The 72,089-nt window shown below is 43.1% G+C and overlaps 2 protein-coding genes and 1 pseudogene across 2 annotated transcripts; all 3 read left to right on the top strand.

Moving 5' to 3' along the window:
* The first annotated feature begins 12,228 nt into the window (after nucleotides 1-12,228).
* GABRQ (gamma-aminobutyric acid type A receptor subunit theta) lies at nucleotides 12,229-31,215 on the top strand. Its single transcript, XM_086388836.1, has 9 exons — nucleotides 12,229-12,673; nucleotides 14,596-14,684; nucleotides 19,624-19,691; nucleotides 21,023-21,243; nucleotides 22,424-22,506; nucleotides 22,973-23,110; nucleotides 23,648-23,800; nucleotides 25,370-25,617; nucleotides 26,183-31,215. The coding sequence occupies exons 1-9, from the start codon at nucleotides 12,525-12,527 to the stop codon at nucleotides 27,074-27,076; spliced, it is 2,043 nt and encodes a 680-aa protein (XP_086244962.1). The 5' UTR covers nucleotides 12,229-12,524; the 3' UTR covers nucleotides 27,077-31,215.
* Nucleotides 31,216-45,920: 14,705 nt separating this feature from the next.
* Nucleotides 45,921-49,188, top strand: LOC147341141 (melanoma-associated antigen 4-like). The gene is made up of 3 exons (XM_086388829.1): nucleotides 45,921-46,016; nucleotides 46,776-46,868; nucleotides 47,207-49,188. The coding sequence occupies exon 3, from the start codon at nucleotides 47,211-47,213 to the stop codon at nucleotides 48,225-48,227; it is 1,017 nt and encodes a 338-aa protein (XP_086244955.1). The 5' UTR covers nucleotides 45,921-46,016; nucleotides 46,776-46,868; nucleotides 47,207-47,210; the 3' UTR covers nucleotides 48,228-49,188.
* A 3,564-nt stretch (nucleotides 49,189-52,752) lies between these two features.
* On the top strand, nucleotides 52,753-53,491 carry LOC147341140 (nudC domain-containing protein 2 pseudogene; annotated as a pseudogene).
* Nucleotides 53,492-72,089: the final 18,598 nt, after the last annotated feature.

Raw genomic sequence — 72,089 nt, 5'->3', positions numbered from 1 at the left:
TCTTTCCCTGTACCAGCTCCTGAAATCTCCCAAAACAAGAGTCAATTACGATAAAACTGCAAAGGAGTAAATGAGAGATTAGTATGGAAAGCCCCAGTTGACTGAGTCAAGGAATAAAATGAACATGCAGTCGCTTCAGGGGCTTATTTGATTATTGGGCAAGATGCCAGATGTGCAGCAGCAGGCATCACAGCTGGCAATGTACTCTCAAGTTTGAGACAGTACCAGTTCCCCTGAACACTGCTGTACACACACACAAGTCCTTGAATAGCATGTACTCACATACTTAGGCTAATTGCTCCAAAAAGACCCTATCTGGACATAAGCACTCTACATCAGCAGAATGGTCTCAGTATATACCTTTATGTCTACACTTCTAATCCTTGGGAATTTTTGAATTATAAAACTAATAAATGGAAAAGACTTCAATTTTTTCATCTGGTCCAACCATTACTATTCTCTCCATAATATTTTTAAGAGGCAGTCATGTAGTCTGTCATTGAACATCTTCCAGCAATGGGGAGCTCATCCCATCTTTTGCTTGTCCTGAATGAATGTGGTTGTGCTTGGTACTCAGTCACCAAGTCATGTCCAACTTTTTTGCGACCCCATGGACTGTAGCCTGCCAGGCTCCTCTGTCCATGGGATTTCCCAGGCAAGAATACTGGAGTGGGTTACCATTTCCTCCTCCAGGGGGTCTTCCTGACCCAGGGATGGAACCCAGGTCTCCTGCATTGGCAGGCAAATTCTCTACCACTGAGCCACCAGAGAACCCCTGGGTAGTGTACCTCTTTCATCCACTCTAACAACTGTGTCAATAATTTCTCTAGGTGCTTTACCATGTTGATCTCACTTAATCCCCATTTAATCCTCAAATTTTACAGATGAAAAGCCTGAGGATCAGATAGAGACTGTGACTTGTCCAAAGTCATACAGATGGTGATTGGCAGAAGTGGGATTCAAGTCCCTGTCTGACTCTGATGCTCCCTCCATCAGAGATAAGTTAAAGCCAAAATCCATCTGCCTCTAAATCCCACCCACTGACAGAATTACAGCATCCCTTCTTGGAAAGAGAATGCATTCTTTGAGGTATGGGTAGAGAAACACATCTTCTGGATTCCTTTCATCAAAATGAAACCCCAAAAAACCATAGAGCAAAGCCTGCTCCCCAACATGTGGCGCTTAGACTTCTCTCTCAGCTATCACCTTTGAGCCTTCTAACCAATACATATGATAGCCACTTCCAAGTCCTCATGTTCTGGGAACTCCAACTGTGGAAAAATTTTTTCCTGTGTTCATTTCCGGGATGCTTCCTTCAACAGACATCTCTTGAGTTCTCACTCTAAAGCAGACTCTGAACTGGTTACAGAGAGCCACAAGATGAATCAGAAACAGTTGCCAGACTACAGGAACTCCCAGTCCATCCCGGAAGAGAGATGAAAGGCAAAGATACCAATAGAAGAGGGAAGTGTTGGTCTAGAGGACTGTCTTTTAAATTCTTGTTTATTTTTAAATGGAGGATAATTGCTTTACAATATTTTGTTGGTTTGTGCCATATATCAACATGAATCAGCCATTGGTATACATATGTCCCCTCCCTGTTGAAGGCACCCCTTGAAATGTGAAGGAGTCATTATCTCCACCTGGCCAGTTGGAAAAAGCTTCATAACAGCTTAACTGAGTCTTAAAAGATGAGTAAGAATTCTGTGCCCTGCACAACTCCAGGAGCTGCCTATTAACCTTTTGTACAGGGTCACCATTTCTCAACCCCTGGGAACAGGAGCAAAGGTGCCCAAGGCCAGACATCAGCAGCCCTGCTAAGGTACAAGGTAGCTGGTGGCCGCTAGGACCCCGGTGTTGAAATTTATCCATTTGTGTACTAAAACCTCCTATATCAGAAGGGTCTTTGCTCCCTGTGTTTATCACCCCTCTGTTTCGCTTGTGGAGTTGAAGGGTTTTTTTCATGTCAGCCTGGCGTCCCAGTGTTTGGGAAACAATTAGATAAACAGATTAACTTGACAATTAGACCAAAAGAGCTGAGGACCTCTGGTGGTAGTGGTAATGACAGCAGTCTTTCCAGAATGAGATTATGAGAAATCTGATAGGGCTAAAGAATTAGGTGAGGTGAAAACCCAGAGTTAGGAAGTTAGCAAGATCAGAGGCTCCCCTCTGACTATATTGTTCCATTATATGCATTATTATCACACCCATATTTCAGATGAGAGAACTAAGATCCAGAGGCAGTGACACATGCCTAGGTAGCTGATGATGGAGCTCCAATCTAAATCTTCAGATTTTTAGTCAAATCCTTTTTAGCACATATGCTACAACCAGTTCCTGGTCGGGGGGAAGCCCTTTGAGTTAGTTAGTGGCTCATTCTTCCTATACCTCCTCTTCCATGCTAAGGGAGTAAGATACTGCTGGAACATGCTATATATCAAAAATCAAGTTTCTGCAGACTGTGGAGGGAAAGCAGTGACCTACGCAAATTGTAAATTCCCAGCAAAAGTGAAGAGAAAGCCTGCAAACTCAGAATCAAAATTCTAGCAACTTCTCTTTTAATGACATTTGATCAAAATTAGTGTTGACATATTTGCATACCACAAATGAAGTAGATCTTCATTGTTGGACAACTTTCTGATTGGCTTGGGGTGAGGCAACAGAGAAAGCTTTCTAGCTCTCACAAGATTTTCTCTTGGAGAAATTGTTTTCTGGGGAGGAGGCTCAAGAGGGTATATAAGAATGTTTGTCCCTCAAATAGGAGAAATACATAAAGGAGTCTATGTAAAAACACTTGAAATTCCTCTCAGAAGACCTTACCAAGAAATGTTTTTCAGCTTAGGTTTTTGGAAGAGAATTTTAGAGGTGCAGGAGACCACAGAAACTCTGACGCCCCTATATGGCCATCCCTGACAGGTGGCCAGTCAACCAACCATTATATGAAGAGCTCTAGTAACAGGTCAGGAAACCCCTATAGGAATTCAACAGCAGTCCAGCTAGACAGTGAGTGAAGCACATGGTCAAGACTGAAGGTTGTAATAAGGCATCCTGGGAAGCACAGAATTAATTATTTTATATATTTCTCTTTAGAAACCGAGTGAAAGTTTGGGGGAGGGTAAGCAAAAGGAAGCCTTTCTGTGATCACTTTTATTCTGCTTACTCTTAGAAGACCTTATATAAGCACATTTCTCGAGCCTTTGAAATCAGCTACAACCAGCATTTTAGACCCATGGAGAACTCTTGCTTCTTTCATGGCCCATGAGATAAGAAATACATACTTATAGGAAGATGGCCTTTCAAGCATGACAACTGTGAAGCTCCTACATGTCAGGTTGCTCTAAATAATCAAATTTTTAACAAATATACTTTGTTAATTGAGAATAAAATGGGCAATATCTTTATTAAATTGTTTTTCATGGAAAATTTGAGTCAAATGCATTTTGAAGGCCAGGGTCTAACATCCCATAGTCTTGTTTCAATCTCTCGTACTTGTGCCCTTGATTAGGACCTCACCTCCATCTTGAATTATTATCATAGTTTTCTTTGTCTCTGATTTTATGTACTTTCACTATGATGCCTCTAATGGATACGAATTTTCAGCCATCATCTTCTTTCACATTTCTCTTGCCTCTCTTCCAGGACATCAATTAAATGTATGTTAGATCTCACTCTATTCCTTATGTCTCTGATCTGCCTTTTTCTTTTTAACACATAATTTGTTTCTCCAGGCATAATTGTGGACAGTATCTTGTGACCTATCTCCAGCTCAATAACTCTCTCTTCAGTTGCATTTTGCCTTCTATTAAACCTATCTAGCCATTAAATTCTCAATTTTTATTATTATATTTTTTAGTTATATTTGATCCTTTCCTAAATTGTCTATATGACATCTTCTGTTCCCCGAAGATATTTTCAAGCTTACCTTTAATTTTTTGAAATATGATCAATTAGTTACTATAGTGTGCCTTGTAATTCTAATGTCTAAAATCTTTGTGAATTTGTTTTTGTCATCTATTCTTTTCTGCTGTTTGTAACTCACAGTACATATTTTTCTTTGTATGCCTCGTTACTTCTGACTATGTGCTGACATATTATTGAAAAATTATTTGTAACAATGATTTCAGGCCTAGGATGACAGTACCTCCCTATAGAAAGTATTTTCATTTGCTTCTGACAAATGCCTGGGGATGATACCTGTCCAACACTACTCTAATCCAAATTCAGAGCTTCACGGAACATCCCAATGATGGGTATATAGACTACAAGTCTATGCAAGGGCTGGTTACTGCTAGTTCACCATTATCCTGAAAGGGTAGCTACTCAGAGTCTCAGTTTAAAGTGGTAGGAAGGCTTATCACATTTCCCATTTGTTGGGGTCTTGGACTTCAACTTTTATCCCTTTTTCTCATGAGGGCACCACAACCAGAGCTCAGTCTCACAACTCCCTTATGACTCATCAAGTGCCCTCAGGGCAAAATGACTTTTCTTGCCAGACTTCCCCCTCTGGGTTCTTTTCTTCTAGATTTTAACCTCACTATTTTGGGTGTTGTTTTGTTTTGTTTTAGCTTTTTTTGAGATATTATTGACATATGTACGTTTAATATGTACAACATGGGGATTTGATGAATGTATATATTGTGAAATGATTACCACAATAAGGTTAGTTAATATCTCCATGGTGGTTCAGATTGTAGAGAATCTGCCTGCAATGCAGGAGACCTGAGTTCAATCCCTGGGTTGGGAACATCCCCTGGAGAAGGAAATGGCAACCTACTCCAGTATTCTTGCCTGAAAAATTCCACGAACAGGGGAGCCTAGTAGGTACAGTCCATTGAGTCACAAAGAGTTGGACACAACTGAAAGACCAACACTTTCAGTTTCACTTTCATCCCCTCATAAAATGACTTTTTTAATTTTTATTTTGGTGGTGGTGATAACTTTTAAGGTCTACTCTCCAAGTTTGCTTTATTGACTATGCCAAAACCTTTGGCTGTGTGGATCACAATAAACTGTGGAAAATTCTGGAAGAGATGGGAATACCAGACCACCTGATCTGCCTCTTGAGAAGCCTATATGCAGGTCTGGAAGCAACAGTTAGAACTGGACATGGAACAACAGACTGGTTCCAAATAGGAAAAGGAGTACGTCAAGGCTGTATATTGTCACCCTGCTTATTTAACTTTTATGCAGAGTACATTATGAGAAACGCTGGGCTGCATGAAGCACAAGCTGGAATCAAGTTTGCCAGGAGAAATATCAATAACTTCAGATATGCAGATGACACCACCCTTATGGCAGAAAGTGAAGAGGAACTAAAAAGCCTCTTGATGAAAGTGAAGGAAGAGAGTGAAAAAGTTGGCTTAAAGCTCAACATTCAGGAAACTAAGATCATGGCATCTGGTCCCATCACTTCATGGCAAATAGATGGGGAAATAGTGGAAACAGTGTCAGACTTTATTTTTGGGGGCTCCAAAATCACTGAAGATGGTGACTGCAGCCATTAAATTAAAAGATGTTTACTACTTGGAAGGAAAGTTATGACCAATCTAGATAGCATACTCAAAAGCAGAGACATTACTTTGCCAACAAGGGTCTGTCTAGTCAAGGCTATGGTTTTTCCAGTGGTCATGTATGGATGTGAGGGTTGGACTGTGAAGAAAGCTGAGTGCCAAAGAATTGATGCATTTGAACTGTGGTGTTGGAGAAGACTCTTGGGAGTCACTTGGACTGCAAGGAGATCCATCCTAAAGGAGATCAGTCCCGGGTGTTCATTGGAAGGACTGATGCTAAAGCTGAAACTCCAATACTTTGGCCACCTCATGCAAAGAGTTGACTCATTGGAAAAGACTGATGCTGGGAGGGATTGGGGGCAGGAGGAGAAGGGGACAACAGAGGATGAGATGGCTGGATGGCATCACCGACTCGATGTACATGAGTTTGGGTGAACTCTGGGAGTTGGTGATGGACAGGGAGGCCTGGCGTGCTGTAATTCATGGGGTCACAAAGAGTCGGACACCACTGAAGGACTGAACTGCACTGAACTCCAAGTTTATAATGCATTATTGTTAGTCATAGTCACTATGCTGAACATTAGATTCCTCATACCTTATTCATTGTGTGTGTTAGTTGCTTCAGTTGTGTCTGACTCTTTGCAACCCCATGGATGCTTGACAGTTTCCTCTGTCCATGGAGTTCTCCAGGCAAGAATACTGGAGTGGGTTGCCATTCCCTTTGCCAAGGAGATCTTCCCAATCCAGGGATCAAACCAGGATCTCCTGCATTGCAGGTAGATTTTTTACCATCTGAGCCATCAAATTTCTTTATTCATTTTACAGTTGGAAATTTGTACTGTTTAACCTATATGTCCCCATTTCTCTCCACCCTCAGTCCATGGCAACCACCATTCTACTCTGTTTCTTTGAACTTGGATTTTTTAGATTCCACATATAAGTGAGAACATACAACTATTTGTCTTTCTCTGTCTGAGTTATTTCACTTAAGGTTATGCTCTCAAACTCCATCCATGTTGTCCCAAATGACAGGCTTGCCTTCATTTTGATGGTTGAACCATATTCTCTTATATATATGTACCACATATTCTTTATCCATCCATCAGTGAATACGTAGGTGGTTTCCATATCTTGGCTATTTCTAACACCGTACACAAAAATAAACTCAAAATGGATTAAAGATCTAAACGTAAGACCAGAAACTATAAAACTCCTAGAGGAGAACATAGGCAAAACACTCTCTGACATACATCACAGCAGGATCCTCTATGACCCACCTCCCAGAATATTGGAAATAAAAGCAAAAATAAATAAATGGGACCTAATTAACCTTAAAAGCTTCTGCACATCAAAGGAAACTATCAGCAAGGTGAAAAGACAGCGTTCAGAATGGGAGAAAATAATAGCAAATGAGGCAACTGACAAACAACTAATCTCAAAAATATACAAGCAACTCCTACAGCTCAACTCCAGAAAAATAAATGACCCAATCAAAAAATGGGCCAAAGAACTAAATAGACATTTCTCCAAAGAAGACATACAGATGGCTAACAAACGCATGAAAAGATGCTCAACATCACTCATTATCAGAGAAATGCAAATCAAAACCACTATGAGGTACCATTTCACACCAGTCAGAATGGCTGCGATCCAAAAGTCTACAAATAATAAATGCTGGAGAGGGTGTGGAGAAAAGGGAACCCTCTTACACTGCTGGTGGGAATGCAAACTAGTACAGCCACTATGGAGAACAGTATGGAGATTCCTTAAAAAAACTGGAAATAGAACTGCCTTATGATCCAGCAATCCCACTGCTGGGCATACACACTGAGGAAACCAGAAGGGAAAGAGACACGTGTACCCCAATGTTCATCACAGCACTGTTTATAATAGCCAGGACATGGAAGCAACCTAGATGCCCATCAGCAGATGAATGGATAAGAAAGCAGTGGTACATATACACAATGGAGTATTACTCAGCCATTAAAAAGAATACATTTGAATCAGTTCTAATGAGGTGGATGAAACTGGAGCCTATTATACAGAGTGAAGTAAGCCAGAAGGAAAAACACCAATACAGCATATATATGGAATTTAGAAAGATGGTAACGATAACCCTGTGTACGAGACAGCAAAAGAGACACTGATGTATAGAACAGTCTTATGGACTCTGTGGGAGAGGGAGAGGGTGGGAAGATTTGGGAGAATGGCACTGAAACATGTAAAATATCATGTATGAAACGAGTTGCCAGTCCAGGTTCAATGCACGATACTGGATGCTTGGGGCTAGTGCACTGGGACGACCCAGAGGGATGGTATGGGGAGGGAGGAGGGAGGAGGGTTCAGGATGGGGAACACATGTATACCTGTGGTGGATTCATTTTGATATTTGGCAAAACTAATACAATTATGTAAAGTTTAAAAATAAAATTAAATTAAAAAAAAAACAATGCTTAAATGAATGTGGGAGTACAGATAGCTCTTTGATATCCTGATTTAATTTTCTTCACATATATAACCAGAAGTGAGTTTGCTGGATCATATTGTAGTTCTGTTTTTAAATTTTGAGGAATCTCCATGCTATTTTCCACAGTGACTGTACCAATGTATACTTCCACCAATAGTGCAGAAGGATTTCCTTTTCTCATCAATATTTGTTGTCCCTTGTCTTTTTGACAAAGCCATTCTAACAGGTATAAGGTGATATTTCATGGTAGTTTTGGTTTGCATTTCCCTGATGGTTAGTGATGTTGAGCATTTTTTCATGTGCCTGTTGGCCATTTGTATATCTTCTTTGGGAAAATAGTCCATTCCTCTACCCATTTTTGGTCAGATTTTTTTTTGCCTTTTTACTATTGTATTGTATGAGTTCCTTCTATATTTTGTATTAACTCCTTATCAGTTGTGTGGTTTGTAAATATTTTCTGCCATTCCATAGGCTTTCTTTTCATTGTGCAAAAGATTTCTAGTTTGATATAGCCTTACTTGATTTTTGCTTTTTGTTGCCTATAATTTTGATGTCATATTAAAAAAAAAAAAAGTTGCCAAGACCAATGTCAAGAGTTTTTCCTCTATTCTTCCTTCTAGTAGTCTTATAGTTTAAGGTCTTTAAGCTCATTAGAAAAGACCTTGATGCTGGGAAAGATTGAAGGCGGGAAGAAAAGGGTGTGACAGAGGATGAGATGGTTGGATTGGCAAAACTCAATGGACATGAGTCTGAGCAAGCTCCAGGAGTTGGTGATGGACAGGGAACCCTGGCATGCTGCAGTCCATGGGGTCGCAAAAAGACATGACTGAGTGACTGAACAACAAATTTAAGTCTTAAACCATTTCAAAGTAATTTTTATGAGTAGTGCAAGATGGGATCTGATTTAATTTTTCTGCATGTGTTTAATCCAATGTCTCCAACACCATGTGTTGAAGAGACTCATTTCCCCCATTGAGTCTTTTTGGCTCCTTTGTCCAACATGAGTTGACCATATAGGTGTGGGCTTTCTTCTGGGATCCCAATTTATTTCATTGTTCTCTGTCTCTATTTTTATGCCAGTACCATGCTATTTGATTACAACAGTTTTGCAATAGTTTAAAATCCAGAATTGTGATGTCTCCAGCCTTGTTCTTTTTTCGTATTGTTTTGGGTTTTCAGGATATTTTACGGTTCTGTATGAATTGTAGGGTTTTTTGTATTTCTATGAAAAATGCCATTGGAATTCTGAGGTTTCATTGAATCTTATTTACTGTCATCGTCTTCAGTTTTTCTTCCTTCCAGTTTCTCCTTTACAAGGAATTCTTCCAAGGCATGATTCTGATTGAGCCGTTCCCTTGCACAATCTTTTCAAAAGCACAAGCTGACTCTAAAATAAAAATCAAATTCCTTTTTTTTTTTTTTTTTTTGGACAGTTAGGTCCAGAACTCCCTCTCTCTTGCTTCAATTATTTATTGTGCACTCAGTGTGTGGTGCTCACCAGGCCAGGTTCACCTAATTTCTTGCCTCTAACCTCCCTTACACCTTATCTTACTCCAAATACACCCTACACTCCAGCCAAACTGAAACGTTCATTGCATGTGGCAGACCTGGACCGGAACCCAGATGGGCTGACTTCCAGGTTAGTGTTCTTTCTCCTTCATCGTGGTCCCATATTCAGGTTTCAGTTCAGTTCAGTTCAGTTGCTCAAACTCATGTCCATCTAGTCCATGATGCCATCCAACCATCTCATCCTCTGTCATCACCTTCTCCTCCTGCCTTCAATCTTTCCCAGCATCAGGGTCTTTTCCAATGAGTCAGTTCTTTGCATCAGGTTGCCAAAGTGGGCTTCAGGTGTAAGTCCATTCAATATTCAGGTTTAAGTCCTTTCAATCTGCATAGTTACAGATATTCTAATAAATTAACTGGAGAAAAGCTCAACGAGTACAGATTACACTGTCATTTTTGTATTTCTTGTCTTTTGGGGGGTTATGTATATTGTGAGTTAGAAATTTCAGCCAAGCAATACCTCTAAGGAGAGCAGAAGTAGGGGAGCACCCTCTGGGATGTACAGTCTAAAAGTGAATGCATCATCGTCAATTTTATGACCATCTCCATAGTCACAAATGCGCCTAGGAATAGAACTTCAAGCTTCAGTCTTGTTTTCCCCTGACAAATGAGGGACCAACCAGCTGCCTGTGGAATTTGATTCCGGGGTACTGGGAACATTTGCATCTAAATAAATCTACTCCCATCTGCTGGCGGTTGCCTGAATTTCCAGTCATCGCTGAATCACACTAAATAAATAAATAAACATCCTGGAAGTAGTTTGGGCATCTACTGTTATGTGACCTCGGGGCCATCCCCTTTCCTTCTCTGGGCCTCAGTTTCCCCATATTAAACTCCAGAGGGTGGCACAAAATGACCTGGAACCACCCTCCCACTTTTATCAAGCAAGGATTTTCTCGTTAATATTCCTGGATGATCGGAGACAACAAGGGCAGGCAGACTAGCAGCAGGGATGGGTTTTATTGATCCACTCCTGTATGTAATACTGCTGCGCTGCTGCTAAGTCACTTCAGTCGTGTCGGACTCTGTGCAACCCCAGAGATGGCAGCCCACCAGGCTCCCCCCTCCCTGGGATTCTCCAGGCAAGAACACTGGAGTGGGTTGCCATTTACTTCTCCAATGCATGAAAGTGAAAAGTGAAAGTGAAGTTGCTCAGTCGTGTCCGACCCTCAGTGACCCCATGCACTGAGGCCTTCCAGGCTCCCCCGTCCCTGGGATTTTCCAGGCAAGAGTACTGGAGTTGGGTGCCATTGCCTTCTCCCCTGTATGTAATAGTCAGTGACATATAGGTCCCATCATCTTTGTTTCTGCACTCATGTGGGAAGGAGACCATTTGCTCCAGTGGTGGGGTGAAGGGGAAGGAAGGCATAAGGGTGATCTGCTCGTTTAAAAAAAAAAAAAAAAGGCAGGAAACTATGAAACACATTTTCTAAAAGTTTGATTCTAAGATGGTTAAGAAAGTGGGGATAAAGAGTTACATTTAACTGTTCCGATGAGCAGCAAGAGCGCAGCAGCTGGAAGCCTCCCTGGATGCTCAACACTGTGCACTTCTGGGTTTCTGAGGTCAGCAGGCTGCCCGGGAAGGGACAGAATGTGGGCAGTGCGGGGCGAGGAGGAGCCCAACAAACCAGGCAACTGAAGGTTTTCGGGGCACAAATAGCCCCAACTCACTTCACCAAATCCTGAGAGAAAAGAGAAGAAACCTCCATCTCTGTATGAATGTTCTAGCTAACCATGCTGCTGCTGCTGTTAAGTCGCTGCAGTCGTGTCCGACTCTGTGCGACCCCATAGACGGCAGCCCACCGGGGTCCTCTGTCCCTGGGATCCTCCAGGTAAGAATACTGGAGTGGGTTGCCATTTCCTTCTCCGAGCTAACCATGAGTGAACCATGAGTGAATCCATCCATGTTCATTGCAACCCTTCTCAATGGCATGCCTTAGGAATTACCCGCCTGGTACACGGCTCTGAAGGACGTCTTTCTGAACTTGTTTTTTCAAGGATCTGAGATAGGAAGAACAGAAGGGATTGGGATGGAAGAATTTTCCTATCCTCTGAGAGCCTTTTGTTTCGTAGGACAGTGAGGTAGTGGAAAGAGTAAGAGCCCTCTAGTCAAAATTCCTGGCTTTTCCACCTGATGGGCCCAAAATGCAGGAGCATTGGAGTCGCCGGCTCTCCAAGGATTCAATCCCTTGAAACACTGACCCTTGCCTCCTTCCCCTTCCACGGTGCCGGCCCTGGCTCGGTGAACACTTCCAGTTCCCAGATTTCTGTCCTGGGGACCCAGAAGTGTGCAGCCCTGTCAGAAAGTACATTCAGAAAGAGCCAATTCCTTCACTACCTTGACCGCGAAAAACAAAACTCTTGGGCACACAGTCTTCCAAACGACACGCACATTTTGAATTTTTTTTTTTTTTTTTTTTTTTCCGAGAGAAAACACGACCCATCGGGTGCCTGGCTGAGGACGAGCATTCAGCCCTCCGGCAGCGACGCTCCTCCCCTCCCCCGGGCCGGCCCCGCCCTTGTCTGTGACTGGCGGGGCGAGACTGCGGAGGCCTGAAGGGGAGGGGGGCCGGGCGGTGAGCCGACTGCGGGCGGAGGCCGGAGCGCGCGCCTTTTTTGTGCGGCTTCTGGCACCTGCCGGATTGGTTCGACTAGCGCGCCCGTCGGAGTGGGCGGAGCCAGCGGACGCCGGACTGGGTGCCCAGTCGCAGCCTGGAGCGGCCGCAGACGGAGCGCACCTTGCAGCCGCCGGGCTCGTCCTAAGGCTCCTGGTCGGGCACTAACCCGGCTTCTGGACTCCAGTCCGACTCCTGCGCCCCCTCCTCCCTAAACTCTCGCTGCAGTCTCCTTAGAGGCGACTCATCGCGACCCCCAGCTCCCTCTCGCCCCGCACTGTCCTCGCTCGCTCGGTCCCATTCCCCGGCGGCGGCGGCGGCTAACCGCAGCCTCTCGCGCCCTCCAAAGCCCTGGAGTGCGCAGCCATGAGCATCCGAGGGATGCTGCGAGCCGCTGTGTTTCTGCTGCTCATCAGAACCTGGCTCGCGGAGGGCAGTGACCTCAGTTCCACCCCGAAATTCCACGTAGAGCTCTCTTCCACCGTGCCCGAAGTCGTCCTGAACCTCTTCGACTGGTAAGCGGGAGCCGCCAGGTGGGGCATGGCGGCGACAGGAGAGGACCGGCGGCAGCCTCGGACCTCTTGGACGGAGCGGGCTGGGGAAGACTTGGACCTGGGCTCGCCGATCCCTGGCGTGCCGGCCCAGCCTCCAGATCCCTGGAGGGTGGTGTGCTGAGAGTAGGGGCGACCGTTCTAGATAGAGACCTGGTGCTTCAGCACACCTGTTAACTGCAGCCCCGGGGTTTGGGGGGAAGGATGCCCTCCCCCCAAGGTCTGCCATCCATCTCCAGGGACCAAAGCCCCTGTCAGCTTTTCCCAGTCACACCCTTTGGCACTTGTAGGATTGAGGGTGGGAGTACAGGGTGATGGGAAATTCACAAAACTGTGGAGACACCTGTTTGAGTCCGGATTTTTTTCTCTATTCCCTGAGGCGCGTGCGTGTATTCGTGAATGTGTGTGTTGAGCAGTGAGGGACCTTTTCCGATGCCGCAGACAGTGCGATCGGTGGCTGTATAACATATAACCATGTGCCTGAGATGGGTGCAATTTTGTAGTGACTCCAATTAAACATTTGAAGATTTGATGTTTGATTTCAAGTTTGTTTGGGTCTGCAAATATCTGAAGAGATGTTAAACAGTCAGCCTTTACGTGGAGATCACACAGAAATGTGTTTGTGATGGCCACAGATCCTGAACACTGGCATATGGGTAGTGCGTGTGGTCCTTAAAACACAGAAATGCATTGCTTTAATTTGGAAATCATTCATGTGAACACTTTGAAATTTTCTCATTAAAGATAATTGAGATTTTTTAAAAAGATAATTGAGAATAATTTTTCAAATGGCAAACCAGAAAATAACATGTATGAGGAAAAAGGGGAGGGGGATAGTTGGGCAAGGTTCCAGCAGAAAGCTCTGCAATGTCCTCAACCCAAGATACCAGATTGCGCTAGTGAACACACACACACACACACACACACACACACGAGATCTGCAGGGGCTGACATTCCATAGTCACTGCGTTATAGTCACTAAGAGTTATAGTGATTCCAGGGCCTATTCTCATTCACAAGCCCCTTTGGGGGAAAAGAGGCCCCAGTGAAGGACTATGTGAATTGAAAGGGTGCATCAGAGACTTCTGGAAAGGCCAGCTCTCTGGGTCCATTTACATGTGCTCACCCAAAACACGTCTAGGCTGGAAACACACGCTTAGCCAAAGAGATGCCTGCTCCAAAAATGCATGTGTTTTTGAGGATGGCTCTGAAACCCAAGGATCAGAAATGGTTTGACTGACGAGGCTCATAAATCTCTGCTACATGAGCAAGGCTCTCTCTGTGTCATATGTCACATGCCAAGTCTTGGAAACAGAGGTGCACAAGAACATGATTCACATAGACGTGATAGCAAAATGCCAGCCCCAGCCTAGGTAGGGGAAATGTGAGTGAGGTGGAGGATACAGGCTGGTGGGCTCAACTCATGGAGGTACTGAGGAGGTAACGTGCATCCAGGCCCATGGTAAGGTGGGGCTCCTTAGGGGGCTTGAGGTAATATGTTTCTGTGAGCGCTCACGCCTGCCCACACCCTCTCCTCTCCACTTCCCCTACAGTTTCCCCCCATCCCCCCAATTCTGCCTGGTAACAAGAAGCCAGCCTTTATGCCCCACCCTTTGGATAAAGGCTGTGGAGGGGGAGGGGGAAAGAGGAGTCTGCGTCACTGCTGTGCTTCTGGCTGACTCACTGGAGGAAGGGAAGGGAGCGGGGAGACATGTGTACATGTATGATGCACATGTCTGCATCAATAACTGCACGTGTCTGCATGTGTGCGGGTGGAGAGAAGGCCCGGCGAGTTGATGCCAGGGGTGCTGTTTGCTGTTTGTTTTCTGAGAAGTGATGCAGCATTCACTGATGACCAATACCTATCAATGTCTTCTCTGTTCCAGCAAAAATTGTGCAAATGAAGCTACAGTTCACAAGATTTTGGACAGGGTGCTGTCGAACTATGATAGCCGTCTGAGGCCCAATTTTGGAGGTAAGACACGTCCAGGTACTAGAGCTGAGACACAGCAAGCCAGCCCCACCCAGTGAGCTGACCAGGGGCACTCCTCTGGACTGGCCCCTTCTGCCTCTGCAGACCCCCCTTCCTGACCCTCCAGAGACCCCAGCAGAGCATTCCCAGGCCCCAAGTCCCAGGCCTGTGGCTCTTCTGCCGGCATTTCTCCCACTTCTCTGCCCCCTCCACACTCCTGTACATAGGCCTGATAATGAAGCACATTGCCTGGGCCGCAGAAGCACTCGTCACCCCGGGTGTGCTTCTCCGGCTGGAGTTCTCTGCTCCATCTGTGGGGAGGACACACGTTCCACTTGTGCACACATTCTTTGAACCCTGGGCACTTACCCCCATTCAGCCAGTTGAAAACTAAGGGCATGGTCTTCTCTGCCTAGTTTACTTCGTACACCCGGGTCCCAGGTTCTGCTGCCTCTGCTCACCCTACCCAAGCCTTCAGCTCCCACCAAGTTCAGTTTATTGCACACACTGCAGTCAGCATGGGACTTCATATGAATCCCACCTGATTACCTTAGGAACTTCTGATAGCCTTATCTGCTAAGTAAAATCTATAGGCCTCAGATCTCAAGCACAGAGATGAGAAATGACAAAGAAACTGAAGTAACAAACTCCAATACATCAATTTCTCCTGTTGTTGTTGCTGAGTCCCTCACCCCCCACCCCACCCCGCCCCGCTTTGGAAAGGGAGATGGGCCATCTCACAGCACAAAGTGACAGGCACCTACCTGGAGCGCACGGAATAGGAATAGCATTCTCTGGCTGAGGGGATGCCCAGGAAACCTAGACCAAGTACAGACAAGAGGAGGGGTGCCTGAAATAGACATTAGTCACATTTTGGCTCAAAGGAAAATAGGAAAGAGCCAAAAAGCAAGGTGGATAAGTCAGAGAAAGCACTTCCCTTCCTGCAGGTGGTAGAACTAGACACCCACTCTAAAGGGTTAATGGATGCTAATGTTCACAGTAGCACATTTGTATGAATAGAGGTCTTCTGAATACACAATACCTCCACCCTCGAGGGCACACAGCTGTTAGCAATTGCCTTTGTGGTGGACCACTAGGGGCTCTGCGATCTGCCTAGGAGCTACCTCGAAGACTGAGTTGGTTGCTCGGCACCCTAAGGTTTGGGGGCGAGGCACTTAACTGGTATCCTCTTTGCTGCTTTGCTTCCTTCAAGTGTGAGGGCAGAAGGCGGTGCAGCCCTCGGATCCAAGGTGAGTGTACACTAGGGACTGGGAAGTTGGAGTGGACTGGACAGAAGGCAAGTGCTAGGGCACAGCCAGCACCCCACTGGACCAGTTGCACCAAGCAATGAATGTCAGGTGTCAAGAATGTAGCTGTTGCATTTTTTTTTCCTCCATTCATCGTTCTCATGTTTTCAGCAAAGGCTGACCAGCAGCCATTCAAGTACATCAAGCACATTCTCCCCACTGCTTCAGGTTGCCATCTCTGCAGGCATACAGGGCCAGGGGGAGGGAACAGAGCAAGGACCAACCTCTGGGGGTTGTCAGGTGCTCCTGACCCACAGATCTTCAAGGCACCTCACCGCCATATTTTGAGCTAACCTGGATTTGTTTACACCTGATGTCTAACCTCCTGGATTACACTAAGCTTCATGGACATGCAGACCTGGGGAGTCTGATAGCATCTCGGCCCCCAGTTTGGCCAAAGAGTAGATGAAGGTGGGAGGACAAGGACAAGGCAGAACCTTCTAGCATTTAGACAGAGGGAGGCACTACAGGCTCCAAGTCTGGGGCTCTTTTATGGGAGGGAGGGGGCAATCATGGGAGAGCAAGGCCAGGAAGTTTAGGGATGGGGGTAACCCAGCACTCCTGCTGTACACAAAGTCAGATTCTGAAGTTAAGTAGAGTTTCAGGGCTTCGCACACCGGCACACATGCACAGATATGACCCAACTGTGGTTAGCTTCAAATGGGAGATGTTACTTCCTTGAGAAGAGAAGGAAGATGAAGAGGAGGCATAGGAAGGGCCAGAGAAAGTTAACAAAGCTGCTTCTTTCTGAGCAAGAGAAGTGGGTCTCCATAGTGCTGCAGAAGCAGGTCCCTAACAGCTTCGCTTAGCCTGTCACTTGGCATGACATAGGTGTGGAGCAAAGGATAAATGGACCACCTTCAGCACTCCTTCAGTTACCTCCTCTTCCTCTGGTACTCTGATGGATACTAGAGAGGAAGTAGAGTTGGGGTTACAAAGTTTCCAAGAGGGACGGGAGTGCTCACCCCCCCTCCCACTTTTTCTGCCTTCTTGAGTCCATCAGGAGGGACAGCAATGGGATATGAGGCTGAGACCATCACCCCAAAGATAGCATTTAGACACCTTATCTGGAAGCTTCTTGGTCCCCTCTGTTATGCTTGTAGGGGTGTGGTATCTTAGTTAAGCTCTCATTATGACCACTGCTTGCCCATAAGGTATTCCCTCTATGTGGATAAATTTAAAAAAATATCTCAGGTCCCCTTCCTTCAGGTCACACTCCTGGGCCAGGACTCATGGCTTGCTGAGGGGAATGTGGACTGCACGTTCCCACTTGCCCCTTTAACTGGGAGCCTTTGGACAAAGCAGAGCCCTGGCACTTTAGGGTTCAGATCCCCTGGATTCTGCTGTAAAGGATGGGATTGCCTGAGTGATACAGAATGGTCCAGGATTACAGGTTTGACACTAGAGTGAGCTAGCCAAGGGGATGGCTGCCCCGCCCTTCTGGGGCTTGTTGCCTTCCTAACACAGCTTTCATCCTCCTCTAAAGGCATGCAGAGAACCTGAAAGGCTATAATAAAGAAAAACTGCCTTTCTAGAAACCCCTATCACTACAAGCACTTTGCCAGGGATCATTCACAATAGCCCTGAATGCTGGAGTTGGTTATGCCCTCACACAGAGTCCCATTTACTTCTCAGATGCCATTCATACATGGATTCCCAGTAGCACTTTCTAGATTAGTTTCTAGGCAGTCAGCCTGCAGTGAAGCCAGCAGGCTGAATTGGAAGCCTCACTCTTGTTTCCATAACAGCAGTGTGATATAATACACGTAGAATAATGGTTCAGCTGTGGAGCCAGGTGGAGGGGGTCCTGAGTCAATGAGGAAACAATAAAAATGTTTTTTTCTACAGTACTTTATAGTTATGACATATTTGCACATTCATTATCACATTGGAATGGGCAGTGCTAACACCTAGTCCTGAAAAAGAAAGCCAGGAGGCAGAAACATAGACACACACATACACGGATTCAATCACAGTTACATATTAATACATACAAACACCCTCACATATGTACTCATTCACATGAACACACTCAAAATCACTCATTCACTCACACATAGACACATATTCACACATGGTTTGACATTCATATACATGAAGACACTCACATTCACACATGTTCACACACAAACATGTCCAAATTTTTACCAACTCACAAACACATTCACATAGGAACATGCTCACACATTCACTCATAGGTGTATAGTGACACACTAACACAGATGAATATGCTCATGGGTTCACTTGCACATCAACATAGTTGCACATTCACTCACACACAAACACAGTCACAAACACTCACACATTCAACTATACTCACTTGGACATGTTCAAATGTTTTCTCAAGCACATCAACATGCATACATAAACTCACACTTATACACTCATAAGTGTGATGAGTGTGAGTGTAGAAGCATAATCACTTATCACACTTTTCACTTGCATATGAACAAAGTCACATGCAGAAATGTATTCACATATACACACAATGAGCATGCTCACTCACACATACAGTCACATACCCATAAATTCACTTACATTCCCAAACACAACTTTTCACACGCAAACATAATCATGCATTCACTCACACATGGACATGCTCACAAATATATTAACAAGTGAACAGGCTCACACAAACAACCTACATAGTCACTCCCACATGATGTATGCAAATACACGCATGTACTCACACATTCTTTCACCCAGAAATGTGCTCACACATTCACTCACACACAATCATGCTCACAAACAACATTCATGAATTCACTCACACATGAATATTTTCATGCATTAACATGCACACATATACAAACACACCTACAAATTAACTCACACACAAACAAGCTCACAAACACACCCATGTTCACACATTGCCTTGTACACTAACAAGCTCACGTACATTCACAGTCACACATTCTCTCATACATGAACATACAAACATTCATTTGTACAGGAACATACTTATAATTCACTCCCATACAACATTCCTACATACACGCACATGTTCACATATTTATTCCCACACAACACATTCAAGTACACAAATACACTCATGCATTTTTCTCACACACAGGCATGCTCACATACATTTATGTGCACACTGGCACATTCACCTGCACATGAATACATGCACAGATTTACTCATGTCTGTGAACATGATCACATCCACTCATGCACACAGCTCACACATTTATTCTTCATTCACACGAAGACACACATTCACTCACACATAGACACATTCACATGAACTCACACAAATATGCTCATGCACAGCATATATCTCGTTTTGGGTTTCATTGTTCTTGAGTTTTTATCCAGAAAACATTTAGAAAAAGAATGCTAAAAAAAAAAAAAAGAAAGAAAAAGAATGCTTCATCCCCTTATTTTTTCTTTATTTTGGCCTGACCCTTTCTTTTCAGCATACTGTGAGCCAAGCCCTTCTCTAAGTGCTTGGCTTGCATTAACTATGAGCTAAGTACTATCATTATCCCCATTCTGAGGAAACTGAGGCTCAGAGAGGTTAGGTAACTTTTTCAAGGTCACACAGCTAGTAAGTGCCAAAATGAGGTTCAAACTCAGGCAGTTTTTTACCCTTTTTCCTACCCTGAATGTAATAGTGTCTTCCTGTATTGTAGGCACCCCTGTGCCAGTGGGAGTGTCTATCTATGTCTCCAGTATTGAACAGATCTCAGAAGTGACTATGGTAAGTGTGTCAGCTCCAGCCTTGGGGAGCGGGACCAGGTACATGAGACAAGGAGCAGGGTCATAAGTGAACTCCTGTTGTTGTGACCTGCAGCAGAGCCCACATGGAGGAACATAATAGGTTTCAGAAACTACAACCACCTGAAATGAAAAATAAATCCAGATGTATTATAGATCTAAAAGTGGAAGACCTATGAAGCTTTTAAAATATAAGATATTGTTTTAGTGTCTTTGAGATAGGTAAGGAGTTTTTTTAAAAAGACACAGAAAACACATATTATAAAAATAAATACTGGTAACTTCAACTATAATAATATTCTCTTTAGCCAAAACTTTTGGCACTTCAGCTTTGTAAAAGAAACAAAACCAGTATGAAAAGTTTGAAAGGAAAACTCAGATTGGACTATGATATTTGCAATACAAATGACTGGTATTGAAAATACACATAATTCCTGCGAATTAATAAGAATATTTTAAAACAATAGAAAAATGATCAGAAAATACAAACAGGAATTTCACTTTTGTGAAGAAATCCAAGTAGCAGATAAACTTATGAAATGATATTTGACTTTATTATTATTCAGTGAAATGCAAAATAAGACCACAGTGAGAACCCATTACATACCTGCTGCACCAGCAAAAAGTCAAAAGTCAGACAAAACCAATATTGGCAAGGTAGGAGCACTGGGAACTCTCATCTGCAGTTAGTGGGGATATAAACTGGAACTTTGGCTTCATAGTTCTTATTTCATTGTGATTTTGGTGTGTATGGTGTCATCACATAGTAATATACATAGTATATTCATATAAGGCAATATTATCCAGCAATACAAGTGAACGAATTTTAATTATCAACATCAAGCTGAACAAACACACAAGCACGATGTTGAGTGAAAGAAGCAAGCTATGAACACAGAAAGTGTGATTTCTTTCAGAAAAAAAATTTTAAATAAGTCCAAGTAAGCAATACATTTCTTAGAAATGCATAGGCAATAAAACTTAGGAAAACATGGAGAAAAAATGTAAAAAGCAAAATTATTACCAGTAAAAGTTAAGATAATGCATTGCTGCTGGGAGATGTGGGAAATATGATCTGCACTGAAGCTTGAAAGTTATTGGGAACATTGTATTTCTTAACCTGAATTTTAATTATATGGAGCTCATTTTATTATCCCTAACATTGAACATTCTTACATGTTTCATTACTTGTCTATATTTAGGATAAATTTCATATACCTGCATGCACACACACACACACACACACACACAAACTCAGAGGACCAAAAGCTGAACAACCCCACTTACAACTGGGATTTATCTTTCTCTCCTCAGGACTATACCATTACGATGTTTTTTCATCAGACCTGGAAAGATCCACGTTTAGCGTATCATGAGACCAACCTGAACTTGACCCTGGACTATCGACTGTTTGAGAAGTTGTGGGTCCCTGACTGCTACTTTCTAAATAGCAAGGAGGCATTTGTTCATGATGCAACTGTGGAAAACCGCGTGTTTCAGCTTCACCCAGATGGAACCGTGCGGTATGGCATACGGTGAGTTCCCCAGGGACCTGAGGATCGCCCTGGCAGGACTGATCTCTGCCTTTGGTCATATATTATGCAGCATCCAGGGAGCCCAGGGGTGCTCAGTTGTGCATCTACTGCCTATAGCTTTGTACAAACAGAATGTATGCACACTGGAACGCCCTGCTGGTATATTTGTAACATAATAGATGGTCACCAAAGCCCTTCTCACAGCCTCATCTCTTACAAACCATCTTGCAGGACAAGTGTAAGAGATAAATTTATCTCAGAAAATTTCTACAACAGGTAGCTACTAGGGTATAGCTCTTTCACACACACACACACACACACACACACACACACCACCTACTGTACAAAATGGAAATCACTTTAAGAGTTGAAAGAGACAAGCGTGGCACCTGGGAAGAGCAGGACAAAGAGAGGTCCAGAGGCTCCCAGCTGGGGTTGCAGAAAGCTTTTGTAAATCCTCTTCCCCACTGGTCCCTTCTCCCATGGCCCCAGGTCTTCCAAGATCCCTCCTCACATTCTTCTATAGGACTTCCCACATGGCAATTGAAGCCTCATTCCATAGCTAACCTCAGAGATATTAATCCCTCCTGCCCATTTACACTCACTGGCATTTGCTAAGCCCTAGGACACTCATAAGCAGATGCACAGAGATGGATGTGCTGCAGGGGCAGTTCTCATAGCCAAAGGTGTGTCTGGGTCGCTGCTCACATCAGTGTGTGCACACCACATAATCAGATCTAGCACTTCAGCTGCTTCAGTGTCGTGGTTTCCTAACAGGCTTGCTGCTTCTTCAGCAAGAAAGTCCCCTTTCCGACGCTGCATTCAGTTTCCTCCAGGGTCCTTCCCATTCTGACACCCCAAGGTTTTCTGACATGCCATACATCTGTCCTCATCTCTATTAGTCCTACACCACTTTTTGGTTTCTTTGTCACATATAGATTTCCTCTCTCCTCCTTACACAACTCATCTTTACTGTAACTCATCTTTCCTCTGGAGGGAAGGAATAGAGGGGAAGAGAGAGAAGGAAACAAGAAAGGAAAAGGAGAACCCAACTTTAATGTAGGTAGTGTGGGCCAGTCCTTGGGGTACCTGTCCCCACTCCAGCCCTGCAGTTTTCTAAGGAACAGTTACTTGCCTGGGCTGGACTTATTTTCCTCTTTCTTTTGCTTTTCCTTTGCAGGCTCACCACCACAGCAGCTTGTTCCATGAATCTGGAAAAATTCCCTCTGGACAAGCAGACCTGCAAGCTGGAGGTGGAGAGCTGTACGTTTGTCTCCCACGGCCCCTTCTTCCCTTCCTGGGTGTGGGGCCATGAGGAAACCAAGGGTGCACTTGACAGTGAGAGGGACTGCATATGTCCCCTACTCCCTCCCCACCTTTTCTAGGTAGATAGATAGATAAACAGACAGATGGACAGACAGACAGGGGTGTATATATATATATGGCATCTGGGAGAAGGTGGCCTTTGGATGAAATAGTCCCATATGGGAATGTGCCATGCTCTGGGGAATTTGTGCACAAGCTCATGGCACATCTGTCTACTCTGCTTTCCTTCCTGGATAAGAAACTCCAGACTGAAAGTTCTCTTTTCATGTGCCCCGCTGCCCCAGGATCAGACCCACAAAACTGCAAACTGCAGGTTCCAGCTATCCTTTGGTTTTCACAAACTCCTCTGGTATGAAAATACCTGTGCCTGCTTCCTTTGACTCTGCTCGCTTCGCCCCTGTAGATGGCTACACAGTTGACGACATCCTGCTCTACTGGGAAGGCAGTGGGAATGCCGTCCAGGGGACAGAGAAGCTTCACATCCCTCAGTTCAGCTTCCTGGGAAAGACGATCAGTACCAAAGAGGTGTTTTTCTACACAGGTGGGTCTGACCCCTTCCTTCTCTCCTGTCTATTGTCTCTTTTGTATGCTAGGGAACTCCTGGTGACCTCTGCCTTTGACCTCTAGAATCTCTTCTGCTTTCTTTCCTATTCTCTTCTTGTTCTAGACACCTTGCAAAGCCCCCTTCAGGAAGTCCCAGAGGCTTACATTCTGCCAGTGAGGAAATGAGTGCAGCAGCACTTGGCTGTGTTTGACACTCCACAGGCCTCCTTTCAGGGCCAGCTGCTCCATCTGTGGCACCTTTGAAATATCTGCTCTCTCTCCCATTTCAACTTCAGTGGACATGGAGCAACTGAGGAAGGAAGGAAGAGATAGCAGACTTGCTGTGCCACATGGGCCTACTAATATGTGCCATCGTCACTGGCCTTAAGGCAGCAAAAAGGGTCAGGTCTGCAGACTGCCCAGGCTGGGATAGTAGAGGCTGAAGTGGCCATTGGTTTCCCCTCAACCATCCTGTACTTCACCCTGAATATCCCCTCAGCCCTGCCACCCTAATATCAGTCTGTCTCCTGGCCAGGTTCCTATGTGCGCCTGATCCTGAGGTTCCTGGTCAAAAGGGAAGTCACCAGTTACCTTGTGCAGATCTATTGGCCCAGCGTCCTTACCACTGTTGTTTCTTGGATATCATTTTGGATGAACTATGAATCTTCTGCAGCCAGGGTGACAGTCGGTAAGTCCTGTCCCCATCTCAGGAAAGAACTTGGCTCATCTTGCTCAGAAAAAATCTGAGAGTAAGGAGCAGTGTGTGACTGCACAGGCAAGGGAACAAGATGGGGCCTGACTAACAGGCATCTGTACAGGTGCCCAGCCAACCCCCAGCAGAGAGACCAACATTGGATACAGATGCAAAAAAACATCAGGGTTGGGATCTTGATATGTTCAGTCCAAACTATCAGAATTTCTATTTGCTAGATACATAAATGAATGGATAAGTCACAAATTTACATTAGAAATGGAACACAATAAACACTGATTAAGAAGCATATCAAAATGCCTGTGAAGCAGCAGAGGGCTTCTAGATGAACTGCCGTTGACAAATGTCTAATAAAAGGCTGAGATACACACAGTCAGAGTCCAGAAGAAGAAATGACCTGGGTCTTCTTGGCTATAACTGCAGTAGAAAAGTACTGCTCAACCTGGGTTTTGAAGACTTCCAGGAGGCAGAGATATAAGTCGCAGAATTCCCTGAAAGAGGAAGTAGCTTGATTACAGGTAAAGGGTAAGTTGAAGGGTACTTAGGGCTTCCCTGGTAGCTCAGTTGGTAAAGAATCTGCCTGCAATGCAGAAGACCCCAGTTTGATTCCTAGGTCAGGAAGATCCTCTGGAGAAGGGATAGACTACCCACTCCAGTATTCTTGGGCTTCCCTTGTGGCTTAGCTGGTGAAGAATCTGCCCGCGATGCGAAAGACCTGGGTTTGATCCCTGGGTTGGGAAGATCCCCTGGAGAAGGGAAAGGCTACCCACTCCAGTATTCTAGTCTGGAAAATACCACAGACTGTATAATCCATGGGGGCACAAAGAGTTGGACATAACTGAGGAACTTTCACACTTTCACCTGGGGCACAAACTGGAGAAGTGGGGAGAGTATCAGGAAGAAAGCCTGGGCTGACTTGGGAATAACTTCAAATTCCACTTTAAGCAGTTGGAACTTCATGTCTAAACAATGGGGAGCATTGAAGACTTCTGAGCAGTACCAAGGAGGGGCCTAAGCTCCCAAATATATTTGGTCCCACTCTTCAGAATGCCTGTCTATCCCACACTCTGGTCTGCTTTCTCCTTCACCATCTTTGGGGCAGACTTGTTAGCCTTCTTCTTTAGGAGCACACAGTACACTAAACCTTTATATTTGTGCAATATTTTAGTGCTCACCAAACCTTCTGAGAGATGGATTACAGGAAAGCCTATATACTAGGAGGCAAAAAAGGGAAGGAGCATCATAGGGTAAAATGGGGCTTGATGTGTAACTCACTATGAACCATGGCTGGAGATTCTTGACTTGCCCCTAAGAACAATAATCACTGAACTGTTGAAGTACAGGCTGGGCCTAAAGATGGGGGTGAAGAAGCTAAAAGGGCAATTGAGCCAAGGTCTTAAGCCAGGAAAGCTAAATGCCTTTTGCTGAGGGCCCTCCTGACCTCAGAGATGGCCTTTGCTCCCTTCCAGTGGGATGTGGGCCTGATGGCTTGTGCAAGAACTTCAGCCTCCTGAGGGGACTAACTCTGTGCTGTGTTGTTTATAGGTTTGACTTCAATGCTCATCCTGAACTCCATCAACTCACATCTGCGGAATCAATTCCCCCAATTTTCCTGTATCAAGGCCATCGACATCTATATGGTCGTATGCTTCTTCTTCGTGTTCTTGTCCTTGGTGGAGTATGTCTACATCAACTACCTTTTCTACAACCGAAGAGGATCCCGGCATTCTCAGAGGCAACTCAGAAGAGCCCTAAGAGTCATGGAGCGCTACCGCTACCGAGAGGCAGAGCAGGTTTGGCTTTTTGAATGACAATCCACTTTCCTTGAGCACCTCTTAAACCAAAGATTAGCACTTGAACCTTTTGTATTTCTTAGCTCCTTTCATCTTCACACAACACACACACACACACACACACACACACACACTAGATAAGACAGAAGTAGAACAATTTATTATCACTCCTTTATAGGTTGAGTTATTGTCCAAGGTCACAAGGCTAACAAGTGGCAGAGATAGACTTCCCCAGACCTTTGGGCTTCAGATCTGGTCTACTCAGCATGCTTCACAGGGTAGGCCGTGGAGCCAGAAGGTCAAAGGGAACACAGGGAAGCTGCAAGGAAGAGACACCAGAGAGGCTGACCTACCTCTCCTTCCTTTGCTCTTCTGACTCCAAAAGCCATGCTGAGTCTTTTGCTGCTGGCAGTGTGTTAGTGTCCCTGCTTCACAGGGAGCCCACACCCACCTGCCTGAGAAGGTCTTGCCTCTGCTCACTACACAGCACTCCAGAGTGGGCAGCATAAGCTCTCGATGCTAACAGCCTTGTATATGCTAACAGCCTCTTGGTCCTGTTCCTCAGCACCATGCGCACAAGAGACGCCGGGAAGAAGAGGCAGTTTGCCCAGTGGACGAGCCCATCAATCATGCTGACGAGGAAAGTCCTTCCTCTCCTCCCTCCCCAAAAGTGATTGTTCATACAGCATTCAATGACCAGGTTCACCTAGAAGATGAAACTGACTCTCCTCCCTCTAGCCCATGGTGGGCCGGCCTAGCAAGCCCAGAAAGTCTTGGCTCTTTGGCCTCCCTCACAAAGGAGGCACCACTGGCCTCCTCAGAAAGCCTCAGTTCGCTGTCCTCTCTCTCTGATGGGGCCTCGCTGGCCACCACAGAAAGCCTGAGTGATCTCCCGTCCACCTCAGAGCAGGTGGTGCACGATGACGGCATTCGAGTTAATGGTATTGATGTTGATAACAGTGTTGTTCCCACCAAAATCCGCAACCTTGCTGAGACCCATGACCCAGAAGAAGACCCTGAAGAGAGCTCTGACTCCGATGAGAGTGAAGACAATGGCCCCAGCAAGAAGCGTCTGCTTGTCCATGGCCAGAGGCATGTGCAAGAAGCAACCTATGAGCTTCAGGAGATCTGTAACACCCTTCGTGATATCCATAGCTTACCTGATGATGTCATAGTTGAGAGCGGCTACCCTGACCTTGAGGAGCAACTCAAGCGTAAAGTTGACAGTACCGGAAGCCTCCATAGTGATGATTTTATGGACTTTGATGGAGACAAGGAGAGCAACTCGGAGTCTGATAACAGTTTCCCCCCAAGCCCTGGCTGCTCCTTCAGTAAAGGGTTCTCCTCCGATCTCTTTCACCCTGACTACATTCCTAAGGTTGACCAATGCTGCCGGCTCCTCTTCCCTCTTGCCTTCGTGGTGTTCAACATTGTGTACTGGGTGTATCATATCTATTAGTTCCCTAGCATCCCCAAGTGGCAGGGACACTGTGCTGTGCCCCTTTCGTAGTTCCTTTTTGTTCCATTTTGCCTTCTTTTCTGTCTTCATTTTACATTATAGTTATTAGGCACTTGAGTCCATTCCACCTTTTTCTTTATAAATATGGTGTGAGAAGTAGTTGAAAAGGATGTATTCTGGCCAGAAGGGAAGGGATTGAAGAGGAGTTCGAGGTAAAGAACACACTGAATTTCCCTTCCTTCTGAAGACTATCACATTGTCAATGACTTCTAACACCTAAGTAAGACAGAAAAGCCACCTGGAAATGTTTACAGGACAGAGAGGAGCCAAATTGGAGGACAGGAAGGATCTGAGCCCTGTGTACAAAAACATTTTTGGGGACTTTTCTGTCCCACTGAAGTGTTGAATTTTCTTTTTCATTAGTTTTTTCTTCTGTTTTTTTTTTTTTTTTTTTTTTCCCCTTCCTAGTGATTATGGTCCTTGCTCACCCTCTGCTTAGGGTTTCATAAGAGAAAGCCAGACTGGGTTGTAGAAGGGCTAGCCATCTCTTGCAAGTGCAGGCGGTGGCTCTAGGGAACTTGGGGATTCTGAAAGTGCCTTTTCCCCACTATTTTTTCTGTTGCATTTTGAACCTGTTGCATTTGTACCCTGTTCTGGTGCAGGGTGGGTGGGTAGGGGTGCTGAGTGAGATGTCAGGATAAGTGACAGAGCGTGCTTCCAGCAGGAGCTTGCAGAGCATGATGATGCTGGATTGGAGATCACTCAGATTGAGCCAGCATCTTTGGAAGGATTTAAACTTCTCTTGTGTATGTTTCTGCTTCAAAATGCTTGATGATAGGGACTTAGTACATCTGTCTGGTCAGATTCTGAGTTGATCATCACTAGACACAGTATAAGAACTTGGTGAATGAAGACTAGGGTTAGGAAAGTTCACCATCTAATCTAGAATAGCAGATGAACAACTGTTGTGAGTCTAGATAATAATTATTTCTGTTTGTTTAGTGCATAGTAAGTGTCAACAAGCTCACCCACACATCAGATTGCCGAACCCTCACAAGAGTCCTGTCAGGCAGGGAAGGCAAAGAACATTGTCTCCAGTGTTCTGAGGGGAAAAATGGAATTTATGTACAATGCTTGAGGGCATGCATCCAATGAGGGGTGGAGTCATCCCACTTGCTCTTCCTTCTTCTTGTCCTCTTAACTCTGTCAGCTGAGGCTCTCCCCTCTTGCCCCTCTCTTTTACAAAACGGTTTGTTCCATCAGGTTCTGCTTATGTGCCGGCATCAGACCTCATTCTACAGCACCTGGAGCTGCAGAAAGAAGCCAGTGACCAGCCAATAGGTGTGAAGTGAGCACGCTGAACATGGGCACTGCCTACCCAGTGGGCTCCTAAGGGAAGAGGGCAGTAGGCTGCAGGCCAACTTGCCAAGCAGCTCCACTTCATTGATGCAGGAGGTGGGGGAGCAAGACTGGTGAAACACTCAGCTGATGTCCCTCCTTCCTATGTAGGCAGCCTCTCCTGCAGCCCCTCAGCCACTTACACTGTTAACTGTGTTCCTATATTTGTGTTTCTGTGTATACCTGTGTGTGTGTCTGCATCAGTTTAGTTCTGCATGCACATACAATCACTTGAGAAGCTGTATAGTTCTATGTATGTCAGTGTAAGTCTATATTGGTGTGTTTAAGATTGTTGATATAACAACATGTAGATGCAAATGTGTGTGCACCCCTATGAAAGAGTGTGTAAACTTATGACTTATGTATGTGTATTTATAAGCTATGTTTATTTATCTGAAATGGGTGTGAAAGGAAATACACCTGAAAGCATATATATTCCCTGTAGGTGGCCCTTCTAGAACCACCAGAATTATCTTGGTCTTTTCCCACATCAGGGCTGGGCGGGTATATCTGACCAGGCTACTTAACTGAATGTTTCTTTCCAATTCCCTTGTCCCAGGGAGCAGGGTCTCCCGGTTCCCATATACTCCTGTCTCCTGGATGGAAGAGGCAGAAAATGTGAATGTAGTCTCAGGAAGTGATCATTTAGTGCCTTGACATAGGAAATGCTCAGCAGTCTGTACATATATACACACACAGATAATCCACAAACACAGCCACACACATGTATGTTCACATGCAGCATCACACGTTTACCCTCATATCTGCATACAGACACACACACACACACACACACACACACACACACACATATCTTGTGAGACAGCTAAAAACAAGAAAGATGCTGCCAGAATGTTTAAGATAGCCTCTTTCTTTTTGGACACCCCTCACAGAGCGGTGAGGGGATGAGCCGTGACCTCACATCAGAAGCTCCCTTCATGGCTATTTGAAAGGCTTGCTTTCTGGGGCTTAAACATTGGTTGATTGATTTTGATTGGGGTTTCCAGTACCCAGGAGTGCCTTTGAGCCCTGCAGGAGGTGGGCAGTTCATTTGGGATGGGAGATCATACAGATAGATTGGAGCAGTGAGGACAAAAAAAGAAGGCTTTAAGATGTATCTGGCAGAAATGCTCAGGAAGGCTTCAGAGCAAGGGCAGAGAGCCCAGTTGTAAATATCTCCATAGATCCATGTACCTTATAGATCTTAGATCTTATTATACCTTAAGAAAGAATACCTGGCCCTAGTGTGCTGCAATGAGAGCAGTTGAACTACTGTGACTCACAGTGTGCGAGTATGTGTCCAGGTGAAGCAGAGGTTTGGCAATGACATCTTTCCAGAAACTTGAACGTTTGAGTTTGCCATTGACTTGGTCGTTTTAGCCTGTGCATTGCCAGATCTCCCCTTGTCCTCTTCTGTGCATGTTCTATCGTCTGCATTGTAATTGAGCCCCACCCTTCACTGCCTCCAGCTGGCTGCCTACATCCCCTCCCAATTCCTCACCTCACACCAAGTAACTCTGGAAGTCAGGGCATCTGGCAGAGTGCTCCTTGGGCTCAGCCCATGGAGGCTTTCTCAGCCCAGCTAATCACAGAGTGTTGTGGTGATAGAGAATTTGGAGCTTGGGCAGAGGGAAGGGTCTAGCTTAGTCTGGGATGGAGCAGCCCTGACTTGACTCTACCTCCCTTCACTTTCTTTTCCCTTTAACTTTCCACTTAAAACCCTTTCTGCATCACTACCATGGGAAGGAGACTTCTGTGCCTTTAAGGTGTCAGTTTGTTGGGGGATATGTGACATGATTCCCACCAAGTTCTTGCCCATTCCATCTGCCACAGTGGAACACCTTTTCAGAGATAACAATCGATCTCTGTTATCTTACTGGAGCTTGTCAAATGTATTTTTACAATCCATGTCATCTTGTTAATAGCAAGGCTGCAAAGTCTTTGCATATTTAGAGCTGAGTTTTGCTGAGACTGTGGCCATTCCTAATGGGGTTTCCTTATTCTTTACATAAATGAGCTAACCCTTTGAGCTATTAAATAACGAATACATTTACTAAGCTATCCACCTGCATGGTACCCTGCTGTGGTGATGAGCACTAAAGGAAATCGTGACTTGTCCCACTGAAAGTGCAGTGTGTTTGTGTTTGTTGTATCATGTCCTGTGATCAGTATGAAATCTCTGTTATCAGTGTTGGGTTTTCAGGGTAGGGAGGGGGGAGGGTGTTACAGTGTCTCCCTGATGTACTTTAATTATGAAATACCCCCAGTTGGTCAGGGTCACCTCTATTGACTCAACATACGTAAGACTTTGCATCCACTATCTTGCTGGGTTGCATCCCCAGCATCAGCAGTCATTAGCAGAACTGAATTCTTCAGAGGGCAGCCAAAGCAGTGCCATTCTGGAAGCAGATGAAATACAGCAAAGCCACATACATGCAGGTCTTCAGGAGTGGTGCAAGGCCCAGGCAGTGAAAACCAAGAAAGGAAGAGGACCAAGAGCCATGCGTCCTGGATGGTCTGACTGGAAAAAGGGCCCAAAGCAGCAGAGATCGCTCAAGATGACCTGGTTCCCTCTTCGTCCTCATAATGCACACTTTTGCATGAAAGAAACCTTGACCAGTCCTCACTTTTAAAAAGGAAAATATGAAGAAACATAAAATTTCATGTTTCTGAAAATATGCTGAAATAAAGGTTTGTAAATAGCCAAAAGGAGGAAATAAATATATATAATTGCAAATATGCTTATGAGTCATTGCGTTTCCTGTTTGTTCTGTTGGGAGGGACCTCCATCTGGATCCAGGAAAATGCTGCCTTCCATTCATCACCTTTGCCTCCCCACAGCTTTGCATATCCATTTCCTCATCCCCCAGGACATCTGAATCCATGGTTTTCAAGAGGAGGAAAATAGTGATGTCACAGTTGAAATTTTTTATGCTCTTGCACAACTCATTCAAATCATTTAAAACAAAAATTTAAAAACATGGCAAGTCATTGTGGTGTCAAATACAATGTGAACACTTATTTCTATTGCAGGGGGTTTCATAAAGAACACTTAAAAAAAAAACACCTCCTTTGCCAATGTAGAGGTGCAGAATAAAAAAGCAAGAAAGCCCTGCCCTGTCAGGCTGAGAAGAAGGGTGTGATCGGGTTTTAAAAAGTCTGCAGAGTCACGTGAAAACATCCTGCTAATTCTGCAGAAGCTCATCACTATGGCCCACATTTGTCAGTGTGGCCACTGCCAAGCACCTTTTGATGAAAACCTCGGAGTTGCAATAGGAACAATAACCTAATCTCTCTCCTCTGTGATCCTTTGTGACCCAGTGCAGAACAGGAGAGCTGTGCATTCACACCTAACAGGTGTGATCTGTTCAAGGGGCTGGGAGCTGGTGTTGTCATAGGTACACATAGAAAGAGAAAATGTAGTTGTGGGTAGAAGGGTGCCTTTAACAGTATGTCTGGGGTCTGACCTTAGCTTCCGAGTTCTTCTCTGCTGGCTAATTTCTTGCCAACAACTCAGGTTCTGGAAGTGACCTGTGGCCCCAGTAGAGTTGTGGTCCTTGAATGGTCCTATTATCACTTGCTGCCCACCAACTATACCACTACTTTAAGGGATATGGGGTAAGAGAAGGGGGGTATGGTCTCCCTCCTCATTTACATCTTCCCTAACTCTCAGGGTGAGAGATCCTTGCCACAACCTCTCCAGGCTTTCAGAAAGGTCTCTTTCCAGGCTCCTATGTTGGCTCAGCTTCCTCTGAGCCCTGGAAGGGTCTCCCAGGGGCCCCCTTGGTGCTGCCACGATGCCACTTCCCCTATCCAGGTCTCTCCCAAGCTCTCTTCTTCATCAGACTCTCAAGGGAATTAGTAAGGTATACAGGACTGAGGCAGGATTATTTTTTTTTAACAAACATAAGCACATTTTTTATACTTATATGTTTTAAAATAATAGGGAAAATGGGAAAAAAAGAAAGTGAGGATTAGAAAACAAGTTATGGGGGATAAGGGCCTATTCCTCATGGGACTCAAACAAGTTTTCATCCAATTCAGGAGCTGTATGGTGAGCAAGGGCCACAGTTTGAACATAAATTCTTTCAACAGCCAGGCTAAGACTTGGTGCAATAGAATGCTGTCCTGCATCCTTGACTTTAGATCTCTCAATTTCAATTACAAATCAGCTTCTTAGAGAGTTTCCCTTTAATATCACCTTCTTTTCCAATGAGTAGAAAACATTCTACTCCATCACACCACCAGATAATGACTGGTCATATAATCCCAATTTATTATAGGAAAATCAATAATTTGGAGAGGTTAGGTGGGTGCTGCTGTGGTAACAATCCCAAAATCCCACTGACTTATTTCTTTCTCATACTGTGTGTCCACTGCAGGTCATCAGAGTAGTTTCTGCTTATCACAGCCACTGAGGGACAAGCTGACAGAGGCTTCAGTGACATGTGCCGCTCTAATGTTTGTAGCAAGGGGAAGGGAAGGGGGTTGGTCCTCACACTAGTGATTCAGTGTTGCACTTGGAAAGGACACACAGCACCCACACTCACAATTCATTAGCTAGAATGTGTACACTGACCCAACTATAAGGAGCCAGGCCGTTCAGTTTGGTATATATCCAAAGGAGATGAACCATATATCACTGAGTAGTACTAACAACCGTTGGGACTTTACCTTGATCTTCACACAGATATTGCTTTCTCTTCTTCCTTCTCATCTTTAACCTTGACACAGGAGACAGCAACATACATTAAAATTCCAAAATGCTGCCATTCATCAGTGAGAGTTCCTGCCATTGTTAAAGGAGGGTACTTTGGCCTCTGGAGGAAGCTGCACCTTCTCTATGGATAGGACTCCAATTTGTCCTTCCAGCTACTCTGGGCCAATCACCTGTCTTCTGAGATAGTTGCCACTGGCTGAAGTAAGACCTTCATGGTACGTGGGTGTAGGCAGAGTGTCCAAAAGGAGCTTTAGGTAGGCAGACATTCCTCTCAGCCCTTTCCCTTAGGAACAGGGAAGACATCCCCTTTGCTGTTTCAAATGGGATGCACTACCAAAATTCCAGAAGTCATGGTGGCTAACAGCTGAAACTTATCCCCTAGCTGTCTCTAGGTTCACCACTGAGGATTTATACTCAATGCTAGCTACAAGGAGAGATTAACTGCACCCAGGATGCTAAAACCAAAACTGAGGAGCAAGTAAACTCCACCATAGCTGAGTCCTGAACAAAGTAGACTAGACCTAAAGGTGAATGACTTCAGTCTTCAGTGAAATCCCTGACAAAACTACAAGTAAACTTCTTTTGGAATCTCAGGATTTCTGAATTATTCTGAGAGCCCTGTCACAGGTGAGGACTGTCGAAATGGACTCTGTGGAGCAGAGAGAGTGGTAGGCCTAGTTCTGAGCTAGCAATGCCTCATGGGTGAATGAGATGGCCAAAATGTATTCCTTCTTTCTGTAGGGTCCCTCAGCTAATGGCCTTGTGGTCATATTTATGTACGACTCCATCCTCACTGCAAGAATAAGACTGCCAACATGTAGCCTTTCCACCCAAATCCCATTTTGACAGTTGAAGGACTTCATTAAGACACATTATGACATCCTGCCAAGACTGGTGGTAGCTCATGTGCCAGAGGGGGATGCCCTTCCACTGGCATCTCTGGAAGCTCTGTGATCACTGTGAAATAAGTTCATGATTCCTGCCCTCTCCCCATTTAGAGTACCCTTGACTTGGAAAAGAGAGAGGCCCCTCTGTTGCCCCATTAAATAGTGAGGATCTACAGAAAAGGTTTTCTGCAAGACAGGAGTATCTGAAGGACACCTTCACCAGAGCAAAAAAGGAGAGAGGCCAAGGCCTCCAAGTCCTTCTGGCTAGCAAGAGCTCTCACTCATGTGGGAAGAGAGGTATGATATTGTCCCCATCATATGTCAACAACCTGGCACTAGCTCCAAGTCAGTAAAAGACACCTATGTTTGTTCAAGCTGTCAGTAGTCAGCCCAATATCCCTTTGTTGTGAGCATCTGGAAACTTACTGTCAAGTCATACATGTATGAGTGGGTCAAGACCCACTGTCCAGAGCTCCAGAGATAGCAAAAAGACTGGTACAATGGGAGGCAGAATAAACAAATTATTGGCCCAAGTGGCTTTCTCCCAAGCCACTGCTAAGTTCCTGCTCTTTGAAAACAAAAGCCTATGAAGGTAACAAGACTATCAGTGCTGGAAAAAGGGGGCAGAAGGAGCTACCATTTCCTCTCCTCCCTGCCATAATTAACATCATCTCAACTCTTTCTGTTGCTGCCTTATTTTCTAGTGTTAAATTTCTTTGCATTCTTGGGATAAACCATGTCACCAGCAGTTAAACATGTTTGTCTCTTTATAACTAATAATAAATAAAATAAAACAAAATACCCCTGAACCATAGAATCTCCTCCAAATGATATTTTATCTCTCTCATCCTCTTTATAGCTTTCTCAAAAATAATTTTTAGGCTTTGAATTTCCAGTTCTGCATGTAAGAAAATTGGAAGTTGCTACTCCTTCCAATGGTGCAAAGGAACCATTTTGAAATACAATAAAGCATGCTATTCTTCTCAACAAGTCCTAGCCTCAGAAGAAACTAGTTAACCAGAGCATAACCTACTATGGTATTATCAAAGTGTAACTGACTACAGGGAAGGAAAATACCCAACTCAAGTCGGTTGTAGCCTTGTGTGTGGAAGTAGAGAAATAACTCCAGCTCAGTATAGTCATCCCATGGCAAGCAAGGTGTGGAGGCAGAGAAAATGAGAAATATCAATACTTGTGAAGTTCACAGTTCAGAGACATAGGCTCACTCACTAAAAGACTGAGACCTAACACAGGACTACAGAAAATTTCCCCTCCGCTGACACCTTACCACCACATTAAAGGCTATTTACAGCAGTTCCTTTTATCCAGTAATTGTGTCCAGTTATCAAAAAAAGTTAGAAGGCATATCAAAAGGTTAAAACACAATTTAAAGAGAAAAAGCAAACATCAGAATCAGACCTCGCAGGAATGTTAGGATGATTAATATGTAATGGCTCTAATGGATAGAGTAGACAGTATGCAAGACATCACATGGGCAATGTAAGAAGAGAGATGGGAATCCCAGGAAAGAACCTGAAATAAATGCTAAGTCATCAAAAACGCTAACAGAAATGAAAATATATTTGCTAGGTTTATTAGTAGCCTGAACGTGGCTGAGGAAACAATCTCTGAGCTTAAGGATATCTCAATATAAACTTCATTTCTGAAAAGCAAAGAGGATGAAAACTAGGGGGAAAAAGAACATAATATCCAAGGACTGTGGTAAAGCTATAAAAGGTGTAACATAAGTGTAGTGATAATACCAAAAGGAAAAAGAGAGAGAAAATGAGAGAAGAAATAGATGAAATAATAATGAGTGAGCATTTCCCTAAATTAATGACTGAAAATAGACCACAGATCCAGGAAGTTCAGAGAAAATCAAGTGAGACAAATGTTAAAAACAAAAACAAAAACCCTACACCTAGGAATATCATTTTAAAAACCATAGAAAATCAAAAATGAGTTTAAAAAAATCTTGAAAGAAGTCAGAGCGGGGATAAAACACCTACCTATGGAGGAGCAAATAGAAGAATTACATCTGACCTCTCCTTGTGTGAAACCACACAAGCAAGAAAAGAGTAATGTTAAATATTTAAGCTGTTCAGAGGAAAAGAAGAAAAAAAAAACCCTAGAATTCTGTATCCTGCAAAATTACCCTTCAAATATGAAGAAGAAATAGAGATTTTATCAGAAAAGCAAAAATTGAGGAATTTGTTTCCAGTAGCTCTGCTTTGCACGAAATTTTGAAAGAAGTTCTTTAGAGAGAAGGAAAGTAATATGAGTCAGGAACTCAAATCTACAGAGAGTAAGGAAAAACATCAGAGAGGGAATAAGTGAGAGTAAATAAAAACAAATTTTTTTAAAAAATTTAATTCATCTAACAGATAATACTTTGTTGAAAATAATGCCAACAATGTTTTTGCATGTATGTTTATTTATATTAATGTCATATGAATGTATATATACACATATACATGTGTATATGTGTACATATAAATATGTGTACACATATTTATGTATGCTTATATAAAAGTGAAGTAAATGATTGCAATATTATAAGGGGAAGGAAGGAGACATTAGGATTATCTTGTTATTTTAATGTAGTAACACTAACCATGAAGCAATATAGTGTTATGTGAAAGTAGACATGGATTAGCCTTAAAAGTATATTGCACACTATAAGTCAACAAATAACAAAAAAAAATTAAAGCATACTTGATATGCTATCAATTTTGGAATAAAAATGGAATCATATAAAATGCTGAATAAAAACCACAAAAGGCAGAAAAAAAGCAGAAGACAAAAATAGGAACAAAGAACAAGGGCACCAAATAGAGAACAACAAGTGTGGTAACTATTAATCCAACTATATCAGTAATCACTTTGAATATCAATGGTCTAAATGCACCAATTAAAACATAGAGATTATCAGAATGGATAAAAAAAAAGATTTATTACTATGTTGTTTTCCAGTACCCACTTTAAATATGAAGAGCTATATGGATTAAAAGTAGGGGACTTCCTGGTGGTCCAGTGGTTTAGAATTCACCTTTCAATCTAGTATTCTTGGGCTTCCCTTGTAGCTCAGCTGGTAAAGAATCCACCTGCAATGCAGAAGACCTGGGTTCAATCCTTGGGTTGGGAAGATCCCCTGGAGAAGGGAAAGGCTACTCACTCCAGTATTCTGGCCAGTAGTCCATGGGGTGGCAAAGAGTCAAACACGACTGAGCGACATTCACTTCACTTCACTTCACTTTGCAATGCAGGGCACAAAAGTCGGATTCCTGGTCCAGGAAGATTCCACATACCATGGAGCAACTAAGCCCACATGCCACAATCACTGAGCCCACACACTCTGGAGCCCATGTGCCAAAACTAAGACCTGACATAGCCAAATACATAATTTTATAAAAGTAAATGGATGAAGAAAAACATACCATGCTGATACTGACCAAAGGAAGTATAGGTAGTATATGAATTGCAAACAGAGAAGACATCAAAGTGAAAAAAAAAAGTTATCAGGTAAAAAAAAGGCCATTTCATGAAGACAAAGGGGTCAATGCCTCAAGAAGATATAACAATCCTTAAGGCATATGTGCCTAACAAGAGAATGTCAAACTATGTGGGACAAAAAATGAGAGAATCACAAAGAAAAATAGATAAATACACTATCATCACAGTTGGAGAATTCAACATCCTTGTATCAGAAAGGGACAGATTCAAGCAGGCAGAAATTCGATAAGAACATCAGTTCAGTTCAGTTCAGTCACTCAGGTGTGTCCGACTCTTGGTGACCCCATGAACTGCAGCACGCCAGGCCTCCCTGTCCATCACCAACTCCCGGAGTCCACTCAAACTAATGTCCATCGAGTTGGTGATGCCATCCAGCCATCTCATCCTCTGTCGTCCCCTTCTCCTGCCCCCAATCCCTCCCAGCACCAGGGTTTTTTCCAATGAGTCAACACTTTGCATGAGATGGCCAAAGTATTGGAGTTTCAGCTTTAGCATCAGTCCTTCCAATGAACACCCAGGACTGATCTCCTTTAGGATGGACTGGTTGGAGCTCCTTGCAGACCAAGGGACTCTCAAGAGTCTTCTCCAACACCACAGTTCAAAAGCATCAATTCTTCGGTGCTCAGCTTTCTTCACAGTCCAACTCTCACATCCATACATGACCACAGGAAAAACCATAGCCTTGACTAGACAGACCTTTGTTGGCAAAGTAATGTCTCTGCTTTTGAATATGCTATCTAGGTTGGTCATAACTTTCCTTCCAAGAAGTAAGCATGTTTTAATTTCATGGCTGCAATCACCATCTGCAGTGATTTTGGAGCCCCCCCAAAAAAATAAAGTCAGCCATTGTTTCCACTGTTTCCCCATCTATTTCCCATGAAGTGATGGGACCAGATGCCGTGATCTTCGTTTTCTGAATGTTGAGCTTTAAGCCAACTTTTTCACTCTCCTCTTTCACTTTCATCAAGAGGCTTTTTAGTTCCCCTTCAATTTCTGCTATATGGGTGGTGTCATCTGCATATCTGAGGTTATTGATATTTCTCCCGGCAATCTTGATTCCAGCTTGTGCTTCATGCAGCCCAGTGTTTCTCATGATGTACTCTGCATATAAGTTAAATAAGCAGGGTGACAGTATACAGCCTTGACGTACTCCTTTTCCTATTTGGAACCAGTCTGTTGTTCCATGTCCAGTTCTAACTGTTGCTTCCTGACCTGCATATAGGTTTCTCAAGAGGCAGGTCAGGTGGTCTGGTATTCCCATCTCTTTCAGAATTTTCCACAGTTTATTGTGATCCACAGAGTCAAAGGCTTTGGCATAGTCAATAGAGCAGAAACAGATGTTTTACTGGAACTCTCTTGATTTTTCGGTGATCCAGTAGATGTTGGCAATTTGATTTCTGGTTCCTCTGCCTTTTCTAAAATCAGCTTGAACATCTGGAAGTTCACGGCTCACATAGCACTGAAGCCTGGCTTGGAGAATTTTGAGCATTACTTTACTAGCGTGTGAGATGAGTGCAATTGTGTGGTAGACTGAGCATTCTTTGGCATTGCCCTCCTTTGGGATTGGAATGAAAACTGACATTTTCCAGTCCTGTGGCCACTGCTGAGTTTTCCAAATGTGCTGGCATATTGAGTGCAGCACTTTCACAGCATCATCTTTCAGGATTTGAAATAGCTCAACTGGAATTCCATCACCTCCACTAGCTTTGTTCGTAGTCATGCTTCCTAAGGCCCACTTGACTTCACATTCCAGGATGTCTGGCTCTAGGTGAGTGATCACACCATTGTGATTATCTGGGTTGTGAAGACCTTTTGTTTACAGTTTTCCTGTGTATTCTTGCCACCTCTTCTTAATATCTTCTGCTTCTGTTAGGTCCATACCATTTCTGTCCTTTATCGAGCCCATCTTTGCATGAAATGTTCCCTTGGTATCTCTAATTTTCTTGAAGGGATCTCTAGTCTTTCCCATGCTGTTGTTTTCCTCTATTTCTTTGCATCAATTGCTGAGGAAGGCTTTCTTATCTCTCCTTGCTATTCTTTGGAACTCTGCATTCAGATGCTTATATCTTTCCTTTTCTCCTTTGCTTTTCCCTTCTCTTCTTTTCACAGATATTTGTAAGGCCTCCTCATACAGGCATTTTGCTTTTTTGCATTTCTTTTCCATGGGGATGGTCTTGATCCCTGTCTCCTGTACAATGTCACAAATCTCCGTCCATAGTTCATCAGGCACTCTATCTATCAGATCTAGTCCCTTAAATCTATTTCTCACTTCCACTGTATAATCATAAGGGATTTTATTTAGGTCATACCTGAATGGTCTAGTGGTTTTCCCTACTTTCTTCAATTTAAGTCTGAATTGGCAATAAGGAGTTCATGATCTGAGCCACAGTCAGCTCCCAGTCTTGTTTTTGCTGACTGTATAGAGCTTCTCCATCTTTGGCTGTAAAGAATATAATCAATCTGATTTCGGTGTTGACCATCTGGTGATGTCCATGTGTAAAGTCTTCTCTTGTATTGTTGGAAGAGGGTGTTTGCTATGACCTGTGCATTCTCTTGGCAAAACTCTATTAGCCTTTGCCCTGCTTCATTCCATACTCCAAGGACAAATTTGCCTGTTATTCCAGGTATTTCTTGACTTCCTACTTTTGCATTCCAGTCCCCTATAATGAAAAAGATATCCTTTTTGGGTGTTAGTTCTAACAGGTCTTGTAGATCTTCATAGAAACGTTCAACTTCAGCTTCTTCAGCATTACTGATTGGGGGATAGGCTTGGATCACTGTGATATTGAATGGTTTACCTTGGAAACGAACAGAGATCATTCTGTCATTTTTGAGATTGCATCCAAGTACTGCATTTCAGACTCTTTTGTTGACCATGATGGCTACTCCATTTCTTTTAAGGGATTCCTGCCCACAATAGTAGATATAATGGTCATCTGAGTTAAATTCACCCCTTCCAGTCCATTTTAGTTTGCTGATTCCTAGAATGTCGACGTTCACTCTTGCCATCTTCTGTTTGACCACTTCCAATTTGCCTTGATTCATGGACCTAATATTCCAGGTTCCTATGCAAGATTGCTCTTTACAGCATCAGACCTTGCTTCTACCACCAGTCACATCCACAACTGGGTATTGTTTTTGCTTTGGCTTCATCCCTTCATTCTTTCTGGAGTTATTTCTCCACTGATCTCCAGTAGCATATTGGGCACCTACCGACCCGGGGAGTTCCTCTTTCAGTATCCTATCATTTTGCCTTTTTATACTGTTCATGGGGTTCTCAAGGCAAGAATACTGAAGTGGTTTGCCATTCCTTTCTTCAGTGGCCCATATTCTGTCAGACCTCTCCACCAGGACCCGCCCGTCCTGGGTGGCCCCAGGACACAGCATGGCTTAGTTTCATTGAGTTAGACAAGGCTGTGGTCCATGTGATCAGATTGGCTAGTTTTCTGTGATTATGGTTTTAGTGTGTCTGCCCTCTGATGCCGTCTCACAACATCTACCATCTTACTTGGGTTTGTCTTACTTTGGATGTGGGGTATCTCTTCACGGCTGCTCCAGCAAAGTGCAGCTGCTGCTCCTTACTTTGGACAAGGGGTATCTCCTCACAGCCGCCCCTCCTGACCCTGAACATGGAGTAGCTTCTCTCGGCCCTCCTGTGCCCATGCAGCCACTGCTCCTTGGACGTGGGGTTGCTCCTCTCAGCCGCCATCCCTGACCTCGGGCCTGGGGTAGCTCCTCTCACATAACTGAATCCAAAAACATCAGCAGTCAACTGGATGTAATTGACATCTATAGACTGCTTCATCCAACAACAGCAGGATAAACATTCTTCTCAAGATCACGTGAAACATGCACCAAAATAGATCACATTAAGGGCCATAAAACACACCTTCTCAGTCTACAATGGAATTCGGCTAGAAATCAATAACAAAAATTGTTGACAAATTCCAAACTACTTGAAAATTAAACCACAGATCTATAAATAATATATGGGTCAAAGTAGAAATCTCAGAGAAATGAAAAGAATATCTTGAACTAAATGAAAATAAAAGCAAAACTTATCAAAACTTGTAGGCTGCAGCAAAAGCAGTGCTAATGGAAATTTATAGCATTGAAAGCATAAATTAGAAAAGAAAAAGGATCTAAAATCAATAATCTAAGTTTCTACCATAGGCGTGCCTAAAGAACTATGGACTGAGATTTGTAACATTGTACAGGAGGCAGTGATCAAAACCATCCCAAAGAAAAAGAAATGAAAGAAGGCAAAATGGTTGTCTGAAGAGGCCTTACAAATAGCTGAGAAAAGAAGAGAAGTTAAAGACAAAAGAGAAAGTGAAAGATACACCCAAATGCATGCAGAGTTCCAAAGAATAGCAAGGAGAGATAAGAAATCCTTCTTAAGTGAACAATGCAAAGAAATAGAAGAAAACAATACAATGGGAAAGACTAGAGATCTCTCCAAGAAAATTAGAGATATCAAAGGAACATTCCATGCAAAGATGGGCAAAATAAAGGACAGAAATTCTATGGACCTAACAGAAGCAGAAGAGATTAAGATGAAGTAGCAAGAATACACAGAAGAATCATTTAAAAGGGGCTTAATGACCTGGATAATCACGATGGTATGGTCACTCACCTAGAGCCAGACATCCTGGAGTGTAAAGTCAAGTGGGCCTTAGGAAGCATCACTACAAACAAAGCTAGTGGAGGTGATGGGATTTCAGCTGAGCTATTTCAAATCCCAAAAGATGATGCTGTTAAAGTGCCATACTCAGTATGCCAGCAAATTTGGAAAACTCAGCAGTGGCCACAGGACTGGAAAAGGTCAATTTTCATTCTAATCCCAAAGGAAAGCAATGCCAAAGAATGTTCAAACTACCAGATAATTGCACTCATTTTACATGATAGCAAGTTAATGCTCAAAATCCTTCAAGCTAAGCTTCAACAATACGTGAACTAAGAATTTCCAGATGTACAAGCTGGGTTGAGAAAAGGCAGAGGAACCAGATATTAAATTGCCAACATCTGTTGGATCATAAGAAAATTCCAGAAAAATGTATTTCTTTTTTATTGACTATACTAAAACTTTTGACTGTGTGGATTACAACAAACTGGAAAATTCTTAAAGAGATGGGAATACTAGACCACTTTACTTGTCTCCTGAAAAACCTGTATGCATGTCAGAAGCAACAGTTAGAACCGAACATGGAACAATAAACTGGTTCAAAATTGGGAAAGGAGTGTGTTAAGGCTGTGTATTTTCACCCCGTTTATTTAATTTACATGCAGAGTGAAAGTGAAAGTCACTGAGTGAAAGTCACTCAGTCGTGTCCAATTCTTTGCTATCCCATGGACTGTAGCCCTGCAGGCTCCTCTGTCCATGGATCCAGGCAAAAATACTGGAGTGGGTTGCCATTCCCTTCTCCAGGGGATCTTCCCCACCCAAGGATCGAAGCTGGGTCTCTCGCATTGTGAGCAGATTCTTTACCATCTGAGCCATATGCAGAGTACATCATGTAAAATGCTGGGCTGGATGAAGCACAAGCTGGAATCAAGATTGTCAGGAGAAATATCAATAACCTGAGATATGCAAATAACACCACCCTTATGGCAGAAAGCAAAGAGGAACTAAAAAGCCTCCTGATGAAGGTGAAAGAGGAAAGTGGAAAAGGTGGCTTAAAACTCAACATTCAAAAAATTAAGATCATGGCACCTGGTCCCATCATGTCATCTGGTCCCATCATGTCATAGCAAATAGATGGGGAAACAATGGAAACAGTGACAGACTATTTTCTTGGGCTCCAAAGTCAATCTGGATGGTGACTGCAGCCATAAAATTTTTAAAAAGATGCTTGCTCCTTGGAAGAAAAACTATGAAAAACTAAACAGCATATTAAAAAGCAGAGACATCAGTTTGCCAACAAAGATTTGTATAGTCAAAGCTATGGTTTTTCAGTAGTCATGTACGGATGTGACAGTTGGACTGTAAAAAAGGCTGAGGGTTGAAGAATTGATGCTTTTGAACTGTAGTGCTGGAGAAGACTCTTGAGAGTCCCTTGTACTGCAAGGAGATCCAACCAGTCAATCCTAAAGGAAATCAACCCTGAATATTCATTGGAATGACTGATGCTGAAGCTGAAGCTCCAATACGTTGGTCACCTAATGCGAGGAAGTGACTCCTTGGAAAAGACCCTGATGTTGGGAAAGATTGAGGGCAGGAGGAGAAGGAGGCAAAAGAGAATAAGATGGTTGGATGGCATCATCAACTCAGTGGACATGAGTTTGCACAAACTCAGGAGATAGTGGACAGGGAAGCCTGATGTGCTTCAGTCCTTGGGGTGGCAAAGAGTCGGACATGACTGAGTAACTGAGCTGAACTGACCGAAGGAATAGATGAAAAATAGAAAAACGTGTTAACCACAAATAGTAAGGGTAGGTATTCTGTCATGAAATTATATATATACTTATATATATTATATCAGCACTGGACAATGCTGTTGTCGGTCTCTGTCTTTGCTAAATCCAGCTTGTACATCTGGAAGTTTTTGGTTCACGTACTATTGAAACCTAGCTTGAAGAATTTTGCTAGCATGTTAAATGAGTGCAATTGTGCAGTAGTTCGAATTATTTGGCATTGCCCTTCTTTGGGATTGGGATGAAAACTGACCTTTTCCAGTACTGTGGCCACTGCTGAGTTTTCTGGACAATGCAGACAACCTGAAAACAACAGGACTTCACCAAATTCCACTGTTCAACCTCTTCAGTGTAGAAAAGAAACCTGACAGAACAAAGGGATTCTGAAATCTGGTTGCTGCTGAGGGGCCCCCATGGGAAGGTATCTGGTTACCTGTGCTCCCCCAAGGTCATGGGCACAGCAGCTCCCCATCCAGCATCTGTGCTGGGACTGCAGCCTTCTCTCAAGGGTTAATGAGACCCCCTCCTGAGTGAGGATGAGGGGGTCCAGTCACCCCGGAACAGAGGGTCCCGTAGAATACAACTCCACCCCTGCTGGGACTCCTAGAGGCCCCAGTCCAGGCTGTCAAGCTGAGCCTCCCACCTCCCTCTCACTTTCTCAGTGAACGTGGGGAGTCAGAGGCTTGGTCTGTGGGGTGCAGTCTCAGATGGGCAGTGGGAGGGGCCCACATCCTACGGAGACTCAAGGTGAGAACCAGAGGAGACTGAGGGTCCCCAGAGGATGCATGTGCAGCCCTCCCAACAGCCCTGGGGGACCAGGGGTCATGGCGTCCAGATGTGACGTCACTGATCCCGATGGGAGGGGAGGAGTGAGGCCTGGATCAGGTGTCTGGGTTCAGGTCAGCAGAGTGAAGGAGCCCAGCTGTGCTAGGAGTCAAGCTAGAACCCTGAGGGGGGCTCTGGGACCCCAGGGCATCCAGGTTGTCAATGCTTTCAGCCCTGGGAGACCCCGGCAGGGTTGTAGAAATGAGCCCCCTTCTCCCGCTTGCCTCTCAGGGGTCCTAGCTGGGGAGAGCCTGGTTCTAAGGGGAGCAAGGTCGGGGTGAGAGGGTGGTACCCAGACCTGCTGAGAGTCAGAGTGAAGAGCAGAAGGAGTGTTGAGGATGGCCGGGGGCATCATCTCAGCTTTGGGAAGCTCTGGGCTTGGAGCCCTGATGTCATGTCCACAGACTCCCCCTGGGGGGTCTCAGGGCAGTGACGGCCTTGGTGTGAGGGTTCCGCCTCCAGTCAACAAAAGGGGCATCCCTGGGCCTGCCAGGACTCAAGATGAGGATCTTGAGGGAGGACGCAGGGAATCCCACAGGTCCCAGCACCTGCGGTCAGCCCGGGGCGACTCTGGTGGGGGCATGAGCTCGGGGTCTCAGAGACATTGGAGACTTGATATAAGGGGCAGGGCCTCAGAGATTGGAGGGGAGATTCTTAGGTTCTGAAGCAGTTTGGGTGAGGGAGGACTGAGGGGATGCTGGACCCCAATCAGAGGAGACCAAGAGAAGCCCATCCTGGCTGTTGGTCCTGCGTGACCCTGAGGTACGATGAGCACAACAGGCATGGCCTGACTTCCTGACATCCGGGTCTCATACGGGGGACCTGGTACAGGGGGCTGACTTCCTGACCTCAGGGTCTCAGATTGGGCACCTCACATATGGGGAGAGGCCTCAGGTGGGCCGATTCCCAGGTCTGCGGGGCGTCAAGTTAAGGACCCTGAGGAGGGACTAAAAGACCCTGGGCCCCAGAGAAGCCCATCTCTGTTGTCAGTCCAGGGCGACCATGGAGTAGGATGAGCACAACACGCATGCGCTGACTTCCTGACATCCGGGTCTCAGACTGGGGACCTGGTATAAGGGGCGGACTTCCTGACATCCGGGTCTCAGAGAGACCGGGGCCATGGTGTGAGAAGCCGCGCCTGAGGTACGGAGAAGACAGAGTCCAGGTCCTAGCGGGGTTCAAGGTGAGGCCCCTGAGGGAGGAGTGAGGGGAGCCGCACCCCAGAGGGGACCCTGGTAGTCCCCGGGTGGAACGACCATGTGCAGCATAGCCTGACATCGGGTCTCAGAGAGACTGGGGACCTTGTGAAAGTTGCGGGGGTCTCAAAATGGCAGACGGGACAATCCCCAGTCCTGCCTGGAGTCTAGGTTCCATGTGAGGAATGACTGAGGTGGTTATACCGCAATAGGGAGGCAGGGATCCTGGCCCTTGTGGGGGCTCATGGAGGCCCTGGAACGGGGTGAGCCAGGGTGAGCATTTTCTTGACCTCTGGCTTAGGGCCTCGGGAGGTGACGTGTTTGGGCAGAGGGCGGAGGCTTCAGGTCTGCTGAGGGTGGACTCCCCGGACCCCGAGGGAGGACTGAGTAGACCCCCGCCCCTGTGGTCAGTGCTGGAAGGCCTGGCAGGACATGAGAAGAAGCTGAGGCCCAAGCATCTCCCCAACCTAGGACTCGCGGGAGGCCCTGGGCAGGTGCAGCCGCATGTGGGGCCCTTCAGTGCTTTCTCTCCAGATTCGGGTCTTGTTCTGAGAGTTTCCCTGCAGGTCCCCAAAGGGGAGGGTCCAGGCCGGCCAGGGGAAAGGTGAGCACTACAAGGGATCCCCGAGGGGACCTCCTACTGTACAATGGGGGGACCTCACAGATTCCACCCCTCCTACCATCACAGAAGGCGTAAGTCTGTGCCACAGTCTACCCCCAAGGTGCCCCCTCCATTTCTCTCACAGGGGCTCCAGGAACCAGAAGGTGAAGGCAGAGGTCTGAGGCCAGTGTCCTGAGGTCAGAAAGCAGAGGAGGTCTAGGCAGTGCCAGGAGTCAAGGTGAGTTGTTTCCTCTGAGTGTGCACCAGGGACTCCCTATTCCAGAACAGAGGGGACCCCACAAGACCCTAATTCCCCTGCTGTGTCAGCCCCGGAACCTTAAGCTGTGCTGGCTGCACCCTAGGGAGCCACCTCACATCCTCCTTCAGGTAGCCAAGGGGTCAGGCCGCTCAGCAGGAGCTCGTCTATGAAGCCCGAGAGCACCCCTCAAGAGGAGACCTATAAGTGGCCTGAGTCAGACGTCCCAGGGTGGGTTTCTCAGCCAAGGCTGCTCACAAACCCCCTCTCCCACAGGCCTGTGGTCCCCATCTGTCCCCCTTCCTCACTTCTGTCTGCAGTTCGATGCCAGTCATCATGCCTGGGATGCATGAGCTCCGCCTGCCTGAGAGATTCTTTCAGAATCTAGGAGAGGATGAGGATCTGATGGAGGCACAGTTCGTTTGGAGTGAGGAGGAGGAGGAGGAGGAAGAAGAGGAGGAGCAGCAGATGGAGGAAGAGGAGCAGATGGAGGAAGAAGAGCAGGTGGAGGAGGTGGAGGTGGTGGAGGTGGTGGAGCAGGTGGAGGAAGGAAATGCAGCTTCCTCTTCCTCCTCTCTCCCGGTCTGGGGCACCCTGGAGGAGATGGCTGCTGCTGAAACAGCCAGTCTCCCCCAGAGTCCTGTGGGTGTCTGCCTCTCTCCCACTGCCATGGCTGACACTCCAGGGAGCCAATCTGAAGACCATGGCCCCAGCGGGCAAGATGAAGTGCCAAGCACCTCGCATGACCACGAAGATGCCAGCTCCTCACTCCAAGATGCACTACGGGTGAAGAAGAATGAGCTGGCACAATTCCTGCTCAGTAGGTATTTTGCCAGGGAGCCGACCACAAAAGCAGAATTGCTGAATAGTGTCCTCAGAGATTACCAGGACCACTTCGTGGTGGTCCTCGGTCAAGCCTCAGAGTACCTGCAGCTGGTCTTTGGTTTGGAGGTGAAGGAGGTGGACCCCAGTGAGTACACCTATATCCTGGTCCCCACCCTGGGCCTCACCCTCAATGAGATGCTGAGGGATGAGCAGAGGTTGCCCAAGGCTGGCCTCCTGGTGATAGTCCTGTGCCTGATTGCTGTGGAGGTCAACTCCGCTCCTGAGGAGGCGATCTGGGGCGCACTCAGTAGGATAGGGGTGTATCCTGGGAGTGAGCACTACATCTATGGGGAGCCCAGGGAGCTGCTGACCCAAGTGTGGGTGCAGGAAGGTTACCTAGAGTACCGGCAGGTGCCTGACAGCAACCCTGCTTGCTCTGAGTTCCTGTGGGGTCCCCGGGCCTATGTGGAGACCAGCAAGTCTGAAGTCCTGGAGTATCTGGACAGAGTCAGTTGAAAAGGTCCCAGTTCCTTCCACCCCCTCTGCAGAGGCTGCGAGGGAGGAGAAAGGGGAACTCTGAGCCAGAGAAGCAGCCAGGCTCCTTCCAGGCCCACATCCAACAGCTTGTCCTGGGAGCAGGAAGGGAGGCTGATCTTTCCCTCTGTGACTGAAGAGGGAGCAGTAAGCCTTCTTAGCAGTGAGGACTTGGGCCCATTGGGGGAACCTGGTATGTGGCATCTTTGTGTTCCTTTTCTCTACAATGACATGGGGACTCACCTCTATTTTCTTTAGGAATTTTTCAAGTATTACTGCTTTTTAATAGAAGGCTTAATGAGTTTCAGTGTTTAACTGTCAGTGACATTGATCACACCATGTTTGTACTTACCCATTTCAAGAACAAGAGTTTTGCTATTTTGTAAAAGGAAGTTAGGAACTCTTCCATTTTATTTCATGGTTTTGAACAAGATAATATGGAATTAGAATGATTTTGGAAATGTGAACTTACTTAGTAGTTACATAGTTGGTGGAAGAAGTCTAAAATAAAAAGTGATTGTAGTGAAGTCTTGCTTCTTATACTTTTTGTCTATCATTTTGTACAGCTAAGCTGTCTCTGTTTATTTGGATTTTCCCGGGTTATTTAAGGTATGATAAAATTGATCTGAGTTCATGTTGATCTCACGTGTATTTGTACTTATCCAATTCAAGACTGAGGTTTGCTATTTGTAAAATCAATTAAGAAGCCTTCAGTCATGGTTTGTGATCCCAAATTAGATAACAGTGTTGGAACAGGAATTTACTTGGAAATGTGAAAGTAATAGCAGTATAATTAATGGGGTCAAGAAATAGAGAAATAAAAGTAAATGGTTGTTAATTATTGAATTCTTATCCTCTTTTTCTGTCATTCTGTAAAATTAAAATATATATGTACAACCTGGATTTGTTTGGCTTATTTAATAAAGTAGAAAATCTGAATGAATAAGCCTCTGCTCACTGGCTCATTTATTCCCAAGACCTTCACAGAGCCTGTGCTCTGTGGAAGGCCCTGTGTTAGCAGTGGGGACACTGGGAGAAGCAGGACACCCCCACACCTAGAGCGATGGTCTAGGAACTGCAGTCACAGAAGGAAAATGGAGAGATGTCCCCTAATCCCACAGAACAGGGCAACATGGGGCGAGGTGACGGGGCTCCAGAAGGAGCACTTGAGTGTCAGTGCCAGAGCCAGGGCAGTTTGGGGCTTTGGGAAGCTGGAGTTCCTGTGAAAGATGACTATGAGAGGTGATTGTGATGAAGCTCAGTGGTGGCAGCCCTCAGACCTGCAAACTGTGTGTCTTGGGGGTGAGGGGAAAGTCTGAAATGGATCTTTGCTATGAGGTGTCCTTTTGGAGGGCTTCCTTGTGCCTCAGCTGGTAAAGAATCCACCTGCAATGCAGGAGACCTAGGTTCAGTCCCTGGGTTGGGAAGATCCCCTGGAGACAGAAAAGGCTGCCCACTCCAGTATTCTGGCCTGGAGAATTCCGTGGACTACAGTCCTTTTGGATCCTGGGTAAACCCCAGAGAGACCTCATCCTGGGGCAAGAAGGGGCCCTGACTTGTCACATTGCTGTTGACCACAGGGATGAAGTAGGTGTTTTCTACTCTCCATCTGCTAGAATTTCTTCTCGGTATGTGGTTACATTCCTTGAGAGTGATGCCAAGAAGTCCGTGGACAAGCACTGTTGTCCCTGGTCTGGGAGAGCCAGAGTCCATGGCATTATTATTAGGTAATCTTGAGAGTATTAGGGGCAACTCAAGCAGTGTATAGATTTTTGGTGGAGGTAGAATTAGTGAAAATCATAGTTTGGATGGAAGAGCAGCTGGGAGGGAGAGAAGGAGTTGGTTCTTGACAAATTGTAGAAGCTTTGAGTTGCATCCAGCTGGGGAAGACTCCTCCATGCCTGAATTAAGTAGTAGATCCTCAAGGAAGGAGATCGTGTTGAGTTTTATTAATAAAACAAAGTTTCTGGCTAAATTAGCATTCTGTCATATTGTGTTGCATGCTGTCTGAGATATCTTAGGTAACAGCAACAACAAAATTTCCCAGAGCTCAGAGTTGTGAAATTGAGATCCAAATACTAGTACAAATAACTGCTAATCATAAAGATCAAACCAGGTTCTGCGTGAGGTGCTTTATTTATATCCTTGCAGCCTACAGACAGGGCTCCTCATACCTGTTTGCTGCACAGATGAAGAACTGGGGCCCCAGGGTTTGGGCATCTTCCCAGAATCACATGCTATTAAGGACCAGGGTGGGGTCAGGGTGCCATAACAGAATATCATAGATTGTGTGTAGCTGAAGCAACAGATGTTTATTTCTCATAGCTCTGGAGCCTGGGAAGCCAGAGATCAAGATGGCTTGATGGTTGGTACCTTGTGTGAACTCTCTACCTGGCTTGTGCATGGCCACCTTCTCACTATGCCCTCACATGTCAGGAGGGAGAGAGAGAGAGGGAGAGAAGTAGGTTCTGTGGTGTCACTTTGCAGCTCTGATCTCATATTGAGGGCCCTACCCTCATAACCTCATCTAAACCTCATTATGTCCCAAAGGCTCCATCCCCAGACACATCACATTGGGGATTAAGCTTCAACATATGAATTTTAGGGGGACACTATTGAGTCCATAGCATCTCCCTTGTAGATGAGGAAAGACCATGAAACAAACATCTACTAAGGCTGAATTCCTAAAACTTTAGAATATTCCTACTAGGTGAAAAATGCTTCCTTAATGGACACGCCAGCTTCAATTTAAAAAGAGCAAGTAACCATCCTTCTTCTGTCTCTTGTCTGATACATGCCTCACAGGAAATCCCTGATTTTCAGAGTGCCTAATGGCGCCTGTGCAGGTGCTCAGGCAAGTTCAGCCACGTGGAGGGTAACAGAGACTTGGGCTGAGATTGTTCTTGCATCAAAAGAAAAGAGAACATTCTTGCTTAATGAGATTATAGACAGAAATTGCCATAAGTCAATGTGCAGGCCTGACCCTGCCTCCTCCCATCCCTAGCAGCCTTCTTGGGCACCATCAGAGTTTAGTACACAGTAGGTACTGGTATAGCTGTCTTTAGATTCCTCTCTGGTGCAAAAAAACCTCTCTACTTTCTGGGGTCCAAGGGCTTAGGCTGAGTGGGCAGGTACCTGGTGGGCCAGCCCATGATCTTTTCAGAGGGTGAAGCACTTGGCACCATGGCACCTGGAAGAACCTCTTGTAGTGAGGGTACAGCTTCAGGAGGGCATAGGGTCATTTGCTGGCTTGGCACTCTGTGGGCTTTTTCACATCTGGCAGCCTGGGAGGCAGTCAAACAAAATCCCAAGGTTGAAAGATACAAGATCAACACATAAAATTTACTGTATTTACATACAACTACAATTTTAAAAATTAGAAACCAAAAATTTTAAACACCATTTTCTGATGAGTTATGATGAGTGTTATTTACTCTGATTTCTTTATTTTAATTAATTAATTTATTTTAATTGAAGGCTAATTACTTTACAATATTGTAATGGTTTTTGCCATACATCAACATGAATCAGCCATGGGTGTACATGTGTCCCCGATCCTGAACACCCGCTCTTACCTCCCTCCCCATCCCATCCCTCAGGGTCATCCCAGTGCACCGGCCCTGAGCACCCTGTCTCATGCATCGAACCTGGACTGGAGATCTATTTCACATATAGTAATATACATGTTTCAATGCTATTCTCTCAACTCATCCCACCCTTGCCTTCTCCCACAGAGTCCAAAAGTCTGTTCTTTGATTTGTGTCTCTTTTGCTGTCTCCCATATAGCATCATTGTTGCCATCTTTCTAAATTCCATATATATGCATTAGTATACTGTATTGGTGTTTTTCTTTCTGACTTACTTCGCTCTGTATAATAGGCTCCAGTTTCATCCACCTCATTAGAACTGATTCAAATGCTCTGATTTCTGTGATGAGTATATGTTGCTTCTATAGTGATCAAATAGATTCTTAAGTTATTATAAAATATTTAAGTTTTAGAAGGCTTTCCTTTCAGCTGAAAAGTTATGTGCCCAGAGATATCCACCAAGTTTCATTTCATATGTAACAAGAAATCTTACAAATTATCTCCATTAATATATTAATTTCCTCTTCAGAAAAAACTTACCATTTTCCAAAATTGCAATATTTAGGTATAAATCTAACAAGACATGCACAAGATCTATGTGTTGAAAGCTACAAAATGCTAATGAAAGAAATCGAGACCTAAATAAATAGTAAATAAATAGAGATAAGTATCATAGACTGGTCAACTCAATGTAGTGATGATGTCTGTTTTCACTAAATTGATCCATACATTTAAAACAATGTCAATTAAAATTCCATCAGAATTTCTTTTGTAGATATAAACAAGCTAATTCAAAAAGTTTATGGAAGGACAAAAAACAAATTAATGGAAGGGCAAAAGAACAAGAATAGCTAAAACAATTATGAAAAAGTAGAATAGCTGCTTGCTCAGTGCCACCATGGCCAGGAATCAACTAGAGTATGTCAGCCCCATTTGAGGCTTGCAGTGGGGTGGTTCCATGTGGAACCCAGTGGAGCCAATGGTACAAGACCTCAAAGGAGGTGTTCACTGAAGTTCAAGCACCACTAGACACTCACACCCAGGATATCCAGTGTGGCCTGAAGAGCAAGCATGTGGCACTGGCCATGGGTGGCCACAAGATCCTCAAGGTAGTGGCAGGGCAAACTCTTTGACTCTACAATAGCTGATGAGGGAACATGGACTCTGGAGGATAGAAAAATGATCCATATTGTTTTTACAAAGATGAGGAGAGATGCAAAAAATTGTTGGACTTATCTTCTAGAATATGAATATACAGCTCACCCTTGGGTTCAAGACCAAATGCAGAGAAAACTTACATTAGGGAGATTCCAGAAAGAAAATCCTGGTTTTGACTTCAGCGGAGCAGAAATCTCAGGAAACTACACTAAAGGTGGACCAGATTTCTCAAATCATGAGAAATAACTGATCTTCTTGCTGCATTTTGTGGATCCTAGCAGATGTTGCCAACGTAATCAGAGGAACTGATTATGTGGTGGAAGGAAAATGTGGATGCTTAGTTAACAAATTGCAAAATACATTTAAATATGGTTCTAAAAATTGCATTCAAATATGATTTACATAGGAAACATCTTAAATACTGTGGGAACTATTCTATTGATACATGGCAACTTTTCTTTTGGACTTGTTTTTGCTCAGCATGATGTTTGATATGCTGCATTTTACTAATTTCATATTTAACCTGTATTTTTAATATGAAAAGTTTTAAGGTATAGATCATGTAAAATGACAGGGTGCTTTCAGGGAAAATTAAGTTTTTCTTTCAATAATTGTGATGCAGGAATTATGTTCAATAAACTTTTCTAAATAGGAAAAAAAAAGTAGAATAAAATTCTACTTTCTTAAAATACCTGATTCTAAGAAAAGGTTGTAGTAATCAATGTATACCTATGGAGATTCTTGCTGATGTTTGACAGAAAACAACAGAATTCTGTAAAGCTATTATCCTTCCATTAAAAGATAAATAAAATTTTTTAAAAAATATTCTGTGTTATGTTGAGGTATGTTCCTTCTATTCCTGCTTTCAGGAGAGTTCTTATCATAAATGGATGTTGAATTTTGTCAAAGGCTTTCTCTGCATCTATTGAGATAATCATATGGTTTTTATTTTTCAATTTGTTAATGTGGTGTATAACATTGATTGATTTGCGGATATTGAAGAATCCTTGCATCCCTGGGATAAAGCCCACTTGGTCATGGTGTATGATCTTTTTAATGTGTTGTTGGATTCTGATTGCTAGAATTTTGTTAAGGATTTTTGCATCTATGTTCATCAGTGATATTGGCCTGTAGTTTTCTTTTTTTGTGGGATCTTTGTCAGGTTTTGGTATTAGGGTGATGGTGGCCTCGTAGAATGAGTTTGGAAGTTTACCTTCCTCTGCAATTTTCTGGAAGAGTTTGAGCAGGATAGGTGTTAGCTCTTCTCTAAATTTTTCGTAGAATTCAGCTGTGAACCAACCTAGACAGCATATTCAAAAGCAGAGACATTACTTTGCCAACAAAGCTTCGTCTAGTCAAGGCTATGGTTTTTCCTGTGGTCATGTATGGATGTGAGAGTTGGACTGTGAAGAAGGCTGAGCACCGAAGAATTGATGCTTTTGAACTGTGGTGTTGGAGAAGACTCTTGAGACTCCCTTGGACTGTAAGGAGATCCAACTAGTCCATTCTGAAGGAGATCAGCCCTGGGATTTCTTTGGAAGGAATGATGCTAAAGCTGAAACTCCAGTACTTTGGCCACCTCATGCAAAGAGTTGACTCATTGGAAAAGACTCTGATGCTGGGAGGGATTGGGGGCAGGAGGAGAAGGGGACGACAGAGGATGAGATGGCTGAATGACATCACTGACTCGATGGACGTGAGTCTGAGTGAACTCCGGAAGTTGGTGATGGACAGGGAGGCCCGGCGTGCTGCGATTCATGGGGTCGCAAAGAATCGGACACGACTCAGCGACTGATCTGATCTGAATAAAGAATTGGGTTTATATTTTATTTTAATCTCATTCATTACGCACTGTCAACTTCTTAAACCATAATACAAAATAAGAGATTTAAATGAATTTTAATTATGGAAGCAATACTGACATTACACCTTCTTTAGTAAAGAAATCAAAATGCTGTTTACCACCGATATCCCCTCTGGCCATATCTCTCTTTGTTGCTGACAAGTAAATCTTTCCTCCACACTTTTCCATGTGAATTTATAAGTAGAGGTTCTGATAACAACTGCACAATGTTCAGTGGACATTATTTTTGTTTTTTTTTAAACATACAGGTATTATACTTTGATTATCCCTGTGTACTTTATTACGTTTTTATTCAAAATATAAATATATCTTAGTCATTTATATCACAGTAGATGTGCCACATGTATTTAACATTAAAATTTCTTCCTAGTTTTCCTTATAAAAACATAACATATCTTATTTCTATTCTATTTTCAAATATTTAGGTCATTTCTATTTTTTTTTAATGGAGACAAATCTGCAATGAATGTCTTTGTGTAGTTTCAGGGGAAGTTGCTCTGGGTTGCACATCAAAATTTTTATTTTGCACAAACTTTATTTTTATGAAGTTGATGAGTGGAGATAGTATCTCATTGTTTATTCTGCATTACTCTGATTTTAAGGAGATTGTGTATTTTCATACACATCTGATTGGCTACTAATACCTTCCTTTCTATGCATTGCCTAGTGAAATGCATTGTTCTTTTAGAAAACTGGGCTATATATCTTGAAATTATTGACTTATAGGATTGACATTTATCTAATTTTGTCACTGTTTTGCTTCTAATTTATTTGTTTTTAATTGGAAGATATTTTCTTTACAATATTGCATTGGTTTTTGCCATACATCACCATGAATTAGGCATAGAGACAGAGGTCATTTTGCATTTTTTAAAATATTTTTTCCATGTGGGATTTTATCATGCAGAAAATTTAAATGTACTATATGATTCTTTATGAATCTGCTTCAGTACTTTGCTTTATAAATTTCCTATACTATGATAGAAATTCTTTCTAATTATTTTTCAAACACTTTTTCTAATTTTGCTTGATACATTTATACTTTTCAATTATCTGGAATATAATCTTTTTATGTGCCCTATGAGGTGCTTTTTTTCCCTCCAGAGAGTAATTCAAAGTCCTCACACCCAGTTACTGAAAAGTCCATTATTTTACATCAACTTGAAATTTCAATACAGCATAGACTAAATTTCAACATATTTATATGTTTACTTATTGACTATTTTCACGTGAAGCAATTTGTCTTTAACAATTACTCTTTAATTGCCATAGTTTTATAATATGCTTCAATTCTGAAAGTTATGCCTTTCTTTTGTGTACTTTCTTTTAAAAAGTTAGGTTAACTATGTTGGTTATTAACTGTTTCTGAACTTCGATGACCCAGAGGGATGGTACAGGGAGGGAGGAGGGAGGAGGGTTCAGGATGGGGAACACGTGTATACCTGTGGTGGATTCATGTTGATATATGGCAAAACCAATACAATATTGTAAAGTTAAAAATAAAATAAAATAAATTAAAAAAAATATTCTGTGTTATTGATTAAAGGGTAGACACACTAATCAGTGGAGCTGATTAGCGAGTCCAGAAATAAACTTCACTGGGCAATGAAGAATTTGGGAAACAAGAAACGGGATCATAACTTATGTTAAGAATGTAGAGGTTAAGGTGATATTTGTTGGCGGTGCTGGAAACCCAGACAGTAAGTTTAGAAGTTAGTGTATTGGACAGAATGGGGTCCACACAGATAGGTGTCTGTGCAGGAGCATAAGGTCCATGTCTGAAGAAGGGTCTTCCAGGACAGAGCCTTCCCAGCTGTGGTCAGGAAGTCTTCGGAGTGCTGTGGCTGAGTGTCAGAGTCAACTTCTGTGAGGGGGTAGGCAGAACTCTGGGATTACAGTCCTCACTTCCACCAGAGTGTTCAGCCTTGTTTATATTTGTGAAGTGGATTTCTGTGGAAGGCTTAACTTGGAATAAGAGGTTCCACATCTAAAATTTTGACAGCCACTATCCACTAGATAAATGATACATCATATCATAGAATTCCAGCCTTCAAGTACCTGAGCCCAAGGTTGTCTTCAGGTCTCTGATCTATTTATCCTGAACAACTTTTTTTACCAAAGATCTGCCAACTGCCTAAAACTCACACATTAGGCTTGAGGAGATAAGTTCCTGCATATTGGGGGATGTGGTGAGAGGTTGTAAGCTCAGTCTTGGCAATGACTATCAAGAGCAAAGTCTTAAAAGTGTCCTGACATAACAAGTATAAGATGGAAATGTCATTATTATAACTGTATAGTGTATTCCATGGGGTCACAAAGAGTCAGACATGACTGAGAGGCTGAACAACAACAATACATGAGCCACAAATACATAGAAAAAATAATTTAAATACAAGAAAACTTTCTCCCATTTAAGTCTTTCCTAAATTTAATCTTAGTGCACCTTTAGTTTCCAGCTGTGTTTGCAGAAGAGGAGATGGCATCTTATAGCATGTAAGCCACTATCTAAGCAACAGTCTTTTTTTAAAAAAAAAATTCTTTTCTGTTATGGTTTATCACAGGATATTGAATATACTTCCCTGCGCTCTACAGTAGGACCTTTTTGTTATCCATCCTACATGTAATAGTTTGCATCTGCTAATCCCAAACTCCCAATCAACTCCTCCCCTATCCCCTTCACCCTTTGGAACCACAGGTCTGTTCTCTATGTTCACAAGACTATTTTTGATTTGTATTTTTCTGAGAGTTCCAGAAAAACACCTATTTCTGCTTTATTAAGTACCCCAAAGCTTTTCACTGTGTGGATCACAACAAACTGGAAAATTCTTCAAGAGATGTGAATCCCAGACCACCTTTCTTGCCTCCTGAAAAACCTGTATGCAGATCAAGAAGCAATAGTTAAAAACAGACATGGAACAACAGACTGCTTACAAGTCGGGAAAGGAGTACATCAAGGCAGTATATTGTCACCCTGCTTATTTAACTTCTATGCAAAGTACATCATGCAAAATGCTGGGCTGGATGAAGCACAAGTTGGAATCAAGATTTCTGGGAGAAATATCAATAACCTCAGATATGCAGATGACACCACCCTTATGGCAGAAAGCAAAGGAGAACTAAAGAGCCTCTTGATGAAGGTAAAAGACAAGAGTGAAAAAATTGGCTTAAGACTTAACATTCAAAAAACGAAGATCGTGGCATCTGGTCCCATCACTTCATGGCAAATAGATGGGGAAACAGTGGAAACAGTGGCTTTGGGGGGCTCCAGAATCAGTGCAGATGGTGACTGCAGCCATGAAATTAAAAGATGCTTGCTCCTTGGAAGAAAAAATATGACCAACCTAGACAGCATATTAGAAAGCAGAGGCATTATTTTGCCAACAAAGGCCTGTCTAGTCAAAGCTATGGCTTTTCCAGTATGGATGTGGGAGTTGGACTATAAAGAAAGCTGAGTGCTGAAGCATTGATTCTTTTGAACTGTGGTGTTGGAGAAGACTCTTGAGAGTCCCTTGGATGGCAAGGAGATCCAACCAGTCCATCCTAAAGGAAAGCAGTCCTGAATGTTCATTGGAAGGACTGATGCCATAGCTGAAGCTCTAATACTTTGGCCACCTGATGTGAAAAACTGACTCATTTGAAAAGATCCTGATGCTGGGAAAAATTGAAGGCAGAAGGAGAAAGGGACCATAGAGGATGAACGGGTTGGATGGCATCACTGACTCGATGGACATGAGTTTGAGCAAGCTCTGGGAGTTGGTGATAGACAAGAAGGCCTGGGGTGCTGCAATCCATGGGGTTGCAGTCGGACACGACTGAGTGACTGAACTGAACTGAATAATTAGCAATGTAGAGCATCTTTTCACATAAGCAACAATCTTTTTAACTTAAACCTATGGTCTCCAATGATCCCTGTTAATGCAGCCTAACATGATGTCCAGCCCAGGCCCCTCTGCTGATAGGCATGTTTCCTACTGCCCACTGGACAGACCCACATGGTCACCTGGCAGAAGCTCAAGGTCGACATAGCCCACATCCTTTACACCTTTCCTCATCAACTAAGAACCACCTCTTCCTCAGTCTCAACTGAGAGTAATATCTTCTACCTAGTAAGAAAACTCAGAATTCAAGGTCATTATAGACTCTTCTCACCATGTCATGGTTTGTAACTCCCTGAAACTCTCTCCCAGAGATTAAATTGCCAACACCCATTGGATCATCGAAAAAGCCCGAGAGTTCCAGAAAAACATCTACTTCTGCTTTATTGACTATGTCAAAGCCTTTGACTGTGCGGATCACAACAAACTGTGGAAAATTCTTCAAGAGATGGGAATACCAGATCACCTGACCTGCCTCTTGAGAAGTCTGTATGTAGGTCAAGAAGCAACAGTTAGAACCAGACATGGAACTACAGACTGGTTCCAAGTCAGGAAAGGAGTACATCAAGGCTGTATATTGTCACCCTGCTTATTTAACTTACATGCAGAGCACATCATGAGAAACGCTGGACTGGATGAAGCACAAGCTGGAATCAAGATTGGCAGGAGAAATATCAATAACCTCAGATATGCAGATGACACCACCATTATGGTAGAAAGTGAAGAAGAACTAAAGAGCCTCTTGATGAAAGTGAGAGGAGAGTGAAAAGGTTGGCTTAAAACCTAACCCAAATCAACCTTAAAACCCAGAAAAAAAAAGATCATGGCATCTGGTCCCATCACTTCATGGCAAATAGATGGGGAAACAGGGGAAACAGTGGCAGATTTTATTTTTTGAGCTCCAAAATCACTGCAGATGGTGACTGCAGCCATGAAATTAAAAGATGCTTGCTCCTTGGAAGAAAAGTTATGCCCAACCTAGACAGCTTATTAAAAAGCAGAGACATTACCTTGCCAACAAAGGTCCATCTAGTCAAAGCGATGGTTTTTCCAGTAGTCACATATGAATGTGAGAGTTGGGCTATAAAGAAAGCTGAGCACCAAAGAATTGATACTTTTGAGCTGTGGTGTTGGAGAAGAGTTTTGAGAGTCCCTTGGACTGCAAGGAGATCCAACCAGTCCATTCTAAAGGAAAGCAGTCTTGAATATTCATTGCAAGGACTGATGCTGAAGCTGAAACTCCAATACTTTGGCCACCTGATGTGAAGAACTGACTCATTTGAAAAGACCCTGATGCTGGGAAAGATTGAAGGCAGGAGGAGAAGGGGATGACAGAGGATGAAATGGTTGGATGGCATCACCGACTCAATGGACATGAGTTTGAGTAAATACCAGGAGTTGGTGATGAACAGGTAGGCCTGGGGTGCTGCAGTCCATGGGGTCGCAAAGAGTCGGACACAACTGAAGGACTGAACTAAACTGAAAACCCTCTCACACTGTTGTCCCACCCAGACTGAATTAAGTTCACGTTTTTCTTTGGTTCACTTGGTGTTCTTTCTCAGCATGTATTCAATAATATTTGATGGATGAATGAATGAATGAATCAAATCACTGATTCAAAATGTGGAGACTGTATCCTCTCTTGCCTGGACCTTCTGCCTCAATGGAAGAAACACCAAGTGCTACAACTGATCACATAGCTCATAATCCCTATGGGAAACTCACCAAGAGTGCACACATTATGGTTGTGTCTTTTCCAGGTCCAAGCACCATCTTAGAATTGGGTATGCTCTCAACTGATTGATCCATGGTGCTTCCTACATCAGGCTCCACACATCTCTCATCATTCTAGATCCACCATAGTCACAGCCTCAACTCTAGTCACATTCCAGGTGAAATAGTGAAAAGAAAAAAATGAGAAGAGAGAAGAGAAAGAAAGAGTAGATCTGATCACTAAGCTGAATATAAAGATTGCAGAAATAGATCAGCCATATAGAAACATTGAAGAAGGAAAGAAAGGAGAAGCAATCCTTTTGTGTCAGAGAGACATCCTGGAGCTAATACTCTGTTCTGTTATTTCAAACACAGAAATATGATTTAGTAGTGTTCCGGAGAGTTACTAAGGGGAAAGTGAGGATCTCTGACAAAAGCAGAGAGACAGCATGTAAGTCAAAACTGAATAGTCAGCCCATATCTGGTTTCCTGAAGAGGACAGCTCCCCAAGTTGTGGAGAAGACTATGTTGGACCACATTATCCCACAGAGCACCAACACCTACCTAAGGCCCTATGTGTTTCCTTAGGACAATCTACCCTGTGGCAAGACTTCAGGCATTAATGAATAAGTTTCTCCACACCCTCTACCCACATCACTTGCTAAGGCCTCCTCTCTCCTTCATTCCAATAGCTGGACATGAGTCACCTTCTAAATAATGAAAAATAAAGACTGAAAATACAAGACAGACTTGTTTTTAGTCACTAAGTCTTTGTGACCTGATGGACTGTAGCCCACCAGGCTCATCTGTCCATGTGATTTCCCAGGCAAGAATACTGGACTGGGTTGTCATTTCCTTCTCCAGGGGATCTTCCTGATCCAGCGATTGAACCCGTATCTCCTGCATCTCCTGCATTGGCAGGTGGTTTCCTTACCACTGAGCTACCTGGGAAGCCCACAAGACAGATTAGTATCCTTATTAGTGGATAAAATATCCTTACTAGTGGAAAAAATAGTGACCCTCCATCCAAGCAATGATTTAAATGCATGCTTCCCACGTTGAATATAGACACTCAGCAGCACTGAGAAGAGTGGGCAAGGAGAAGATTAAGAAATCAAGAAGGTGCATAGCCCCAGGTTTGTGTGGAATGGCAATTGCCTCAACACTCTTCAACTCATTCTTGTGTGACAGCCTTCCTCTAACTGCTTCCAGATCTGTCATCCTAACTGCCTAGGGCTCGTAAAGCAATCTCCAGACGATGAATCTGACATTTTGAAGAATGATGGGAGTTGAGGGGAAAGTCTGGCCTTGATTACAATAAACTACAAAGAACCAATTGAAATCACTCCCCGAAAAAATAGTAGACCTGTTTGTTTGTTTGTTTTTAAATAGAAGGGAGGAAGTTATGAAGGAATAGAAGAAGAGGAAAAGACATGGAAGAGAGGAGGAAGGGAAGGAGATAGAGAAGGAAGATAATTTTTTTATTTATGAAGCAAATAATTGAAATAGCTGTTTTGAGGGAGGAGTGAGCAGAAAGGAGGAGGAAGCAAAAGATAGTAAGAAGGTTAAGGAAAAGTTGTCCAGTGGTAAGAGCCTTGGACAAGGGGTTAGGAGATTCAAATTCTAGTCACTGTTCTGCCACTGACTTACTAATTTGCAAGTGCCATCCCTTCTCAAGGTCTCAGTTTCTTCATCTGTGCAGTGGGGATGTGTGGGGACTTAGAGCTGCCACCGAAGACACTGCCTGCTTGGTTTTCACAGAAGAAAGGCAGATCTCACAGAATTAGGCTGTCAATAGGGATTTATGTTTTGTTTAATTAAATTAGTAATGGATTCAGTAAATACAGATGTCAGTCGTTTGCGAAAATTTCTAATACTTCCAAACATTCAACTTAATAAATCACATCACTTTGCTCATAAGCTGTAACTTCCTTTTCCAAAAAACATCTTTATTAAGATAAAATTCACATACCATGAAATTCACCCACTTAAAGTGTACAAAGTTGCAAAAACAGTACAGAAATGTTCTGGGTAGGTTTCATCCAGTTGCACCCAGGAGTTACTATAATACCATATCAACTGATGTTGATACAATGTTTTAGTATAGTTCTGTCAGTCTTTTATGAGTGTAGACAAGATATACAAACATTCTGTCATCACCTCTATAATCACCTCTACACTCACAATTCCAGCCCATGGAAACCAATTGTCTCTTCTCCAACAGTATAACATTGTTATTTCAAGAAAACTACATATGTGCAATCATACTGCATAATACTCTTGGATACTGGATGTTTTCACTATGAATGATGCCCTTTAAACCATACCAATTAATGCATGTATGAAGACTTTGTTCATTTTTATTGCTGAGTACTAATCCATGTGAAATGAGTGCAATTGTACAGTACTTTGAATATTCTTTGGCATTGCCTTTCTTTGGGATTGGAATGAAAACTGACCCTTTCCAGTCCTGTGGCCACTGCTGAGTTTTCCAAATTTGCTGGCATATTGAGGGCAGCACCTTCACAGCATCATTTTTTAGGATTTGAAATAGATCAGCTGGAATTCCATCACCTCCACTAGCTTTGTTCGTAGTGATGCTTCCTAAAACCCACTTGACTTTGCACTCCAGGATGTCTGGCTATAGGTAATTAATCACACCATCAAGGTTATCTGGGCCATGAAGATCTTTTTTGTGTAGTTCTTCTGTATATTCTTGGCACCTCTTCTTAATCTCTTTTGCTTCTGTTAGGTCCATACAATTTCTGTCCTTTATTGTGCCCATCTTTACATGCAATATTCCCTTGGTAGCTCTAATTTCCTTGAAGAGAACTCTAGTCTTTCCTATTCTATTGTTTTCCATATTTCTTTGCACTGATCACTTAGGAAGGCATTCTTATCTCTTGCTATTCTTTGAAACTCTGCATTCAGATAGGTATATCTTTCCTTTTCTCCTTTACCTTTCACTTCTCTTCTTTTCTCAGCTATTTGTAAGGCCTCTTCAGGCAACCTTTTTGCATTTCTTTTTCTTGGGGATGGTTTTGATCACTGCCTCCTGTACAATGTTACAAACCTCTGCCCATAGTTCTTCAGGGACTCTATCAGATCTAATCCCTTGAATCTATTTGTCACTTTCACTGTGTAATCATAAGGGATTTAATTTAGATCCTACCTGAATGGCTTCAACAGTACATAAACCAAGAACTTCCAGATGTTCAAGTTGGATTTAGAAAAGGCAGAGAAAACAGAAATCAAATTGCCAACATCCATTGGATTATCAAAAAATCAAGAGAATTCCAGAAAAACATTTACTTCTTCTTCATTGACTACACTAAAGGCTTTGACTGTGTAGATCACAGCAAACTGTGGAAAATTCTTAAGGAGATGGGAGTAAAAGACCACCTTAGCTGCCTCCTGAGAAACCTGTTTGCAGGTCAAGAAGCAACAGTTAGAACTGGACATGAAACCACAGACTGGTTCCAAATCAGGAAAGGAGTATGTCAAGGCTGTATATTGCCACCCTGCTTACTTAACTTCTATGCAGAATACCTCATGCAAAATGTCAGGCTGGATGATGTACAAGCTGGAATCAAGATTGCCAGGAGAAACACCAATAACCTCAGAAATGCAGATGACACCACCCTACAGAAGAAAGCAAAGAGGAGCTTAGGAGCCTCTTAATGAAATTGAAAGAGTAAAGTGAAAAAGTTGGCTTAAAACTCAATACTCAAAAAACGAATATCATGGCATATCCAGGCCCATCACTTCATGGCAGATAGATACGGAAACAGTGGACAGAATGACAGACTTTATTTTCTTGGGCTCCAAAATCACTGCAGATGGTGACTGCAGCCATGAAATTAAAAGATTCTTGCTCCTTGGAAGAAAAGCATCTGGAAGTTCATGGTTTATGTATTGCTGAAGCCTGGCTTGGAGAATTTTAAGCATCATTTTACTAGCGTGTGAGATGAGTGCAATTGTGCGGTAGTTTGAACATTCTTTGGCATTGCCTTTCTTTGGGATTGGAATGAAAACTGACCTTTTCCAGTCCTGTGGCCACTGCTGAGTTTTCCAAATGTGCTGGAATATTGAGTGTCACAGCATCATCTTTCAGGATTTGGAATAGCTCAACTGGAATTCCATCACCTCCACTAGCTTTGTTCGTAGTGATGCTTTCTAAGGCCCACTTGACTTCACATTCCAGGATATCTGGCTCTAGGTGAGTGATCACACTATCATGATTATCTGGGTTGTGAAGATCTTTTTTGTACAGTTCTTCTGTGTATTCTTGCCACCTCTTCTTAATATATTCTGTTTCTGTTAGGTCCATACCATTTCTGTCCTGTATTGAGCCCATTTTTGCATGAAATGTTCCCGTGGTATCTCTAATTTTCTTGAAGAGATCACTAGTCTTTCCCATTCTATTGTTTTCCTCTATTTTGTTGCATTGATCTCTGAGGAAGGCTTTCTTATCTCTCCTTCCTATTCTTTGGAACTTTGCATTCAAATGGGTATATCTTTCCTTTTCTCATTTGCTTTTCACTTCCCCTCTTTTCATAGCTATTTGTAAGGCCTCCTCAGACAGCCGTTTTGCTTTTTTGCATTTCTTTTTCTTGGGGATGGTTTGATTCCTGTCTCCTGTACAATGTCACGAATCTCCATCCATAGTTCATCAGGCACTCTATCTATCAGATCTAGTCCCTTAAATCTATTTCTCACTTCCACTGTATAGTCATAAGGGATATGATTTAGGTCACACCTGAATGGTCTAGTGGTTTTCTCCACTTTCTTCAATTTCAGTCTGAATTCGGCAATAAGGAGTTCATGATCTGAGCCACAGTCAGCTCCTGGTCTTGTTTTTGCTGACTGTATAGAGCTTCTCCATCTTTGGCTGCAAAGAATATAATCAGTGTCGACCATCTGGTGCTGTCCATGTGTAGAGTCTTCTCTTGTGTTGTTGGAAGAGGGTGTTTGCTATGACCAGTGCGTTCTCTTGGCAGAACTCTATTAGCCTTTGCTCTGCTTCATTCCGTACTCCAAGGCCAAATTTGCCTGTTATTCCAGGTATTGACTTCCTACTTTTGCATTCCAGTCCCCTATAATGAAAAGGACATCTTTTTTGGGTGTTAGTTCTAGAAGGTCTTGTAGGTCTTCATAGAACTGTTCAACTTCAGCTTCTTCAGCATTACTGGTCGGGGCATAGACTTGGATTACCATGATATTGAATGGTTTGCTTTGGAAACGAACAGAGATCATTTTGTCATTTTTGAGATTACATCCGAGTACTGCATTTTGGACTCTTTTGCTGACTCTGATGGCTACTCCATTTCTTCTAAGGGATTCCTGCCCACAGTAGTAGATATAATGGTCATCTGAGTTAAATTCACCCATCTTAGTCCGCTGATTCTTAGAATGTCGATGTTCACTCTTGTCATCTCCTGTTTGACCACTTCCAACTTGTCTTGATTCATGGACCTAACATTCCAGGTTCCTATACAATATTGCTCTTTACAGCATCGAACCTTGCTTCCATCACCAGTCCCATCCACAACTGGGTGTTGTTTTTGCTTTGGCTCCATCCCTTCATTCTTTCTGGAGTTATTTCTCCACTGATCTCCAATAGCATATTGGCTACCTACCAACCTGGAGAATTCCTCTTTCAGTGTCCTATCTTTTTGCCTTTTCATACTGTTCATGGGGTTCTCAAGGCAAGAATACTGAAGTGGTTTGCCATTCCCTTCTCCAGTAGACCACATTCTGTCAGACCTCTCCACCATGACCTGTCCATCTTGGGTGGCCCCACACAGCATGGCTTAGTTTCACTGAATTAGACAAGGCTGTGGTCCATATGATCAGATTGGCCTGTTGTCTGTGATTGTGGTTTCAGTCTGTCTGCTCTCTGATGCCCTCACTCAGTGCCTACCATCTTAAATCCTAAAGGAAATCAGTCCTGAATATTCATTGGAAGGACTGATACTGAAGCTGAAGCTCCAATATTTTGGCCACCTTATGGGAATGATGCTGGTAAAGATTGAAGGCAGGAGGAGATGTGGATGACAGAGGACGAGATGGTTGGATGGCATCACTGACTCAATGGGCATGAGTTTGAGCAAGCTTCGGGAGTTGATGATGGACAGGGAAGCCTGGCTTGCTTCAGTCCATGGGGTCACAAAGAGTCAGACAAGACTGAGCGACTGAACAAGTAATCCATGGTATGCAAGAAGCAGTTTCTTTAATCATTCTTTAGTAAAGGACAATTTGATTGTTTACAACTTTTTTACTATTACAAATAAAGCTTCAATGATATTTTTGTTTGCTTTCAATATACTTAAATCATTATATTTGAAATGTTTCTCAAGCATATGATACAACTGAGTCGTTTTTTAAAAATTCACTCTTCCACTTTCTGCCATCTACTTGATGTATTTAGACCATGTGGTTCAATGTGATTATGTAAATGTTGGGACTTGAGTCTGACAATTTTTTAAAACATAATTTGCTTTTCAGAGCAGTTTCAGATTCACAGAAAAACTTAGAGGGAGGTACAGAGTTTTTTTTTATATGAGTAAAGTCATACAGTATTTCGCTTTCTCTTTCTGACTTATTTCACTTAGCAGAATATCCTCAAGGCCCAGCCATGTTGTCTCTACATCTTTTTTATCCAGCCATCCATTGATGAAAATTTACGTTGTTTTCATGTCTTGGCTCTTGTAAATAATGCTGTGATGAACATATGAGTCCATATATATATTCAAATTAGTGTTTTCATGTTCTTTAGATGGGCTTCCCAGGTGGCATTAGTGGCAAAGTACCCACCTGCCAATGCAAGAGTCACAATAGACAAGGGTTCAATCCTTGGTTCAGGAAGATCCCTGGGAGGAGGGCATGAAACCCACTCCAGTATTCTTGCTTGGAGAATCTCATGGACAGAGGAGCCGGGCAGCTACAGTCCAAAGGGTTGCAAAGAGTTGGACACGACTGAAGTGACTTCCCATGAACCCATTGTCTGGGTAAGCCATAGTTTATGTTTTCATTTACCTACTGAAGTATACCTTGGTTGCATTCAAGTTTTGACGATTAGGAGTTAACATCTATGTGCAGGTTTTTTGTGGACAGAAGTTTTCAATTACTTTGAGTAAACACCAATGAGTATGATTGCTGGATTGTGTGATTAAGAGTATAGTTTTGTAAAAAACCTCCAAACTGTCTTCAAAAGTGGTTGTACCATCTTGCATTCCCACTGGCAATGAATGAGAGTTTCTGTTGCTCCATATTCTCACCAGCAGTTGATGTTATCGGTGTTTCAGAATTTATCAATTCTAATGATATGCAGTGATATCTAATTATTTATTTAATTTATATTTCTCTGGTGACATATGAGGTAGAGCATCTTTTCATATGCTTATTTCCATCTGTAACTCTTTAGTGCTGAGGTGTCTGTTCAGATCTTTAAACCATTTCTTAATCAGGTTGTGAATTTTCTTGCTGCTGAGTTTTAAGAGTTCTTTGTATATTTTAGATAACAATCCTTCATCAGTTATGAACTACTGGAAAAACCATAGCTTTGACTATCCAGCCCTTTGTCAGCAAAGTAATGTCTCTGCTTTTTAATACTCTGTCTACGTTTGTCATAGCTTTTCTTCCAAGAAACAAGCATCTTTTAATTTCATGGCTGCAGTCACTGTCCACAATGATTTTGGAGCCCAAGAAAATAAAGTCTGTCATGTTTCCATTATTTCCCCATCTATTTGCCACGAAGTGATGGGATCAGATGCCATTATCATAGTTTTCTGAATGTTGAGTTTTAAGCCAACTTTTTCACTCTCCTCCTTCACCTTCATCAAGAAGGTCTTTAGGTCCTCTTCGCTTTCTGCCATTAGAGTGGTGTCATCTGCATGTCTGACGTTGTTGATATTTCTCATGACAATCTTGATTCTAACTTGTGAGTCTTCTAGCTTGGCATTTTGCATAATGTACTCTGCATACAAGGGTGACAATATATAGCTTTGACGTTCTCCTTTCCCAATTTGGAACCAGTCTGTGGTTCCATGTCCAGTTCTAACTGTTGCTTCTTGACCTGCAAACAGGTTTCTCAGGAGGCAGCTAAGGTGGTCTTGTATTCCCATCTCTTTAAGAATTTTCCACAGTTTGTTGTGACCCACACAGTCAAAGGCTTCAGCGTAGTTAATGAAGCAGATATAGATGTTTTTCTGTAATTCTCTTGCTTTATCTATGATCCAGCGGGTGTTGGCAATTTGATCTGTTTCCTCTGCCTTTTCTAAATCCAGCTTGTACACCTGGAAGTTCTCGGTTCATGTACTGTTGAGGCCTCGCTTGAAGGATTTTGAGCATTACCTTGCTAGCATGTGAAATGAGCACAATTGTCTGGTAGTTTGAACATTCTTTGGCGTTGCCTTTCTTTGGGATTGGAATGAAAACTGACCTTTTCCAGTCCTGTGGTCACTGCTGAGTTTTTCAAATTTGCTGGCATATTGAGTGCATCACCTTCACAGCTTCATCTTTTAGGATTTGAAATAGCTCAGCTGGAATTCCATCACCTCTCCTAGCTTTGTCCATAATGATGCTTCCTAAGGCCCAATTAACTTCACATTCCAGGATTCCTGGTTCTAGGTGAGTGATAACACCATCATGGTTATCCGGGTCATTAAATTGCACTGTGTTTTAAATTTCTAACTCCATCTGGGTCTGGTGATTTCTGTTTGGAATAGTTTTTAGTTAATTGTAACAAACGTACTATGTAGGGTGGGATATGGATTGTGTGGGAGCTTGTGCATGTGGGGCAAAGGGTATGTGGGAACTCACTGAACTTTCCATTCAGTCTTGCTGTGAACCTAAAACTGTTCTAAAAATAGTTTATTTTTAAAAGCAATTCTTATTTTATCAACACCATAATCCTCATTTCTGAGTAATTCCAGTGATTAAATATTTCCTCTCTCATCAAATCTTTTATATTTATTCTTTTCAAAAGTTAGGATTTTTTCCTACAGAGAAAATAATTTTTTATTATATAAATGTCAGATGTACAGCATTATAGTTCAACATCTATATATGGTATAGAGTAATCAACACAATTCTAATAACCATCTCCCTGTACAATTGACCTCCTTCATCCATTTCACCCACCTCCAATTCCCTTCCCCTCTGATACTTTGTTCTGTGTATCTATGCATTTGTTTTTGTTTTGTTTGTTCATTCGTTTTGTTTTGTTTTGTTTAGATTTTACATATGAGTAAAATCATACAGTATTTCTCTTTCTCTTTCTGACTTATTTCGCTTAGCATAATATCCTCAAGGCCCAGCCATGTTGTCTCACATCTTTTTTATCCAGCCACCCATTGATGAAAACTTAGGTTGTTTTCATGTCTTGACTCTTGTAAATAATGCTGTGATGAACATATGATTCCATATATATTTTCAAATTAGTGTTTTCATGTTCTTCAGATGGGCTTCCCAGGTGGCGCTAGTGGTAAGAACCCACCTGCCAATGCAGGAGACATAAGAGACACAGGTTCCATCCATGGGTTGGGAAGAGACCCTGGAGGAGAGCATGGCAATCCACTCTAGTATTCTTGCCTGGAGAATCCCATGGATAGAGGGGCCTGGTAGGCTACAGTCCAAATGGTTGCAAAGAGTCGGACATGACTGAAGTGACTTAGCACATTCTTTGGATAAATATCCAGAAGTGAAATAGCTGAGTTATATGGTAATTCTATTCTTAATTTTTAAAGGAATTTCTGTACTGTTTTCCAAAGTGGTTGCACCAATTTACATTCCCACCAAAAGTGTGAAAAGGTTTCCTTTTCTTTAATTCCTCTCCAACATTTGTTATTCCTTATCTTTTTGATAATAACTATTCTAACAAGTGTGAGGTGATGTCTCATTGTAGTTTTGATTTGCATTTCCTTGATAATTAGTGATGTTGAACATATTTTCATGTGCCTGTCACCATCTGCATGTTTGTCATCTTTGGAAAAATATCTATTCAGATCCTCTGCCCATTTTTAAATCAGGTAGCTTGTCTTTTGTTGCTGTTGAGTTACATGAGTTCTTTATATATTTTAGATATTAACCTTTATCTGATATGTCTTTTGCAAAAATCTTCTCCCACTAGATAGGTTGGCTTTTCACTTTAATGATTTCCTTCATTATGCAGAAGATTTTTATTTTTTGTAGCGGGTGCTCTCAATTTTTTTATTGAAGTGTAGTTGATTTACAGTACTTTTTCCTTTTTCTTTCTTTTCCTTTTTTAAAATTAATTTTTATTGGAGTATAGTTGATTTACAATGTTGTGTTATTTTCTGCTGTATAGCAAAGTGAATCAGTCCTATATATACATGTATCCACTCTTTTTTAGATTCTTCTCCCATATAGATCACTACAGAGTATTGAGTAGAGTTCCCTGTACTATACAGTAGGTTCTTATTAATTATCTATTTTATATATAGTAGTGTTATTATATGTCAATCCCAATCTTTCAATTTATCCCTCCCCCTACCTTCTTCTTTGTAACCATAAGTTTGTTTTCTATATCTGTGACTTTATTCCTGTTCTGTAAATAAGTTCATTTGTACCATTTCTTTAGATTGATAGAGGAGACCCTGGTGGCTCAGACAATAAAGCGTCTGTCTACAATGCGGGAGACCCGGTTTTGATCCCTGGGTCGGGAAGATCCCCTGGAGAAGGAAATGGCAATCCATTCCAGTACTATTGCCTGGAAAATCCTATGGACATAGAAGCTTGGTAGGCTACAGTCCATGGGGTCGCAAAGAGTTGGACACGACTGAGCGACTTCACTTTCCTAAACCCTTTCTTTAGATTGTACATCTAGGTGATGTGTGTGTGTGTGTGTGTGCGCATGCACTCAGTTGTGTCCCACTCTTTGTGACCCAATGGACTGTCACAGGCTGCCAGGTTCCCCTCTCCATGGAATTTTCTAGGCAAGCATATTAGAGTGGGTTGCCATTTCCTATTCCAAGGGGACTTCCTGACCCAGTTATCAAATTCACATCTCTTGTGTCTCCTGCATTGGCAGGTGGATTCTTTACCGATGGAATCACTGGGAATCTCTCCATCTAAGTGATATGATATTTGTCTTTCTCTAACTTCATTCAGTATAACAATTTCTAAGTCCATTCATGTCAATGCAAATGGATTTATTTCATTCTTTTTATGGCTGAGTAATATTCCATTGTATATATGCACCACATCTTCTTTATCTATTCATCTGTTGATGAATAATTAGGTTACTTAGATATCCTGGCTATTGCAAATAGTGCTGCTATGAACATTGGGTGCACATAACTTTTTGAATTATGGTTTTCTCTGCATATTTGCCCAGGAGTGGGATTGCTCAATCTTGTGGTAGCTCTATTTTTAGGTTTTTAAGGAATCTCCAAAAATTTGGAAAGGAGTATATCAAGGATGTATATTGTCATCCTACTTATTTAACTCATATGCAGAGTACATCATGCAAAATGCCAGGCTGGATGATGCACAAGCTGGAATCAAGATTTCTGAGTGAAATATCAGTGACCTCAGATATACAGATGACACCATCCTTATGTCAAAAAGCAAAGAGGAACTAAAGAGCCTCTTCTGCTGCTGCTGCTGCTGCTAAGTTGCCTCA

This window comes from Bos grunniens, chromosome X (genome assembly GCF_055505025.1).
Source record: "Bos grunniens cultivar Pamir isolate PY7600 chromosome X, Bosgru_T2T1.0, whole genome shotgun sequence".
Taxonomy (NCBI): Eukaryota; Metazoa; Chordata; class Mammalia; order Artiodactyla; family Bovidae; genus Bos; species Bos grunniens.
This window is presented reverse-complemented; position numbering and strand designations above follow the sequence as displayed.

Coding starts and splice junctions, on each gene's coding strand:
- GABRQ (XM_086388836.1), top strand. CDS start 12,525: ATGAGCATCCGAGGGATGCTGCGAGCCGCTGTGTTTCTGCTGCTCATC. Junction 14,685..19,623: donor TCTGAGGCCCAATTTTGGAG/GTAAGACACGTC, acceptor CCTGTATTGTAG/GCACCCCTGTGCCAGTGGGA. Junction 21,244..22,423: donor ACCGTGCGGTATGGCATACG/GTGAGTTCCCCA, acceptor TTTCCTTTGCAG/GCTCACCACCACAGCAGCTT.
- LOC147341141 (XM_086388829.1), top strand. CDS start 47,211: ATGCCAGTCATCATGCCTGGGATGCATGAGCTCCGCCTGCCTGAGAGA.